At 40.2% G+C, this 72089-nt stretch overlaps 1 protein-coding gene across 1 annotated transcript; it reads left to right on the plus strand.

Annotated features, from left to right (window-relative positions):
* The first annotated feature begins 8399 nt into the window (after window positions 1–8399).
* On the plus strand, window positions 8400–46244 carry LOC136334285 (cytochrome P450 3A12-like). Its single transcript, XM_066274317.1, has 13 exons — window positions 8400–8627; window positions 12622–12715; window positions 14543–14595; window positions 18667–18766; window positions 22032–22145; window positions 22409–22497; window positions 24159–24307; window positions 31700–31827; window positions 33275–33341; window positions 35299–35459; window positions 37813–38039; window positions 42925–43087; window positions 46047–46244. The coding sequence occupies exons 1-13, from the start codon at window positions 8557–8559 to the stop codon at window positions 46140–46142; spliced, it is 1512 nt and encodes a 503-aa protein (XP_066130414.1). The 5' UTR covers window positions 8400–8556; the 3' UTR covers window positions 46143–46244.
* Window positions 46245–72089: the final 25845 nt, after the last annotated feature.

Consider the following 72089-nt stretch of genomic DNA (forward strand, 5'->3'; position numbering starts at 1 on the left):
CATTTATTCTTCTTTTTCAAATTCTTTAAGGTGATTAATATAAGCCCTGACTGGGTAGATCAGTTGATTAGAGCATTGTCCTAATATGCTAAGTTTGCAGGTTTGATTCCTGATCAGGACACACATAAGAAATAACCAATGAATGTATAAGTAAGTGGAACAACAAATTGGTGTTTCTCTGTCTTTAAAAAATCAATCAATAAATTAAAAATTTTCAAAGATGTAATGTTAAATTGTTTGAGATTTTCCTTGTTTCTTGAGGTAGCATGTAATGTTACAAACTTCCCTTTGCATACCATTTTTGCTGCATCCCCCAAATTTTGATATGTTGTATTTTCATTTTCATTTTTCTCTCTATATATTTTGATTTCTTATATTATTTGTTCTTTGACCCAGTAGTTGTTCAGTAGCATGTCATTTACTCTCCACATATTTGTCATTTTTTCCCTGGCTTCCTTATAGTAGTTAATTTTTTAGTTTCATACTGTTATGGTAGAAAATATACTTGGTACGATTTTAGTCTTCTTAAACTTATTGAGACTAATTCTATGCCCAACTTATGGTCTAACACTGAGAATGTTCTGTGTGCACTTGAAAAGATGTGTATTCTGTCATTTTGGGATGGAAAGTTCTATAAATATTAATTAAGGCTATGTGGTCCAATGTGTTATTTAAGGCCAATATTTTCCTATTGAGTTTCTGTCTGGATGATCTATCTATTGCTGTAAGTGGGAAATTCATGTCCCCTTCTATAGCTATATTTTTGTCAGTTTTCCCTTTAGGTCTGTTAATAATTGCTTTATATACTTTTGTGCTTTCAAAAATATTTATATATTTTGGATGCCTATACATTGATAAATGTTATGTCTTCTTGATAAATTGTCCCCTTTGTCATTATAAAATATCCATCTTTGTCTCTTATTACATTTTTTTGTATTAAATCTATTTTGTCTGGCATAAGTACTGCTACACCTATTTCTTTCTGGATACCATTTTCTTGGAGTATCATATTTCTCCCTTTCATTTTAGGTCTGTTTGTCTTTAGATCTGAGATGAGTCTCCTGAAAACAAAATTTAGTTGGTTCTTATTTTTTAAATCCATCCTACTACAGTACTCTGTGCCAAAAAAGAGCCATTTAAACATCAATGAGATGGAAAGAGGTAGTTTATACTCAGCAAACTCCCAACATTTTAATTATTTTTAAACTAAATCTTGAACACAAATCTCTTCTTTTTGCTAAAAGTCACAGTAATTCTTTTTTTTTCTTCTTTTTTTTCATTTTTCCTAAGCTGGAAACGGGGAGGCAGTCAGACTCCCGCATGCACCCGACCGGGATCCACCCGGCATGCCCACCAGGGGGCGATGCTCTGCCCCTCTGAGGCGTCGCTCTGTCACATCCAGAGCCATTCTAGCGCCTGAGGCAGAGGCCACAGAGCCATCCTCAGCGCCCGGGCCATCTTTGCTCCAATGGAGCCTCGGCTGCGGGAGGGGAAGAGAGAGACAGAGAGGAAGGAGAGGGAGAGGGGTGGAGAAGCAGATGGGCGCTTCTGTGTGCCCTGGCTAGGAATTGAACCCGGGACTCCTGCACGCTAGGCTGACGCTCTACCACTGAGCCAACTGGCCAGGGCCTCACAGTAATTCTTGTAAGAAGTTAAGTCACTGTAGATAGCTAGGAGCTTAGTTCATAAATCTTAATCTTTATTTTTTTGCCTAAGATATGCAGGGTTCTCTTACACATAATTCCCAGAGGCATCATGACCCCCGCTGTTAGAGGCATCATGACCCCCGCTGTTACAGAGATAACATCAAGGATGCCAGATAGACCTGAGCTGGCATCAGGAGGACATTTCAGAAAGGCAGTGCAGTGGATTCATCTCCCACCTCCTGTACATTGCTATATGACTAACTGAATGCTCTTTCATAAGTCTCTAACCTCCCCAAAATGTATATACAGGCCAGTCAGTTGAGACTGTTAAGGTAAACTTTGGATGCAGTGAGGCCCCCTGCCTTCTCAGGTTGCTAGCAATTTAATTAAAGCCACTCATATTCCACTTGATACTTATCTCTGTGATAGCCTTTGTAGCAATGGGCAACTTGGACCCTGAGGTTAATCTATTCTTGTCCTCTCTCAGCCACTAGTTGAACTGTTTATGAATTCACATGAGTGGAAATTTCTAGATACCCTGCTGAGGGTCAGATATCTGGCTAAACAATGTCATGTGCTATTTTTAGTCATAACCACCACTAGCCAGACTCCTCTAAGCCACATCAATTCATAGATCAAGGTCTGGTCTGGTCTGGACTCCTTTGGGAAGGAAAGACATAATTATTAAAACTTACTTTATAGATTAGAAAACTGAGGCTAAATTTGTTGAAATAATTCATTCAGGGCCTACATATAAGTCACATTTGATGGATCCCTACTGGCCAGCTATCTATACAGCAACAACTCCCCTTAAATAAACTGCTTCCCTAAATGGTGTTTGCATTGTTTAACGTGACTTGCATGGGTGCTTCAGGTGATCAGTCAGATCCTTCTTGGTGATTGTTCTCATTACTTGACTATTTCCCAAATTTATCTCCCCAATTACTTGCTTACTGGCTGGTTACCAGCTTAGGAGATACTCACTGTCTGACTTGCTATTGTTTCTTATTTGTGATTTCCAGGCTGTCCTTTGCTGTCTTCTCAACTCTCATTAACCTTCAACTATTTGATTAATTCAGTCAGCCTTCCATTGCTTCAGTAAACATTTACTAAGTGTCTGTGATGTATCTGGCAGTATGCTAAGTCAGGTATTTGGAATCAAGAAGACAAAGTTCTTGCTCTGAAGAAGAAAATTCATGAATTGTGTATCATATCTCCATTGGCAATTCTCATTCCTCACTCCATGTTAGCATGACTTAGGTTTTTGTTTTAGTGGTGTTGTTTTATTTTTTTAAAAGGTTTTTTTAATCAACTGATTGATTTTACAGAAAGAGGAGGTAAGGGGAAGAATGAGAAGTACCAACTCATAGTTGCTTCACTTTAGTTGTTCATTGATTGCTTATCATATGTGCCTTGACCAGGACAAACCTAGGGTTTTGAATTGTGGCCTGAGCATCCTAGGTTTACTCTGTATCCACTGTGCTACTACAGGCCAAGGGATGTTATATTTTTTAATACTGATTTTTTCTCCTACTTTCAGATATTTTGGGGAACCCACGTGTCTATATTTTTTAATGCTCTCCATGCACATAAATTATAATGAGCATCCTGGACTGAGAGTCATTATTTGTTCCTCAATAGGAGCTGTAAGCTTTGGGGAGTGGTAAATTTTACCATTTGCTTAATATATTGTGCGCACATGGAAAATGGGCCAAGGGAAGACTGAAAGAGCCAGTCATGGCCATATGAACAAGTGTCTTGTGTTGGTTTCCTGAGACATTTAGATTTTATCCTTTGGATGATGAGAGCTGCTGGATTTAAGCAAAAGAGAAATGTTACAAGGTCCATGTTTTACTAGGATCTCTTGGTGGCCTAACATAGGATACCGTGGATGAGGCCAATTATTGTCAAACAAAACACCTTGGGAGGTTAGATGAACAATTAGGTTAGATTATAAAGTCTTTGTCCCCCTTTGACAATATACTCTGAGATACTTATCATTTCCTTCATTTTACGCTTCCTGTTTTATTAATTCCGTGTGTTCTTCTGAAATTTACCTACCATTCTATAATTTCTCTTTCATTCATTTGTTTCATCACCTTTTACTTTCTGCTTTCCTGGAAACCTGAAAGCTTTTCATTGTGATATGTCAGAATTGTTTGCAATGTCCTCTATCTGCTGAGACTAAGTTAGGCTTAGTAATAATAAGTAATAATAACTGAGACAATCTGCCCAGTTATTTCAGGAGGCCTTTGGAATTGAAGCAAGCATGGTGCTGGTGCAATTTGAGATCACAAGATGCATCTCCAGGCTATGGATTTGTGGTTTAATTGCTTGGAAAAGACTCTCCTCCATCCTGAGCTTCTGTTTCCACATCTGTAAAGTGGGCATTAAAATAATGCAACACTGCTTATCTCACAGGGCTGCCGTGAGGATCAATTAAGAGAGACGTGAAAGAACTTCTTAAACTCTGCATTGAGGTGGAGATGTTTATTCTACTTGTGCTCAGGATTCTCTTCCAAACTCTCAGGTTTGTCCTTTGTTGGTATTCAAGCTTGCAGCCCCTTCTTCATTACTGCATTGTAAGGCTCCATTATCCCAGATAGTCCAGAGGTGTTCTACATTCTGAACACAGTTATTTGTCTCTCTCCCTCCACTGGGAGGCTGCTCCCAAGGATGGGGACTGTGTGGCTTATAGCTCACAACCTGGCATGATAACTGCAAATAACATTCACACACTTGGCCTTAAATCAATGCACAGATGAATAAACATACTTGTGCATTATATAATACTTTCCAGTGGCAGCTATGAAATTTAACAGGTGCCTCCTGGAGAAAACCTTAACACAAAGATGACAAACTGTGGCCCTGGCTGTTGGCTCAGCGGTAGAGCATCGGCCTAGCATGCGGAGGACCCGGGTTCGATTCCCGGCCAGGGCACACAGGAGAAGCGCCCATTTGCTTCTCCACTCCTCCGCCGTGCTTTCCTCTCTGTCTCTCTCTTCCCCTCCCGCAGCCAAGGCTCCATTGGAGCAAAGATGGCCTGGGCGCTGGGGATGGCTCTGTGGCCTCTGCCCCAGGCGCTAGAGTGGCTCTGGTCGCAACATGGCGACGCCCAGGATGGGCAGAGCATGCCCCCTGGTGGGCAGAGCATCCCCCCATGGTGGGCGTGCCGGGTGGATCCCGGTTGGGCGCATGCGGGAGTCTGTCTGACTGTCTCTCCCTGTTTCCAGCTTCGGAGAAATGAAAAAAAAAAAAAAAATGAAAAAAAAAAAAAGATGACAAACTGTGATGGTAGAAATTTCAGGCTGCATGACAAGCTTCCAAGTAAATACAAGTTGGTGCAATAGTTGGGACTTACTGCATTTTACTAATAAGACGTCCGCTTACTCAGTCCAGTGTCAGGAAGCCATAGGGACTTTCAGGCCTGAGGGGCCTTAAGAACTGACAAGTGAGTATCAGTTTAAGCAAAAGGGCTGAAAGTGAGAAAGGATAAAGAGAGGAGGAAGTACACAAACACAGCTCAAATGTCTCCTATTTCTTTCTTTTTTCCTTTTTTTTTTTTTTAAATAAGCATTTAAGGTTTTGCTTTTGACATAATCTACAGTTTCTCAGGCCAAGCAGACATATAACATAGGTCTGAGTGATGATAATGAGCAGGTAGAATTTCCAGATGCACAGTCCTTAGATTTCTTTCATTAGGTGACACTCACAGGTATTACAGGCCTTCTCCTACCAGTTCCTGACAGCCCATTAGAAAATCCCCCACTGGTCTAAAAACTAGGAAGCCATCTTCCCTAACTTACTTTGCCCTAGAAAAAAGCTCATGTCATCTTTTTGGAGTCCTGTGTGCTATGTGTGCTGCCCAGAATGACATTAGTCATATCAGTGGTAGCTAAGGTGTCCAGGGTTCGCTTGGCCATCTGGGCTGCTGTTCTCTTCACAACCATTGTTCTTGGACTCACAGTCTTTCCAGAGAAAGGGAGCTATTCTTTGGTTGTGAATCTGACTAACTCCCTGTTTACTTCAGGACCCTCTGAAGGGCAGGACAGGAAGCAGGATGAATTGATAATCTTGGCATAGCCATGATCATCTCAAAATCCTGATGGATCAATCTGAATGTGCAGCAATGATGACCGAGGCACAGCCAGATCCTTTTGTTGTATTAAAAATCCAGGAAAATAGAGTGACCACCAAAGAACCACTTTGGTGAAAGAAAGGACATGCAGGTGACCCAGCAATATCACTTCCATCAATTCAGCTCCACCAACCTTTCTCAATGCCCACTACACATGAACTGTTCTTCTCAAGACTAGGGACATAATGGTGACTAATGTCTAGTGCAAGCATGGTCAACATATGGCCTGCGGGCCATATGTGACCCGTGGAATGAGTTTATGTGGCCCGCGATTAAATTTTTAATATTCTCTGCATGATGCACTGTGGAAATGAAATAAGTGGTACTTTTAAATCGTTATACATAAACTACGATATCTAACCACTGTACAACAACGAAAGTTAAAATCTCAGCTACTCAGAAGTGGAAGTGTCTTTGATTATTGAAAATCGAGATATTTAAAAAGATAGTGATAAGTGGAAAAGAATTCCACGTGTGACTAATCTAGGGTTAACTTCCAATAATTGGTGGAATGAATTCATGATACTTCTTTATTTTTTATTTTTATTTATTTAAAGTTTTTAAATTTTTTTTATTTTTTGTATTTTTCTGAAGCTGGAAATGGGGAGAGACAGTCAGACAGACTCCCGCATGCGCCCGATCCTCAACTCATCACATTAGTTTTTTTGTTAATTTGTTGTACTAAATTACTTACATTTATTCATAAACAAATTACATAATAAAATTTTGTTTACTTAAACGAATCGTTTTTGTATTTAACATTTTTTTAATTTTAATATTTCGTCTGGCCTTTGAAAAAAGTTTTCTTTCTAATCTGGTCCCGGATCCACCCGGCACACCCACCAGGGGCAACGCTCTGCCCATCAGGGGGCGATGCTCTGCCCCTCTGGGGCGTTGCTCTGCTGCGACCAGAGCCACTCTAGTGCCTGGGGCAGAGGCCAAGGAGCCATCCCCAGTGCCCGGGCCATCCTTGCTCCAATGGAGCCTTGGCTGCGGGAGGGGAAGTGAGAGACAGAGAGGAAGGAGGGGGTGGGGGTGGAGAAGCAAATGGGCGCTTCTCCTATGTGCCCTGGCTGGGAATCGAACCCGGGTCCCCTGCACGCCAGGCCGACGCTCTACCGCTGAGCCAACTGGCCAGGGCACTTCCTTATTTTTTAAATAAATTCCATTATAAAGATTTACAACTTTTGTACTCATCTGTGCAATTTTTATAAGCAATTGAATAATGGACAATATGGAAATTTAAAAAAACTTTTTAAGGAATATTTAGTAATCTTCAGCTAAACTTATATTTGTAAACAAATTTTTTCTTTAATGAATCTCAATTAAAGTACAAGATCAAGATTGAATGATTTACATTTGGAGGCTGTGTTAAGAATAGCTACTACAAGTACAGAGCCAGATACTAAAAATAATAATAGGTGAAGCAAAGATCCTCAACTCATCACATTAGTTTTTTTGTTAATTTGTTGTACTAAATTACTTACATTTATTCATAAACAAATTACATAATAAAATTTTGTTTACTTAAACGAATCGTTTTTGTATTTAACATTTTTTTAATTTTAATATTTCGTCTGGCCTGTGAAAAAAGTTTTCTTTCTAATCTGGCCCCGGGGGCAAAAATGTTGGCCATGCCTGATCTAGAGTGTACCCTTAAGAAGCTTTCAATCTGGTAAGGGAATTTGGTGTAGAGACTAATTCATAGTGGTACCAGATGGTAGGGAGTACAATAATAAAACTGTCTGCAAAGGATAGAAGTTGCCCAGAGGAGGAAGTGGGTGTATCTGTTCAAAAAGGTTGGTTAGGCCCTGGCCAGTTGGCTCAGCGGTAGAGCGTCGGCCTAGCGTGCGGAGGACCCGGGTTCGATTCCCGGCCAGGGCACACAGGAGAAGCGCCCATTTGCTTCTCCACCCCTCCGCCGCGCTTTCCTCTCTGTCTCTCTCTTCCCCTCCTGCAGCCAAGGCTCCATTGGAGTAAAGATGGCCCGGGCGCTGGGGATGGCTCTGTGGCCTCTGCCTCAGGCGCTAGAGTGGCTCTGGTCGCAACATGGCGACGCCCAGGATGGGCAGAGCATCGCCCCCTGTTGGGCAGAGCGTTGCCCCTGGTGGGCCTGCCGGGTGGATCCCGGTTGGGTGCATGCGGGAGTCTGTCTGACTGTCTCTCCCTGTTTCCAGCTTCAGAAAAATGAAAAAAAAAAAAAAAAAAAGTTGGTTAGGAAGATTCCAACTGAAGAGAATCTCTCTGAACTAGGCCTTGAAGAATGGGTGGGAGCCTTCTAGGGGGCACAGGGGAAGACAACTACATGGGTAAAGATCTGTGCATAGCTTGTTTGAAAGATTCCAAGTACTTTTTAGTTTATAAAGGCAGCCATGGAGTCAAGGGCATTTTAAAGATTTAAGATTAGTGGGTTTTCTTGAGTTTCTGTAACCTTTGAGCTTACTGATAAACTCTAATTGTTTATTGATTTTTTCACAGAACTCAAGGGCGGTCAAAATTGGAGTTTTCACAATGTTTGCAAATGATCAAGGTGGAAAGGGGACCTACAGGGGAGCACAGACCGCCGTTCCACTGGTTGCCGCTCTAGCCCCGCCCACTTTCTCTGCGCGTAAACATTCCGGTCCCGCTGAATCACAGCTGGGTGAAAAAGAAAGCTGCGTGCTCACAGACAAAGCATAACACGCACGGCTGAAAGGAGTACTGACAGGCAAAGCGAAACACGCACGGCTGAAACGGAAGTTCAGAGGAGAGACTCTCAGAAGGAAAGTGGCCATGGACCTGATCCCAAGCTTTTCCACAGAAACCTGGCTTCTCCTAGTTACCAGTCTTGTGCTCCTCTATCTGTGAGTAACTGTCCAGTCTCATGGCCTCTGTAATCTTGAACTTGGGGAGCTCATCAGGCCCCCCTTTCCCTAGTCTGTTTTAAAGATCCACCAGTTAACATAGGGGAAGTTGCTTAGGTCTTTGGGTCTGCAAACTCCAAGGGGGTTATTATTGATCTTACCCTCATCTGTTGAAGGAGTAATAACCCCTTCTGCTCCCAACTCCCAGTTTCTGTAGTCTGGAGGGTTTGGTGACATTATTTACTTGATTTTCTGATTGCCAGTTTGGGTAAACCTAGACTACTTAACCAGAATTCAGCAGAGGCAGATTAAAAACAACTGTCTTTTATGCAGTGGAACCCTAACCCCCTTCTCAGCTTTGGGGTTCTGGAGGCAGGAGGGAGTGGCCTGGGGTTTTGCCTCATTATCTTCACCTCCTAGGATCTGTGTCTGCTGCAAGAGGTGTGTGTAAGGATCGGTCCTTGTGTGACTAGGTTTGTTCCTGCTCCCTCCGTTCCACTGCCTGGCATAACTTACACTGTGTGCCAGGATGTACCCCAGGCTTCATGGGAGGCTAGAGACTGTTCCCCCTTCTTTTCCTACTAGCTCTTCCTGCTGTTCTGTGTCTCTCCGCTGACAATCCCCTCCTAAGACTCAGTTCCCACCCTCTGTAACAGGCAGAACTGTTCCCCCTAAATGAGAAAACTTTAGAGCAGAAGAAACTGGACAGAAATTGTGAAATTGTATTCTTTTCTTTCACCTTTTTCTTCTAGTCTTTGGAGAAGGTTAGTGTCAGTATAGAGCTTTATTTCCCCCCCAACATGAAATCTGCTAACAGCCTGTAAAGGCACAAACCCACAAGCCAATTTAGATTTAAATGTTTTTTTTTCTGTTAAGTTACAATACAGGAGGATGACTCAAATTATCCAGCGAGCGGAAGAATTCCTTTTTTTTTTTTACAGAGACAGAGAGAGAGTCAGAGAGAGGGATAGACAGGGACAGACAGGAACAGAGAGATGAGAAGCATCAATCATTAGTTTTTTGTTGCGCGTTACAACACCTTAGTTGTTCATTGATTGCTTTATCATATGTGCCTTGACCGTGGGCCTTCAGCAGACTGAGCAACCCCTTGCTTGAGCCAGCGACCTTGGGCTCAAGCTGGCGAGCTCGGGGTCTCATACCTGGATCTTCTGCATCCCAGTCTGATGCGCTATCCACTGTACCACTGCCTGGTCAGGCAGAAGAATTCCTTTTAAGGGTGGGATTCCTGGCATCATGGAACAGGTTGGGAGAGGAGGTATTCTGGGGAAGTTCTCCCCCATGTCCCATTTGACCTCTGTCTCAATTTCACTTTCATTAAGGGTAGGAAATCATAATGACATAAATATAGAAAATATAAACTTTGTTTTAATTCTTTGAAAAAAAATGTTATGAATCCTGGGTAGTATGGCAACGTTTTCTGTTTGGTAACATTTTAAAACTAACTACAATAATGTTTCATTTCATTCATTTAATATTAGATTTTTAAAAACTGAGTTAAGATTATTTTCAGCGTGTTCCTTCTGAAGGATAAAAGAGGCTGTTTGTTCAAGATTTGTGACTACAAAGGTGTGTAAATAGCCTCACCCTACTAGAATAATGTCAGGGATATGAGTCCAATGTGCAAGCATATACTTCTATGGCATAGGTTGTATGTATCTTTTAAAATATTGATATACCTGCCCAGCCAGTTACTTTAATCTCACAGTGCAGGTGAGTAAGTGAAACTGTGAGGCTGTGATGATAAGAGAGGCATCCAGGTAGCAGTCTGGATGGAGTGGGAGAATATTTCTCCCAAATACTCCTGGTCCTGGCCCCACAGGAGGTCATTCAGAGGGTGTCACCACTGGATAAACAACGCTGTGGCTTTAGAAGACACTGGGACAGCCAAGAGTCAGTAGCTGTAGAGCACACACCCCCCCCCCTTTATAGCAACACGGTGTAAATGCAATAGAAATGATTCCTTTATTGTTAGCTCCTTAATTTGCATCAAAAGCAACATTACTCCACCAAAAAGGGGAAAGCTGGAAAGAAACCAAGGAATTCACCCAGCCCACCCTCTGCCTTGACATGGAACCATAAGAGTTTAGACCAGCGGTTCTCAACCTGTGGGTCGCGACCCCGGCGGGGGTCCAACGACCAAAACACAGGGGTTGCCAGTGTTTTGGTCGTTCGACCCCCGCCGGGGTCACGATCCACAGGTTGAGAACCGCTGGTTTAGACTCTAGGCCAGATCACTCAGCAGGAGCAGTGGTGCTGACACATTCACTTAATTGCTTTGGCCTCACATGAGAGTTCATGTAACACATTGAAAGTTGAGAAGCAGAAATGGGTTTCATTGATTTGCCATGGTTGGCATGGCAAAGGAAAGAACTAGGGTGGGACTAACCAAGGGTACCCCAGGTTTTGACAGTCAGTGAATACAGTTTCACCAGCTTTCTGGAAGAATGATCAAACACCCATTTGGGCCTGGCTGAGGTGCTTTAGCTGTCCTTCAGCACAAATTCTTTTATGCAGTATTTTAAAGTTTTGTTTTTTTTTTATTAAATCACATACTAAAAGGTTATTGAAATCATACAGATTGTTCGAAACCTGTACTTTCTTAAGGGCTAACTTCCAAAAAAGAGGAGACAAGGTTTTAATTCACCTTTCTGGAGCATGTCATGGTTACTAGTTTTATGTTGTGTAGCACATCTTTTGCTATCAACACGAAGGTACTGAAGTTTGGAAGACCCCTTTTTGGCTGAAAGTGCTTGCAGGGCACGCTGAACCATTAGACAGAGCCTACTTTTCAGCCATACTATTCTCATTTGCATCTGTGGGGTGTGCCTTGGAGGCCTAGCAACTTCCTCCTCAACATGCTTGCGAGCAGCCTCTTTCTTCGGCCTCTCTCTGTCCTCCACTCTTCCATCTCTCAGTAACACTGGAGTGGAAAGGCTTGCAGGGATTTAGAATGCCCCACCCCATTGTGAAACTCCACAGATGACACATAAAAGATCACACGCAGGCAGGCCTGCCCCAGGAAGCACCCGCCTTAGGGGGATATTGAGATTGCTGACACACAGAAGCAGTAAACTAACTAACTGCTTTCTGACTGGCTGTCCTGACCCGCGGTCTTGAGAAAATGAGTGAGTCTGCCATTGTGCTTAGCAGGTGAGCATCACTGGTTGGAGAACTAGATGCCATAAGGGAAAGAATGGCCTGAAAATGAGTTCTTTGCTTATTGGTTCCTTTATACAGTTTTATTCAGGAAGCATATTTGTCAGTCACCCTTCTCTAGAGCTCAAGTCAGCCAGATTGCCTCATAACAGAGATTTGGGTGCAATGGAAGGGCACTCACATTTCTATAAGGCCAGTGGGAGCTTTGAACAAACACAGTGTCAATTCTGTAGAAATAAGATCACTGCAGCTATTTCAAGGCCTTTTTATGATGATATATTTAAGAAGAACCAGATTCTAAAACAGGGTCAGGGCAGAGAGGGAAGGAAAAGCTTAAATACTGAGCAAACTGTCAGGACAATGTCTTAGTAAGCTTGCAGTAACTCTTATGCAGGGGATGAAGTTAAGCAAAATCTCATCTTTGGAGCAGAGTTTTGTTTTTTCTTTTTTCTATATAGAATTAAATTTCCAACATTATTAAAGAGTAAACTTACTAAATAGACATGGGTGAATCTCATAAAAGAATTCCAGCCTGAACCTCTCAGGAGCACTGTCATTGGAAACACTGATCAAGTATTCACTCTGGCATTGGGTCCATGCAGTCTTCAGCTGCTTTATGTAATCTCATTACTTTCTGTGGGTCTCACAGTGGAAGTAGAAAAAGAGATGATGAGTGAATGTAATTATTGCTGTTGGAGTTACTATTATAATTTACCGCGTAGTTTTTAATTCCCTAGCGTGACTGTTCCAGTTGAGTCAGTGACTGGCCAGCCCCAGCATGTACTCTGTTCCCATGTCATTCTCTTTCACTTTAAAGATATGGGACCTACACACATGGACGTTTTAAGAAGCTGGGAATTCCTGGGCCGACACCCCTGCCCTTTTTTGGAACTGTTCTGTCCTACCGGAAGGTGAGTGTTGTTTGAGTTTCCTCTTCTGCTTCTTTGTGGTTACAAATCCCAGCTGCGCTCCATAGTAAAAGGGACCTCCTGGGTTCTGAGGTTTCACACTGTCCAGAAAGGGCATCAAAGGCCCCGCCCAGCACAGGGCGGGGTTTACCCCAGGGCTCTGTCAGCTGTTAGGAGCCTCAGGTTTTGCCTCCATGGGAAGCCGAGCTCTCTGGCTGATTCAGGACAGGACTTCACGTTCCAGCTGTGAGCGTCACGAGCAGTATTTTCTTCCTGCCCAGTGCAGATTCCCAGGAAGACATCATCGTACTCAGTATTAGGAGAAAAGCATGGAGGGGGCCTGGTAGCGCCTCATGAAGTTGGATACTCTGGAGTCAGACTTTCCTGTTCTTAAATTACGAGGCTGTTAGCCTGTTTTGTTTTGTTTTTCTTTGAAACTTCACTAGAGTAGGCAGCCCACGAATTTGCCATTGGGTAATTTGCATATCCATACCTGAACTCAATCCCAGCATTTATTCCCATGGCTCCAACTCACCCCTTGCTCCCATGACATCTTTGGGGGGGAGGGAGGGACTTTGGAGATGGAACAAGAGCTTTCTGCTTTCCTCTCTGCCCTATGGCTGAGTCTGAAAGGGAGTTAGTAAAACTGAGACAAGACGGTGTTTTTTTTCCTCAACTTCAGATAATTGCTTACACGGAATCACTAGAAAAGAGATGATTTGACAAAATTATTAAAAATTTAATTTATCTGAATGGAATGAACTCAGTGACTCATGGGCTGCGAATTTTGGCAAAGCCTTGTGCTTGATCCAGTCCTGATGCAATGCCCAGGGCCTGCCCCCCGGACGGAGGCTTACCAGCTCCCGTCTGGAAAGCCAATAGGCAAACCCTTGCTCACACACCGCCTCTGCCTCAGATTATTATTCTGACCTTTATTACCTGCAGACTAGAGGCTTGTTTCTCAGATTCTCTTTCTGCCAGTTGAGGTCCTCAATGCCTCATTTAGTTCACAAAATCCCACACTATTTTTGCCTCTGAAAAGGCAATCATTTCCTTTTCACCTTTCCCAGATCAACTTTTTATAGATGCACCCCAGATCCATATTTCTGGAATGTTTTTTGCACATTCAAAAATAAGATACTACAGCTGTAACTCAGCAACAGGAAGATTTCTTTGGTAAGTTATTGAAGTGAAAACTCGGAGAGTTTTAGTTTCCTCTGTCCTTGTGGAGTGGTGGCATTTCCCCCTCATTCCTGTGTTGAGCTGGAAAACTGGGAAGTGAGTCACTGCCATTCTTTCATTCACGCACTTGCTTTCTCATTCAACAAACATGCCTTAGGCTTTTTGAATCTGCTAGACTAAAAAGGGTCACTGGTGTCTTGAACTTCCTAATTCTGCTAGAACTCTAGAGAGGGCTCAAGAGATAAATGAAAAAGATGCTTAACAAGGAAGTAAAAGAGTGTGCAGGTCTTTCTTCTTCTCCCTCAGCTTCAGTTCTGGAATGTCTGTGGAGGTAATAGTTGAGGAGGTTATGAGAATTTAGAGACAGCACATGCACAACAAAAACCCTTCAGAAAGACAAGGAGTTAGTCTCAGGTGAGAGAAGTCAAGTATCAATACTACTTGGTGAAAATGCAAGATTTAAAATTCTCCATTTCAAATATCTCCTCTATATTCTCTCTGTTCCCCAAGACACTTCTGGATAAGCATTTCCCTCTATCTGCCTTTGAAAGTAATCTTAATTTCCTGGGATTCAAGTTCTTTTGGTCCCAGTTAGAGTTATGGTTCAAAACATTTAGATTAATAATCTAATTTTGTTTTTCTTTGTAGGGCATATGGGATTTTGACCAGGAATGTTTTAAAAAGTATGGAAATATGTGGGGGTAAGTATTTGGGAAACTCCCATTGGATAGACTTGCTGTTGAAACAAGGGCCCCAAAGGTGTGGAGGACAGTCTCAGCCCAGAGCCTCTTGGTAGGAAGTCAGCTATTGTAAAGCTTTTGGAGGCTTGTCCTAGCAGGGATCCCCGATGTCACCAGGTGTCCAGGTTCGCATTCAGAATCAAGCTGGGGAGTTGCAGGCTGTTATTACTCTCTCGATGTTGATGGCCCTGGACTCATGGCGTCCCTTTCTGGCCAGTGTCTCATTATTCCCTCTTCTCCAGTTTTCCTTCCTTAGGTCTGCTTTACTTGGATAAAATGCATTATTTCAGACCCTTCTACTCTATACTCATAAATGCATATCATAACCCTCCCCACAGGACTGACTATTAATTAGAAGCCCAAATCCATAATTTTATATTTGGATTTGTTGCATCCTTTTGAAAAAGGACTGAAGGTATAGGGAAGCAGAATGGGAAACCACATCTGCTCAGCTTTTTAAAAACTTTCTCTGTAAGCTTGGAGTTTGGGTGTTTTAAAGGATGTTTAAGCCAAAACTTTTCACTAGAGGTTTAGTTTGTATTGATACAAGTATTGCTTTATCTACTCTGATGTACTAACTTTGAAAAGAGGCAGAATATTTTTTTAAATTAATTTATTGTATTTACATAGATTCTAGTGTCCCCCGAATTCATCCTCCCCTCTCCCATGTTTCCCAGTACATCCCCCCATCCCCCTCCCTGTCATGACCTTCCCCCTTCCCTCCAGGATTTACTTTTCTGCTCTCATCCCATCCTATCACCCTATCATCCCCTTTCCCCCTGTCCGCTTTCCTTCTGGATCTTTTGATCCCACTTCTGTCTCTATTCCATTCCTCAGTTCATATTGTTTGTCTGATTCCTCAAATGAGTGAGGTCATATGATATTTTTTTTTCTCTGCCTGGTTTATTTCACTTAACATAATAGTTTCCAGGTCCGTCCATGTTGTCACAAAAAAATAATATTTCCTTTTTCATGGACCCATAGTATTCCACTGTGTATATGTACCACAGCTTTTTAATCCACTGTCCACTGGTGGGCACTTGGACTGTTTCCAGATCTTGGCTATTGTAAACAATGCTGCCGTAAACATGGGGGTGCATTTCTCATTTTTGACTTGCTGATGTGGCGTTCTTGGGATATACTCCCAAAAGTGGGATGGCTGGATCAAAAGGCAGTTCGATTTTTCATTTTTTGAGGAATCTCCATATTGTTTTCCACAGTGGCTGCACCAGTCTGCATTCCCACCAGCAGTGCAGGAGGGTTCCCTTTTCTCCACATCCAACTTATTCTGTGTTGTTTTGTTGATGAGCGCCATTCTGACTGGTGTGAGGTGATACCTCATTGTGGTTTTAATTTGCATTTCTCTAATGATTAGTGATGTTGAGCATTTTTTCATATGCCTATTGTCCATCTGTATGTCCTCTTTGGAGAAGTGTCTATTCATCTCTTTTGCTCATTTTTTGATTGGATTGTTTGTCTTCCTGGTATTGAGTTTCACAAGTTCTTTATAAATTTTGGTTATTAACCCCTTATCAGATATATGGTCGAATATGTTTTCCTATTGTGTGGTTTGCCTTTTTATTTTGTTCATATTATCTTTAGCTGTGCAAAAGCTTTTTAGTTTGATAAAGTCCCATTTGTTTATCCTGTCCTTTATTTCCCTTGCATGTGGAGATAAATCAGCAAATATATTGCTGCGAGTAATATTAGAGAGCTTACTGCCTATGTTTTCCTCTAGGATGCTTATGGTTTCATGACTTACATTTAAGTCTTTTGTCCATTTTGAGTTTATTTTTGTGAATGGTGTAAGTTGGTGGTCTAGTTTTATTTTTTTGCAGATAGCTGTCCAGTTTTCCCAGCACCATTTGTTAAAGGGGCTGTCTTTACTCCATTATATGCTCTTATCTCCTTTGTCAAATATCAATTGTTCATAAAGGTGCGGATTTATTTCTGGGTTCTCTGTTCTGTTCCATTGCTCTATATGCCTGTTCTTATGAAGAGGCACGATATTTCTAAACCACACTGTTTCCTGGCAGGTCGATGGACTTGAGGATTTTGTAAAGTGGTCTTGGCCAGTTGCAGCAGCTGTTCCCAGGGGGAGCTGCTGGCGGTGTGGTGAGAGCAGCAGGAGAGCTGTAACCGGTGCAACCTCAATAATTTATATCACCTCTTCAACACTAAATATAGTTGACACCCACTTAAACCTTCTGAGTTTTAGAAGACCTTTGGAAAAAGGCAACATTAGTGCAGTGGTTCTCCTTTAGTTTTATATGTGACGCAAAACATTTGAAATTCTCTGTGAAGTGAGAGAAGGAATAAATAATAAGTATGGAAATTATCCTATTTTGTTCTAGCTAATGAAAAGGCTTTATAGTAAAAAATAAAAATGCTGGAGAACAGTGTATTTAAACTTACATGAGTAATCCTCATGTAATTAAACTTATAGTAAACCAGTCAGGAGATCAAGCCAAATAGGAATATAGCACACAAAAATAGATAGCTTTGTATGGTATCCGAGTCAAAAGTGGGATGGCCCTGCTACTAGCAGATGTCACCCACCATAATGTACTTACTTGCCTTCAGGGGCTGGAGACCCACTCAGGATCACTTATAGAATGAATATAACTAGCTCTGCCCGGTTGGCTCAGTGGTAAAGTGTTGGTCTGGCTTATGGACGTCCCAGGTTCAGTTCTCAGTCAGGGCACACAGAAGGGACCTTCTCTACCCCTCCCTCTCTCCCTTCTATCTCTCTCTTCTCCTCCTGCAGCCATGGCTCAGTTGGAGCAAGTTGGCCCTGGACACTGAGGATGGCTCCATGACCTTATTTCAGATGCTAAAAATAGCTTGGTTGCCGAGCAACAGAGCAGTGGCCCCAGATGGGCAGAGCATTGCCCCATAGGGGGCTTGCTGGGTGGATCCCAGTTGGGGTGCATATGGGAGTCTGTCTCTCTGCCTCCCTGCTTCTCACTTAAAAATTAAAAAAATAGAAGAATAAGTATAAGTAATGAGAAGAAAAAATATATTTTAATGAATTGTACATGCTCCTTTGTGTTTTTTATTCTCTTTGTCCTTTTGTTTTAAATTTTTCTAACCTTTATTCTATCAAGGACTTCTCTTTAATAGTAGTTAAAATATTTTTTTAAAGGATTTGCTAACTAGTAAACAAATTTTAGGGAAACAAAGAAATCATTCATATTTCTACTGTATCTTTTTGAGTATTCCAAGTCTTTCTTATCTGCAGGCATATTTTTATGTATTTGTGATCAGTATGTCTACACTTGTGGCGCAGTGGATAAACCATTGATCTGAAATGCTGAGGTTGCCAGTTCAAAACCCTAGGCTTGCCTGGTCAAGGCACATATAGGAGTTGATGCTTTCTGTTCCTCCACCCCTTCTCTCTCTCTTCTCTAAAATGAATAAATAGGCCTGACCTGTGGTGGCGCAGTGGATAAAGTGCCGACCTGGAAATGCTGAGGTCGCTGGTTCGAAACCCTGGGCTTGCCTGGTCAAGGCACATATGGGAGTTGATGCTTCCTGCTCCTCCCCCCCTTCTCTTTCTCCTCTCTCTCTCCTTTCTAAAATGAATAAATAAAAAAATAAAAATAAAAAAATGAATAAATAAAAAAAAAGAAAAAGATTGTAAAAAACCCTGCAACAAAGACTGCACATGGTATGTCATATGCATTTTTTATGCGTTTGATATATCTTCAAAATTGTATCTTGCAGTGATTGAGTAGGTGAACTCTATTTCTTTGTTCTCAGATAATTTACTTGCCTTCAGCTATATACTATACTATTTTCCTTTTTGATTATGAAATATTTTAAACATACAAAAAATTGTGGAGAATGGCATAAGAAATACCCATGTACATGGGTACCACCTGGATTTAACAAATGTTTCAATGTTATTTCTAACCACAATCTCTAGGAATACGGATTATGTAATATCAGAATGGAGTTTGGACTTCCAGGAATGGCTCCAGTTGCAGAAACTGGCTCGTTAAATTAATCAGCTCTGTTTTCCTGGCACAGGTTCTATGATGGTCAACAGCCTGTGTTGGCTATCACCGATCCAGACATGATCAAAGCAATTCTAGTGAAAGAATGCTATGCTGTGTTCACAAACCGGCGGGTAGGTAGAACCCATTCTTTTTTTTTTTTTTTTTTGTATTTTTCTGAAGCTGGAAACGAGGAGACAGACTCCCGCATGCGCCCGACCAGGATCCACCCGGCACGCCCACCAGGGGCAACGCTCTGCCCACCAGGGGGCGATGCTCTGCCCTTCCGGGGAGTCGCTGTGCCTCAACCAGAGCCACTCCAGCGCCTGGGGCAGAGGCCAAGGAGCCATCCCCAGCGCCCGGGCCATCTTTGCTCCAATGGAGCCTTGGCTGCGGGAGGGGAAGAGAGAGACAGAGAGGAAGGAGGGGGTGGGGGATGGAGAAGCAAATGGGCGCTTCTCCTATGTGCCCTGGCCGGGAATCGAACCTGGGTCCCCCGCACGCCAGGCCGACGCTCTACCGCTGAGCCAACCGGCCAGGGCCTCTTTTTTTTTTTAATTTAAATTTTTATTTATTTATTTTTAATTCTGAAAGAATAATAAGTTAACAGGAAGTTGCCAAGAAAAATATCCAGGTAGGTCCTATGTTGTGTACCCTTATTCAGTTTCCCCCAATAATAATGTCTTGTATAACGATAGTATCACATAATATCAAAGCAAGAAATTGACATGGGTACTACCACAGAGCTTATTCAAATTTTATCACTTTTATGTGCACTCATTTGTGTGTGTGTTGCTTATAAAAATTTATCATGTATGTAGAGGATATAGAACTATGCCATCACCATAAGGCTCCCTCTTACTATTCTTTTACTTTCCTTTTATCAGGGTCTTTAGCATAGCAAATATATTTTTTCATATTGATGTTCCCAATTTATTAATTTTTAAAATAAGTTATGCCTTTAGTGCCTGTTCTGAAAACTCTTCCCCTAGTCTTAGGCCCCAAAGATTTTCTCTTAGTTTTTTAAACATTATATATGTTTACATTTTACAATTAAGTCTGTCTTTTATTTTGGCCCTGGCCAGTTGGCTCAGTGGATAGAGCATCAGCCTAGCATGTAGACGTCCTAGGTTCGATCTCCAGTCAGGGCACACATGAGAAGCAACCATCTGCTTCTCTTCCCTTCCCTTTCCTCTTCCCTCTCTCTTCTCTCATAGCCAGTGTGGGTGTATAGTGACTCCAGGAATAGGGGGTAATATTGGCCAGGTAGCTGGGGTTCACAACATAACCACTGCATGATCCTTGACAGCAAGAGCTGTGGATGGTCCTTGGTGGCTTCGGGGGCTGTTGGGGTTTTCAACAGCATCAACAGGTCCAGTGGTTGGCTCCTGGGCACTAGGGCAGGTAGCAGTGGTGGCCCAGATTGGGTGATATACAAAATCTTGGGACTAACGGCAGGTACACATTTCCAGTGGTGAGATATGGTTCCAGTGACAGGGGTTGGGGCCAACTGTGGGCACATAAGTAGCTTAGAGGGCCTGAACTGTCAGAGTGCACTCATGTAGCTCTAGCAGCTATCTTCCATCACATGCGTAAGCCGTGAGGACTGCTGGTGACTAGAGTTAAGGCTGAAAGGATGTAGGGGTGTGGCTGCAGAGGTTAGCTGTGGGCATATGTGGCAACGTAACCCACTAACAGGAGTCAGAGCTGGCTCTAGGGGATGGGGCTTGTGTTATGCACATGCCCAGGCACCTGAGAATCTGCAGGACACTGGGCTAGTGTTAGGCACATGCCCAGCCACAGAGGCCAGAGCCGACTGCTGGCACAGATCCTAAGGCTACGGGCATTAGTTGGGGCACAAGTTGGGGCAGGACTAGTACGTGCAGTGTGGTTGGGCAGGACTCAGACTCCTGGAATTTGCGAATGTGAAAACCTGTGGGGCTCTCAGCACTAAAATCTGCTGGGGGTTCTCAGTGTCTGTGCCAGCTATCAGCTTCCTCTGCCTCAAAGGCTATTGGGGTCTTCTGCAGAACAGCACACAAAAAAGTCATGGTCCCTCATGCCACATAGCCAATACTGGTAGTTCCTGCTCTTCTTTGCTCTTAACTGTCTCTAGACTTCTCCTCTAAGCTGGTGGAGAGGGTATAGTGAAACCAACGCAGGACATTTGTGCACTGCCCTGAAAGGCGGGGGAGAATTGTCCCCCACCCTGTTGTTCTTTTCCCAGCAAGGGGAAGTGTCCCAGGCTGGGGAGTTTCCTCCTGGCACTGAGCAGTGCCAGCCTGGGGGTGAGATGATGCAGGCAATAGGAAACTATTCTCCGTGTCCAGTTGTGCAGTTATTCTCAGGGGTTTTTTGCCCTACTTGTTGCTGAAGCATCCCAGATGTCTAGCATTTTGTGAAGTTGTAGGAGACAACAAGCCACTTGAGGTGATATCCAGCCTTTATATTCCAGTCTCTTTCTAAAGGCAAATTGCCGTTAGTATAGTTGTTGTTGAGTGATCTACTGAACTCTTGTAGACCTATTTTTGAGTGTGGATAGCTGTCTAGTTTTATTTCCTTTGGGGCACAATGGTGGCAGGAGTGTCCTTCTCCACCAGGTGATGTTACTGCAGGCTTTTCTCATTAAATGTGATGTTACCTGTAGGTTTTGTAAATGCTCTTTATCAAGTTGAGGAAGTTTTCCTTCTTTCGTAATGGGTGATTTTTAAAATTTTTATATCATGTGTGTCTATTAGAGATGTCTATTTTAAAACAAAAATAGTTGTTGGGAAAAATGGAAGAAAAGTTTCAAGCAGGTTGGCTTGATAGGGCAGTACCAAACTGAGAAATAGAATGACCTCTTCATTTTGTCTCCTATCCCTAGTGGGAAAATGTAAGAGAAAAGGATTTCCATGTAATTGTATTATTTCTTTTCTTAACGTCAAATAGTTTCCTTATCTTTTAAGTGTTAACTATTTTATCTTAAAAACCCTACTGTATTAGACATTTGCTTTTCAAGTTGCTTGTGCTATAAATTTAAGTAAAAGTATAACTGGTCTGAAGCTACATACAGTTTGCCAAGACTATCTGGCTATCTGTCAAGAATCCTTTTCTATTCTGCAGAACCCTGGAGGGTCTCATTACTATGTATTCCCCTGGAAAAGCAGTTTTCCTAACATGTGGGCAGTTTGCCTTTAGAAAGAGATTGGAATATAAAGCCTGGATATCACCTCAAGTGGCTTGTTGTCTCCTACACCTTCACAAAATGCTAGACATGTGATATAGGGATTTATTATTTAGCATAGGGCCTGCTATTAAGTGGATAGTTATTAAATATTTGTAATTGATGTCCATTTAACAACTGTTCAGACTTCTAAAACTTATGTAGGGCAAAATGTCTTTTGCTTTAAACTACAGACTTTTGGTCCAATGGGATTTATGAAAAGCGCCATCTCTTTGTCTGTGGATGAAACTTGGAAGAGAATACGAACATTGCTGTCTCCAACCTTCACCAGTGGAAAGCTCAAGGAGGTAGGAATATAAGAGGACATTTAATTTGAAACATAAAGAATATAATTGGGAACAGATAGAAAACATGATAGTTTCTTTCCAAAGGTAGCTGCTGAATTTGAGCTTCCTAAAAATGACTCCTTCTTTTAGTTGTATGTCTGAGCAGTGACCTTTTAAGATTCATTATGAAATATCACTTACTGCTCCATGCTTGTGAAAGCCAGGTTTTTCCAGGACTTGATTCTTCACAATTAACTTCAGATGATGTTATATTTTGTGTCTAGATGTTCCCCATCATTCACCAGTATGCAGATGTGTTGGTGAGCAATGTGAGGAAGGAATCAGAGCAAGGCAAACCTGTCAACTTGAAAGAGTAAGTAGGAGCCCAGATGCTGGGATTCTGAGCTCTGCCTTGAGAACCTGCAGCTGCCATCACAGAGCTGAAATTCCCACTGTTGAGTCACTCTCGTGACCAAACAGAAGTAGTTGTGTAGTGTTAGAACTCCAATGGGCTACCCACCAAGATGTGGCTCACCCTGAAAAGGAGGGCATCCAGTAGAGGAAGATGTTCTCCTGGGTCAATGAACTAGAACAGGGATGGTCAACCTTTATATACCTACAGCCCACTTTTGTATCTCTGTTAGTAGTAAAATTTTCTAACCGCCCACCCGTTCCACAGTAATGGTGATTTATAAAGTAGGGAAGTAACTTTACTTTATAAAATTTATAAAGCAGAGTTACAGCAAGTTAAAGCATATAATAATAGTTACTTACCAAGTATTTTGTGTCGGATTTTTGCTAAGTTTGGCAGAATAAATCTTTATAAAACAACTTACTATAGTTAAATCTATCTTTATATTTATATTTTGGTTCCTCCGCTACTGCCCACCATGAAAGCTGGAACGCCCACTAGTGGGCAGTAGGGACCTGGTTGACTACCACTGAACCTAGGATTAATTTGTCTGCTTAATTGTCACCTTGGATATTCTGGAAGACAAAAATGCACAATTTAAAAGGAAGAAACATGATCATATCAAAGGGTTTAGGGTAGAGAGTATAAAATAATGGGAGAGGAAGGCATTGGTGCATATCGATGGGCAGTGGGTAGGGCCAAGAAGTTACAACATGGGACTTGGAACAACTTAAATCCCTTTGATTTTGGTGAGGGTACCAGCAAAATACTAAATATTAAATCTTACCAGCACTTCTTTCTTTATACTAAAAAGAGAGAAGGTCTTGTACAGACTAGGGGTAGGTTGACTATATCATTTATTGTCTACAGTAAGGTATTTTTTAATTATGCAGGAGCAGCAGATGTAAACTGGGAAAACTGGGGACATAAGATCACTTACCTATGGGATTCCCCCAGATCAATTTTAGACTGATTTATTTTTATTATTTTTAAACCAGGGGCATTCTTCTTACACTTTACAGAAATGAGTCTGCCCTCGGGCAATCTCAGATCACTGGAATTGAGGAGAGGGTGGGTGTCTTTCAGGAGCTTTAGCAGAAATACAGAGAAGGAGGGATGACATTCCAGGCAACTCAGAGCAGGGTGCTGCTGTTCTTTGATGTACTGAAGAGGAATCAGCTCTGAGTATAGATACTGTGGTGAGGCAAGACTCAGACCAATGTCAGCTTTATTGATCCCACTAAAGAGTTAGTTATCTACCCTTTGTCCTGCTCGAGCACAGTACAGCTACTATTGTCCAGACTCAAAGCACACCACTGTAATTTGTTTGGTATGGGTCTTCAATCCTCTGACTGACCTCCTTGCACCCATAGCTGGGTCTAATTTGCCTTAGTGCCACCATAACCCCAGCACAGGGCCAGCTGTACCACTGGCACCTGAAAACACATCATGATGAGTGTGACAAGAGCATAGATTTTCCAGATGTTCCAGCAGGTGCTTTGGACAATTGTGTAACTCTTTACTTGGACATGAGTTTACATGCCGTTCTTGTTGTATGTGTTGGATGAGGATAGTAAAGAGGTGCTGACTCTAATTGTCCATGTCTTTCTTTCTCTACCCAGCATCTTTGGGGCCTACAGCATGGATGTAATTACTAGCACATCATTTGGAGTGAACATCGATTCCCTCAGCAATCCAGAAGATCCCTTTGTGGAAAATATCAAGAAGCTCTTAAAATTTAATTTTTCCAATCCACTCATTCTCTTATTAAGTATGTAGACTACTATATTCCTCTTTCTTTCTTCCTCCCTTCACCTTCCTTGTCCCTTCCTTCACCCTTCATCCCTCTCTTCTCTTTCATCCCTCCCATTCTTTTTCCTTCCCTTCCTCCCTCCCTCCCTCCCTCCCTTCCTATCTTCTTTTAAAAGCTTTATTGAAAAATAATCTACATACTATATATCATAATTATCCATTTAAAATGTACAGTTTAATCACTTTTACAACCTAGTGTCCATTGACAGATGAATGGATAAAGAAAATGTGACACACATGCATACACACACACAATAGTATTCAGTCATAAAAAGGAATGATCTCCTGCCATTTGTGACAACATGGATGGATCTTGAGAGCATTATAAGTCAGACAGAAAGACCTGTGTAACCTCCCTTATATGTGGACTTGAAAAATACCCAAACTTACAGAAAAATGATTTGTGATGATCAGAGGCAGGGTTGGGTAGGGGGATTAGATAAAGGTGCTCAAAAGGTATGAAATTTCAGTTATAAGATAAATAAAAGTATAGATTCTAAAAGTTCTTATCACAAGAGAGAAAAAGAATTTGTCACTACTGTATTTCCTCATGTATAAGACGCACCCTTTCCCAAAAAATTTGGGGTCTAAAAACTGGGTGTGTCTTATACAGTGGTTGTGGCATTTCAAATGCCATAGATGGAACTGAGGATGAGGCAGTATATGAAGACAGTGATTCGTCATCAGACACAGATGAGGACAAGCTAATGAATAGGAGTTTTGACAGTGTTGAGGAGTTGTATGAATTTTATGATGAATAAAACTTGAGTTCAACAACTTTATGTAATACATTTAAAAAAATTTGGGGGCACCGCCTGACCTGTGAGGGCGCAGTGGATAAAAACCTCAACCTGGAAGGCTGAAGTTGCTGATCCGAAACCCTGGGCTTGGCCAGTCAAGGCACATATGGGAGTTGATGCTTCCTGCTCCTCCCCCTTCTCTCTCTCTCTCTCTCTCTTCTCTCTCTCTCTCTCTCTCTCTCTGTCTCTTTCTCTTCTCTCTCTAAAATGAATAAATAAAATCTAAAAAAATATATTCTAAAAAAATTAAAAGAAATTACATATTAAAAAAACAAATAAAAAATTTTAGGCCCCCAAATTAAGGTGCGTCTTATACATGGGAGCATCTTATACATGGGGAAATACAGTATATAAGGTGATTGATGTTAACTTACAATGGCAATTATATCGTACGTAATACAGGGGTCAGGAACCTATGGCTTGCGAGCCAGATGTTGTGGCTTTTTTGATGGCTGCATCTGGTTCGCAGACAAACCTTTAATAAAAAAAAATAACGTTAAAAATATAAAACATTCTCATGTATTACAATCCATTCATCTCCTACCGCTCAGGTTCATGGTTGAGGATGGCTGGAGCCAATCACAGCTGTCCTCCGGGACAACACCAAATTTTTATTGGATAATGCATAACATACACGGGTCATTATGAGGTCAGGAAGTAAACTTCCCTCCCTTTAATCAAGTAGTCAGCTAGCTAATTGCAGAAACCCTTTTGACGAAGAAGATGGCTAAAAGGAAAAAGATGAGTAGTATTGTACTTTTCAGCAGGAATGGACAGAGAAATTTGCCTTTGTGGAGAGAGCAGGTTCTGCAGTGTGTCCAATATGCAATGATAAAATTGCATTGATGAAATGGTCAAACATAAAGCGGCACTTCAACACATGTCATACTACATTTGCATCGAAATATCCAGCGGAGGACAGCAGGAAGAAAGCTTGTCAAGAGCTACTGTGCAGAGTGCAAGCTAGTCAGCAGTAACTTTGTGTTTGGACCCAACAAGGTGACTAAAATTCAGCTAGCTTTGCTGGTGCTTTAGCAATTGTGAGAAACGGAAAGCCATTCATAGATGGGGGGTATGCCAAAACATTCATGCTTGATGTTGCCAATGAACTTTTTGATGACTTTTTGGATAAAGACAAGATAATCAAACAAATAAAAGACATGCCTCTGTCAGCAAGAACTGTTCACGATCATACCATGATGATGGCAAATCAAATTGAGGCAACACAAATGAAGGACATAAATGCAGCACCATTCTTTTCTCTTGCTTTGGATGAGTCAACAGACATAAGTCATTTATCCCAATTCAGCGTGATTGCAAGGTGTGTTGTCGATGACACACAACGTGAGGAAAGTCTTGCTGTTTTGCCTATGAAAGAGACAACAAGAGGGGAAGATTTATTCAAGTCTTTCACTGAGTTCGCTAAAGAAAAAAATCTACCGATGGATAAACTTATTTCAGTGTGTACTGATGGTGCTCTGTGCATGGTGGGGAAAAACAGGATTCGTAGTGCTTCTTTGTGAACATGAAAAGAGACCCATTCTAAGTTTTCACTGCATCCTACATCAGGAGGTGCTTTGTGCTCAGATGTGTGGCAAGCAGCTTGGTAAGGTGATGTCGCTGGTCATTCAGAGATGTGTGGCGAGCAGCTTGGTGAGGTGATGTTGCTGGTCATTCGGGTGGTCAACTTTATTGTTGCCTGAGCTTTAAATGATCACCAGTTTAAAACACTGCTGGATGAAGTTGGGAATTATCCTGGTCTGATTCTGCACAGCAATGTGTGTTGGTTGTCAAGAGGGAAGGTGCTCAGCCGTTTCCCAGCTTGTCTGAGCAAAATCGGACTTTTCTTGAAATGAAAAACATTGAGCATCCTGAGTTAGCTAATACTGAGTGGCTCCTGAAGTTCTACTATCTCATGGACATGACTGAACATCTAAACCAGCTCAATGTGAAAATACAAGGCATTGGAAATACAGTCTTATCCCTTCAACAAGCAGTGTTTGCATTTGAAAACAAGCTGGAACTCTTCATTGTGGACATTGAAACAGGTTGTTTATTACACTTTGAAAAACTGGGAGAGTTTAAAGATGCATGCACAGCAAGTGACCCTGCTCAACATCTTGATCTCCAGCAGCTAGCGGGCTTCACATCGAATCTCCTGCAGTCATTCAAAGTGCAGTTTGGAGAATTTCGTGAGCACACTCGTCTTTTTAAATTCATCACCCATTCACATGAGTGTTCAGTGGACAGCACCAACCTGAGTTACATCCCCGGTGTCTCCGTCAGAGATTTTGAGCTACAAGATGCTGACCTGAAAGCCTCAGACATGTGGATGAATAAGTTCAAGTCACTGAATGAAGATTTGGAAAGACTTGCACGACAGCAAGCAGAGTTGGCGAGCAAACACAAGTGGAGAGAAATGAAAAAACTTCAACCCGTGGACCAGCTGATTGTCAAAACTTGGAATGCGCTTCCCATCACATACCACACACTGCAGCATGTGAGTATTGCTGTACTGACAATGTTTGGCTCTATGTATGCATGTGAGCAATCTTTCTCACATCTAAAGAACATTAAGACCAACCTAGGATCACGTTTAATGGATGGAAGTCTCAACGCCTGCATGAAGCTTAACCTCACCATGTATCAACCAGACTACAAAGCCATCAGCAAAACCATGCAGCACCAGAAGTCACATTAATGGTAAGAAGTACTTTATTCATCATTGGTTAGCAGCAGCCTAACAACATTATTAAAAAGAATTCAGAGACTTATTGTTCTTTAAAAGTGTTCGTCTTACATAAAATGCACACATTTACTTGTATTTAGTGTTAAACATATTGTATGGCTCTCATGGAATTACATTTTAAAATATGTGGCGTTCATGGCTCTCTCAGCCAAAAAGGTTCCTGACCCCTGTCGTAATATATGTGTGAATCATTATGCTGTATACCTTAATCTTATACAGTACTGTATATCAATTAAAAGTCATTGAAAAAATGGTTTTTAGTACATTTAAAGACATGTACAACCATCGTGATATCAATTGCTAGAATATCTTTGCCAACTTAGAAACCTTTTAACTCTCATCTACTACCCTGAGCCCTAAGCAACCATTAATGTTATTTTCTCTGGCTGTAGATTTGCCTCTCCTGGACAGTTCATATGTATGGAATCACATAATATGTGGTCTTTCTGTCTGGCTTCTTTAATTTAGCATAATGTTTTGAAGGTTCATTTATATTTTAGCATCTTTAAATGTTTAGATAAGTGTCTATTAAAATTCTTTGCCCATTTATAGGTTTTTTTTCTTTTTGTGATTAAGTTATGAGTTCTTTATTCTAGATAACAATTCTTTATTAGATATATGATTTAAAAAATTTTTGTTGCTATCCTATGTTTTTATCACTTTTTTTTTTCTGAGAGAGATTGAGATGAGAAGCATCAACGTGTAGTTGTGGCACTTTTAGTTGTTCATTGATTGCTTCTTATCAGTGCTTTGACCCGGGGGCTCCTGCTGAGCCAGTGGCGGCCTTGGACTCAAGCGAGCAACCTCACTCAAGCTGGTGACCTTGGGGTTTCAAACCTGAGTCCTCGGCATCCCAGGTCAATGCTCTTTCCACAGTGCCACCATTGGTCAGGCAAAGTGGGTGGAATCTCTTCACTTTCTTGATAGTGTTCTTTGAAAGACAAAATTTTTAATTAAAATTAAAAAAAAATTTTTGATGATGTATAATATGTGTATTTTCCCTTTTGTTGCCTGTGCTTTTGATATCATATCTAATAATCCATTGCCAAAATTGTCATGAATAATTACTGCTTGGTTTTCTTCTAAGAGGATATAGTGTTAGCACTTATTTTTAGTTTTTAATCCATTTTGATATTGTTTTCGTGTATGATGTGAGGTAAGAGTTCAACTTCATTCTTTTGCATAAGGCTATCCTGTTATCCCAGTACTATTTAGTAAGACAATCATTCCCTATTGAATCATCTTGGAACCCTTCTTAAAATTCAGTTGACCATAAACACATGGGTTTATTTGTAAACTCTAAATTGTATTCCATTGATATATATGTCTATTATACCAGTACTACATTGCATTGATTATTATAGCTTTGTGGTAAGATTTGAAATCTGGAATTGTGAGTTCTCCCACTTTAATCTTTTTTTTTTCAAATTTATTTTGGTGATTCTGCTTCCCTTTTAATTTCCCAATAATTTAAAATTTATCTTGTTAGTTTCTATAAAGAAGTCAGCTAGGATTCTAATAGGGAATATGTTAAATCTGTACATCAGTTCAAGGAGTATATTGCTATCTTCCTATGAAATTTTCTGATGCAGGAACATGGATGTTTTTCCATTTACTTAGATCTTTAGTTTATTTCAACAATGTTTTGTAGTTTTCAGAGTATAAGTTTTGCATTCTTTAATGAAAGTTATTTCTAAGTGTTCTAGTTTTCTGGATGTTATTGTAAATGTAACTATCCTCTTCGATTGTTTATTGCAATTTGTAGAAATCCAATTGATCTTACATATTGATCTTGTATCTTGAAATCCTGCTGAAATTTTTTATTGATTCTAATAGGTTTTCAGTGGATTTTAAAAAGGATTTTCTATATATAAGATTATGTTATTTGATAGGAGAGATAGTTTTACTTCTTCCTTTCATATATCAAAACCTTTTATTTCTTTTTCTTGTCTACTTCCCCTGGCCAGAATCTCTAGTACAATGTTAAATAACAGTGGTGAGAGAGGCATCCTTGTCTTGTTCCTAAACTTAAGGGAAAGCATTCAAACTTTCACTATTAAGTATGATGTTAGCTATGGGTTTTTTATAGATGTCTTTTATCAGGTTGAGAAATTTCTATTCCTATTTTGTTGAGTTTTTTTTTTTTTTTAAATCACAGAAGGTGTTGATTGTGTCAAATGCTTTTTCTGCATCTATTGAGATGAATATGTAGTTTTAGTTTTTTATTTTATTGATATGGTGTATTTTATAACCTTGCTTTCCTGGGATAAACTCCAGTTAATTATGGTTTATACTTCTATTTATGTTTCTGATTGAGTTTGCTAGTATTTTGTTGAGAATTTGTGCATTCATGTTCATGAGATATGTTGGTCTGTAGCTTTCTTTTCCTGTGATAGCTTTGCCTGGTTTTAGTACCAGGGTAATATTGGCCTTGTACAATGAGTTTACAAGTGTTCACTCCTCTTTTATCTTTAGAAGAATTTGTGAAAAAAATAGTATTCATTCTTCTTTAAACATTTGATAGAATTCACCATTGAAGCCATCTGTACGTTAGCTTTTTTGTGTGAGTAGTTTCTTCATTACTAATTCAATTTTCTTACTTGTTTAGGTCTATTCAGATTGTCTATTTCATTTTTGAGGCAGTTTCTGTAGTTTGTGTCTTTGTAGGAATTTGTCCATGTCATATAAGTTATCCAAATTATTGGCACACCAATGGTCATAATATTCCTATATAGTTCTTTTATGTAAATTCAGTAGTAATCCCCTCCTTTTCATTTCTGATTCTAGTAATTGGAATGTTCTCTTCCTTTTTCTTGGTCAATTTATCTAAATGTCTTTAAAAAATCATCTTTTGATTTTATTGCTCTTACCTATTGTTTTTATTTTTTATTTTATTAGTTTCTTCTCTCACTGTATTACGTACGTTTTTTCTCCTGCTTGCTTTGGTTTTGTCTGCTCCTTTTTATTCATTATGTTAAAGGGGAAAGTTTGGTTATTGATTTGAGATCTTTGTTCTTTTTAAATATAGCCATAAATTTCTCTCTGAGTACTTCATGATTTTTGATATGTCATGTCTTCATTTTTACTTATCTCAAAGTAATTTCTAATTTTCCTTTTAATTTCTTGGAGGCTCATTGGGTTAGTTATGAGGGTATTTTTTAGTTTCCACATATTAGTGAGTTTCCCAATTTTCTTTCTGCTCTTGATTTCTAATTTCATTCCATTGTGGATGAAAGACATATACTGTATTATTTCTATCCTGACTATGAATTCCTTTCTAAAAAATATATTTTGGTTAATATTTCTGTTATTACACAATGTATATTTCTTATAAAATTTTCAGAATTAGAAGACAAGAAAGAAATAAGACTCACCTATAATTAAACTCTCAGATATAATAATTGTTGACATTTTGGTGTCTAGTGTTCTACTGTGTCAATGCATGCGCATCTGACAACTATTTCTTGAACAGTTGATTAATGAAAGTGTCAGACTCTGGTCTGGTTTATTCAAAGACAGTCTAGTTTAATAGAGAAAAGGCAAAGCTGTTCAGAAATATAATCATGTTCCTTTAGTCACCCAAAGATGAGAAGGGGCCACTGACCTCACTGGTATAGTGATGCCTGATAAGTGTGGAGGTGCCCTTGCTCAGCCATGGTCTTGGAAGTCTGAGCAAAGGTCATAGAGGGAATGGCTCCTGGTTAAGGAGCCTGGTGTCTTTTACTCTTCTGGTTGGTAGAGAAAATTATAATAGCTCTGGGTACCTTTCATATTTTCATTGTTCTTTCTTTTTTTTTTACAGTAATCTTTCCATTCCTTACCCCCATTTGTGAAGTGTTAAATATTTCTCTGTTTCCAAAAAGTGTTACTGATTTTTTCAAAACCTCTGTAAAAAGGATGAAAGAAAGTCGCCTTCATGATAAAGAAAAGGTAAAATCTGGTAGTGGTTACATGAGTGTATTTACTTTCTGATAACTCATTTGGCTGTGTACATAGGCTTTGTACACTTCTCTTTTTTTGTAAGGATAGGTAGAAACTCTGGGGTTTAGAGTAAGAAAGTTAAAAATGAGTCAGAGAGACAATATTTAAAATGTAATAATTGGCACAAAGGTTAGTATGTCACTGCATGAAAAATTTTAAGATTATTTTCACATAAAAATATACCACTTCCTTTCAATAAATTGTGAAAAGAAAAAAATTACTGTTTAAAAATTATTTTTTTGTTATTATAATTTCCCTAGATTTTAAATTGTCAAAGAATCACATCAATTCCAAGCCTCTTATTTTATACGTTTGGCAATGGAAGGTCCCATGAAGCACCTGATGGAGTGCACTCTATGTCAAATTTGAGCCTGCTTTGAGACAGAAAGTGCAGGAGTCTGCTCTGGACCTTGAGGTTGCAATCTGGCTAACCCAGCTTTGCCTTCATGGGCCTGGATGCGGACACAAGAATGTTTGCAGGTCATGAGGATAGGACTAAGTACGCCAGGATTGCACTAAACGTTGTGGAGAGTTCTGGGATGGTAGGGCATTTGAAGCTCCTCACAGAAAAGCATCTGATTAACTCTGCAAATGTAGGAGACTGATAATCTATGTGGCCCAGCAAACAAGAGTGTAGTGATTGCCTGGTTAGGGGGAGGGTACAGGGAAGATAAATGGTGATGACCAAGGGGGAGGGTACAGGGAGGATAAATGGTGATGACCAAAGACTTGACTTGAGAGGCAGGCGAACACACAATATGGTGTATAAAGATGTGTTGTAGAATTGAGTACCTGAAACCTGTATAATTTTGTTAACCAATGTTACCCCAATAAATTTTTTTAAAAAAGTATTAAGGCTGGAGAAAGAAAAGTGTTGAAGTCAGGGTCCTTTTTCTATACCTAACAAGTAGGTATAACAAGAGAGGGAACTGGCCAGGAAATTGTGTTCAAAAGTGAGAGAAGCCAAAGATCAGAGAGAATGAGGACCACAAAGCAGTTGGGCATGATGGCTGGATTTCTCTCAGGGAAACATTGTGCTTTCTAAGATTTGTAGCTGGATGTTTTTGTTCACTGATGACTCAGGCAGCACTAGTGAGACTTCTGGACTTATAGGGGCCATATTAGACAGTATAGTGAATACAGTCAATAATATTGTAATGAATGTATGGTGCCAGGTGAGTGTAAGAAATCTTGGGGGGACACCTTGTAAAATAATTGGTTGTCTAACCACTATGCTGTACACTGGAAATTAATACAAAATAATATTGAATGTAAACAGTAATTGAAAATTAAAATTAAAAAATAAATAAAGGGGCCATATTATCAGAAGAAATTTAGTACTCTACTCTTGATTTATTTCTGACTTTGCCATTGAAAATTTTCCTTCTGCTTCCAGCACCGGGTGGATTTTCTTCAGCTGATGATGAACTCCCAGAATTCCAAAGAAACAGACTCCAGTAAAGGTAAACAGGTGTGCTGCAGAGGGCCATTGTTGGGGAGGCTCAGAGGTAGCAGTAGTTCTGACAATGTGCAGGAAGATTTCCATGCATATATGAATTTCTACCGAATTGAAGAAGGACGCATGCTCAGATAGAAATGGAAGCCAGAAGTACTTTCTATAAGCATGTGGTCACAACTTCTTTTAAAGCTTGAAGGGCACAATAAGCAAGAATTTTATACCCAGAGGTCAATCAGTGGCCTGTGAATCACCTACATCAGAACTTGCTGGGAGCATGTTTCCGATGTCTATTCTCTGGCCTCATCCAGCTGCACAGAGATTTGCATTAAGCCTTTATCACATTAGGAGGCACATTGCCCCTCTACTGGTGACCTTCACTTGGAACACTTGGTGAAAATTGTGTTCACTAGCTAAATCTAATGTAGAGTTTTATTTTTCATTTGGAATTAATAAGTAACTTGTGGGAAAGCCTTTGAGACTAGTCTGTGCCTCTTCAAACTTTTACCTACTAGTTTTATCATCCATGGATGGTTTTTGACTGAAATGATTAGTACTATGATGGCTGAAAAATGATTACTTTCTAATTCCATCATTTCTTCTACATTTATGAGTTGGTGTTCCACTGTAAGGGAGAGCTTTTCATTTTCCTTCATTTATTTGTTTTTTTCTTTATGTCAGTATCTCATATATTAGAAATTTACTCTTTTTACATCATTCTTTCTTTTTTCTTTTTGTGTTCAAATTCTCTCAGGTTTGTCCACTGGAGCCCTTTCCAGTAGGCTCTAGGGTCTTTTTTTCCTCTTTCTTTCTTTTTAATTTTGTTCAATAGACTTTTTTTTTAATAATTTTATTTTTTTAATGGGGCGACATCAATAAATCAGGATACATATATTCAAAGATAACATGTCCAGGTTATCTTGTCATTCAATTATGTTGCATACCCATCACCCAGAGTCAGATTGTCCTCTGTCACCTTCTATCTAGTTTTCTTTGTGCCCCTCCCCCTCCCCCTTTCCCTCTCCCTCTCCCCCCTCCCCCCGTAACCACCACACTGTTATCAATGTCTCTTAATCTCACTTTTATGTCCCACCTATGTATGAAATAATGCAGTTCCTGGTTTTTTCTGATTTACTTATTTTACTTCGTATAATCTTATCAAGATCCCACCATTTTGCTGTAAATGATCCGATGTCATCATTTCTTATGGCTGAGTAGTATTCCATAGTGTATATGTGCCACATCTTTTTATCCAGTCAATAGACTTTTTTTAGAGAAGTTTTAAATTCACAGCAAAATTGTGTGAAAGGGACAGAGATTTTCCATATCCTTCTCCCCTCACTTACACTCAGCCTCCTCGACGATCAGAATCCTGCACAGGAGTGTGTCACTTGTTACAGTCAGAACCTACACTGATACATGATTATCGCCCAATGGGCATAGTTTACATTAGCATTTACACTGGTGTAGTTCATTGTTCTTTTAAGTTTCTGAAAACATATTTAGAAGAAAGATCCTTTAAATTTTCCGTACATAAGCCTTAGTATTGCAAGCGCTCTCAAAAACTTTCCAGATATGTTTTACATAGAATAATTTAAATTTTTCCTGCGGGAAGATGCTACCCCATATTATTTGTAGCTAAACTACTCTTAGGATTCTCCAATAACATACTGTGTCTGTTATACAAAAATGCTATCTCTGGAATTACACAGTTGTGTTAGTGATGTAACCAGGAGCAGATGCCTAAGAATAGTGTATACCTTTGGAAAAACTGGATTAAGACTTTTTTTTTCCTTTTTATGGAACAGTAATTACATATCAGAGTGCAAATCCTTCAAGTTTGATCTAAATTACTTTCTATTATTTTCCCTTCTAGCAGTTTAGAGTTTTATTTGGATTTCTCGTTATCTAAACTGATGTTGTACAATGACCTGCTTTATAAAATGTCTTTTTTCTTGTTTTAGCTCTATCTGATCTGGAGATCGTGGCCCAATCTGTTATCTTTATTTTTGCTGGTTATGAGACCACTAGCACTTCTCTTTCCTTGCTTATGTATTTGTTGGCCACTCACCCTGATGTGCAGCAGAAACTGCAGGAGGAGATTGATGAGACGTTTCCCAATAGGGTGAGTGGGTGATGCCTGGAGTGGAAGGGAGAAAGTGAAACCTTAGCAAGAATGCCTCCTCACCACTTCCTAGGAAATTTTTGCAAGAGCATAAGCATCAATTCTTTCATCTGTGCTATTAGGAAGAATGGAGAAACATAGGTAATGTGTACTATTCATGTATTATAAGATCTTTGAGTGAAGTCCTTTTCCTAGCATATCAGGTATTTGTTACCACAATAATGTCAAGTGAAAATCAAAAAATCTCAGGGGCAATTAACAATATTTATTGCTCAAGTGTTTGGATCGTCATCTCTGTTGGTATTGACTGGACTCGCTTCGGTCTGGCTCTAGGCTGATCTAGGCTGATCTTGGCTAATCTGGCTGGGTGACTGAGCTCCACACATGCTCCACATGTCTCCAGTACTCCAGACAACTAGTCTGCATATGTTCTTCTCAGGCAATGGTCAGGGGCAAGAGCAAGCAGCCCAATCATATGGGTGCCTTTCAGAACTCGGCTTGCATCATATTTAGCCAATATTCCACTGGTTCAAAGCATGCCACATGGCCAACCCCAACATCATAATAGGAGGGCACCACAAAGTTAGATGGCTCGAGGCAAGGGTGGAGAAGTGGCACAAATAGTACAATCTAGGAGAATCCTGATATACAGGAAACAGCACAGGGTAGGAAATAGAAGACAGGGATTTGAATCCAAACTATGGTTTGGACAGGTCATGTGACCTTTCTGAGCTACTGGTCTTTCAGATAGAAGGTAAAGATATTTGGCCTACCTAAATAGAGATTATTTTTCTTCTCTGGGAAAGACCATGTTATTGGCATTCTTTTGATAACAATAAGATTCAGTAAAAGACAGACTGACTAAAGTATTGTGTTCTGCTTTTTTATAGTAACAATTGCAATACTGATAGCTCACATTTGCTTCCTACTATATATGTCTGTTCTCAATGCCTTGTATTTATAAATGAATTTAATCTTTAAAAAATATTGGATTAGGATTGGCTAGGTTATGCCTTGGTAACAGATTGGTCCTCAAATTTCAGTGGCTTTACATAGCAAAAGTTTGCTTCTCATATTTTCATTATGTGTCCAACATGGATTATTAGAGGAGGATGGGAGTGGGAGTCTCTGCTTCACATAATTTCTTGGAAATATAAACTACAAGGGCCTCACCTTCTAGTAGCTGCACTCGCTGAAACACACAGCCTTCGTGTTGGTTGGGAAATAAAAACTAGAGTGTTGCTCACTGGCTTTTCAAATGTTTTGGTCCTGAACTGACATATGTCACCTCAGCTCACAGCCCATTCTCAAAGCTGATCTCCCCTAACTTCCAGTGGGCTGGGAGATGTGGTGACTACATGGATATTGGGTGAGTAGTGATTGTCTCTGCCACACAGCTCTATGAAGTGTCATCTCTAATTATCTCCATGTAAATGTCAGAAAACTGAGCTACAGAAATGTGAAATAACTTTTATACACAAGTCATATAGTAGAGGTAAGATGCCACTATCCAAAGCCTTAACTTCTAGAATATTGCCTCTTCAATATAATACCAAGTGACACCACGTACTGCCCACACCGTTTTCAGATAGCTGACAAAACTGGAATTCTTGGCATGAAAAGATTGGGCTTTGGGGCTGAAGATGCTTGTTTGAGATCTTCACAGTTTGTAGTCAAGGCCTGAAGCCACAGCCTGGGGACTGTTCCAGCAAGGCAGCAGGGACTGAGTGAGGTCCCACCTCTTTATAACTTCCACTGGAATGAAACTGTGTTCCCTGCTAGCTGGACCTGGCTTTTGCCAAATTTGGTTTAGAAAGGAACTTGTTTCTCATTAAATTATTCATAGAGTTTCTATATAACGTAGTGTTTTTCTCCAAATTTTACATATATATCATCTAAAAAGTTAGCAAGCAGGATTTTTAAACTAAAAATCTATGTCAAATAGGGATTTTGCTATTTTATAGATTCTCTTTCTTTGGTACAGGAAGAACTATGGCTTCCCTTTTGAAAGGAAACAATGACTTTAGCATACTTTAGTTAAAAGTAGGGGTCATAGTCTATTAGTCACGTTTGTTTACATGAGAAAAAAAATCACTACATGGTAATATGAAGGATTTCAGGTCCTGCTTAAGGAATTGTCCCAAAGGTCTCCCTCGTAACTACTCCACCCATCTCACTGGGCCAATAAGCAGGTCAAAGGATATGACAGGTATTAAAATGTCTGTGAATTGTAAGGTCCTTTGCCAAAATACATTATTCTTTGGAGCTCCTAACATTTCTATGGAACTACATAGACTGAGTTGAAAGTTGATCTCAAGTCTCAGTTTATCAAAATCTGTTTCTCTCTTCCCAGGCACCTCCCACCTATGATGCTGTGGTACAGATGGAATATCTTGACATGGTGTTGAATGAAACTCTCAGGATGTACCCAATTGCTGGTCGACTCGAGAGGGTCTGTAAGAAGGATGTGGAAATCAATGGTGTGTTCATTCCCAAAGGGACAGTGGTGATGGTGCCAGTCTTTTCTCTTCACCATGACCCAGCGCACTGGTCAGAGCCTGAGGAATTCCGTCCTGAAAGGTACTGGGCCTCTGGGAAAGGGAACCCCCATGATCCAGGCTGGCTGGGGCGTATTCTGATACCTGTTAGTATTGATGATGAACATGTGGTTGTACAATTATTTATATGTACTTTATATTTTTAGAAGTTTTTTTAAATTACAAGAGTAATTATTATTTTATAGACTCTAGGCTAGAAAAAAGAAAGTTGTATTTTTCCATAATCCCATTACTTTAAGATAGGCCTCATTAATAATGTGTTTATGTCAATATTGACAGTTTTGTATGCATATATAAATTTTTTTTGTGTGTGTGATAGAGACAGAGAGAGGGACAGATAAGGATGAACAGGAAGGAAGGGAGAGAGATGAGAAGCATCAATTCTTCTTTTTTTATAAATAAATTTTTATTTTAATGGGGTGACATCAATAAATCAGGGTACATATATTCAAAGAAAACATGTCCAGGTTATCTTGTCATTCAATTCTGTTGCATACCCATCACCCAAAGTCAGATTGTCCTCCGTCACCTTCTATCTAGTTTTCCTTGTGCCCCTCCCCAACCCCCTCCCCCTCTCCCTCCTTCCCTCCCCCTACCCCCCGTAACCACCACACTCTTGTCCATGTCTCTTAGTCTCATCTTTTATGTCCCACCAATGTATGGAATCCTGCAGTTCTTGTTTTTGCTGATTTACTTATTTCACTCCGTATAATGTTATCAAGATCCCACCATTTTGTTGTAAGTGATCTGATGTCATCATTTCTTATGGCTGAGTAGTATACCATGGTGTATATGTGCCTCATCTTCTTTATCCAGTCTTCTATTTTTTTTTTACAGTGATTAAAGCCTTTAAGCAAACTCTTGGCCAATACAGCAAGAATCCATAAAAGAGTAGTGTCTTTAACATGTTCACCAAGTCCAAGTTGGCCCCAACACCATGCCAAATCCCTGAAAAATGTAACCCAACCCCAGTTCAGTCTGTTAGGAGCTGTCACAAGGAGCAGGAGTCCAGGAAAAGTCCACATCCAGGAAAAGTTCGCATGGCACTGGAGTTGTTGTGACAATTTTATACTTTGCAGCTCACGTCCAAGTCCCAATGACCACTGCTTCTAGCTGGTAATGATTCAGGTAGACTGGAAAAGCCATCTGCAGCATGTGTGGAGATGGAGCTTCTGTTCTTCTCTGCCTGGAGAGATGAGACCAGGTTGTTTTTTCCTGGAGCTCTGCAACTGTGGCTTGGTAAAGAGAACCTTGGGATACACTAAGTTCCCGCCACGCGAGTCTCTCCTGGCTGCCATTCACTCCGGGGAGCTGGGCATCCCTCTCTGCGTTTCTGCTTTTCCTACCAGTCTCAGTGTGGCTTCTTCAATGTTCCTTGTTGAAGAGTCCTCTTAGTTTAGTCCAAAGTTGGTTTTTCCAGATGATAGTTCTTAAAATTAGTTTGTAATCCACTTTGGTTCTGGGAGGTGGATGTTGGGACGTCCGCCTACTCCAGCGCCATCTTGTCTTCTCGAGAAGCATCAATTCTTCATTGCGGCACCTTTGTTCTTCATTGATTGCTTTCTCATATGTGCCTTGATTGGGGGAGGGGGAGCTACAGCAGAGTGAGTGACCCATTGCTCAAGTTAGTGACCTTGGGTTTCAAGCCAGCGATCTTGGGCTCAAACCAGTGACCATGGGGTTGTGTTTATGATTCCACACTCAAACCAGCAACCCTGAGCTCAAGCTGGTGAGCTCAGGGTTTGAACCTGGGTCCTCTGCATACCAGTCTGATACTCTATTCACTGTACCACCACCTGGTCAGGCTACATATATAGATTTAAGAAAAAATTTTTATTTATAAAATTAACTTTAACAGGGTGACATTGATCAATAAGAGTACATAGGTTTCAGGTAAACATTTCTATAGCCTTTTTTTTTTTTAAATTAGAGTGGTATTATATTTTATACTACCTACTTTATTTAACAATAAACTATAAACTGCAAACTACACCCCGTGTATAAAACATCATCAAATATATATAGGTATACATATATAAATATTTATGTGTATGACTATATACTTATGGCATAATTTACTTATTGACTATCTTATTTTAGGGATATAGACTTTTTTCTTTAAGTTTTTCTGTGCTGTTCTCTTTAGCTGTCTGAATTTACCACCATTTTAAAAATACATTGATTGCTATTCCTTTAGCATGATGGGAGAGTGCAGTCTGAGAACCTGAGAGCTCCTCATCCCAGATGGTGTAGACAGCCCCTTGAGGATAGAAATGAACACAGGTCCCTGCTGCTGTCTATGACTGCAATCCTGTGTCAGCTCCCTCCTACTCTCAGTATTTGATGATTTCCAAAGGGAAGTCACCTGCTCTGTAGACTACGTCTGAAACACTCGTCCTTAGGGGTCTTTATTATTCTTCTGGGTATTCCGAGCCAAGTTCTGGTTTTGGGCACAGCTTGAACTCTGGAAAGAGCTAATTCCATTACCTGGGATCTAGACTTTGATTAACACAACTATAAGATTCCTAATGGCAGGGACCTTGTCCCATTTGCCATGGTGTCCCTAGTTCTAGCATCATGTCTACACATAGTATTTGTTGAAAGAAGTAGTTAGCTGACCAAATCCTCTGTTTTCTGAACCAGGGGACCTCTGTAGTTCCTCCACGCTTAGCAATTTCTTCCCCTGTACCTTCATAAACATCAAATCAGAGACCTTTTATTGTACTTTTTAAATTAAATTTAATGGGGTAACATTGTTTAACAATAGGATATAAATTTCAGTTGCATGTCTTTGTAAATACAACATCTGTACTCAATTGTGTGCTCATCATCAAAGTCTAGTCTCCTTCAATCACCTTGTATTTGTCCCCCTTGACCCTCTTCATCCTCCCCACACCCTTCTTCCCCTCTGGAAACCACAATTCTGTTGTCTATATCTCTGAGTTTGTTTGTTTATTTGTTGTTTTTTGTTTTATATCACACATATGACTAAATCATGTGGTTCTTGTCCCTTTCTGTTTGACTTATTTCACTCAACATATTCCACTCAGGATCCATCTATGTTATCACAATTAACAATACTTTATTGTTTTATGGCTGAGTAATATTCCATTGTATATATGTACCATATCTTCTTTATCCAATTATCCACTGCAGGACAGCTTGTTCTGTTTTCATGTCTTGACTATTGTAAATAATATTGCAATGAACATAAGGGTACATACATCTTTATGAATAAGTGCTATAAAAATTTTCAGGTATATATCCAGAAGAGGGATTGCTGGGTCATATGGTGGCTCTCTTCCTAGTTGTTTGAGGAACCTTTATACTATTTTCCATAGTGGCTACACCAATTTATATTCACACTAGCAGTGTATGAAGATTTTCTTTTCTCCACATCCTCTCCAGCATTTATTTCTTGTCCTATTGATGGTAGCCTTCTAATGGGAGTAGTTGCAATTTGCTTTTCCCTTATGGTTGAGCATTTTTTCCACATTACTGTTGACTATCTTGTACTTCTCTTTGCTTCATTCAGCCACTAAAGAGTAAGTGCTTACCATGTGTCAGGAAGTGGACCAGACAGTGAAAAGTCCATATGTTTAAAAGTCTATTATGGAGAATTTTTGACATATACCTAAGCATTTTCTATATACACAAGTCTATGAAATACTTTTAATGCACCTGCCTTATAGGTATCAACCCACGTCCACTGCCCCATCCACATGCCGCTGATACCCTCCTCCTGATTACCATGTTATGTTTAGGCACTCTATCTATAAATATTCCAAATGTTCTCCAAAATATACGAACTCTTTAAAAAATGCACAACTATAATGCCATGACCACTTTTCTTAAATACATATTTTTTCTTTAATATACTGTATTTCCTCATGTATAAGACACACATTAAAACAATTGGGGTCAAAAACCGAGTGCTTACTTATAGTCTTATACAGTGGTTGTAGAAGTGTAGCGTTTCAAATGCTGGAACTAAGGACAAGGCAATATATGAAGACTGATTCGTCATCAGACACAGATGAGGACAAACTAATAGATGGGAGTTTTGACAGTGATGAGGAGTTGTATGAATTTTATGATGAATAAAACTTGAGTTCAATAACTTTATGTAATAAATTTTTATTCAAATTTCAAGCCTCAAAATTAAGGTGCATCTTATACACGGGAGTATCTTATACATAGGGAAATATGGTAATCAAATATTGAGGAATCAAATTTGAATAAAGCATAGATCTAACCTTCAGGAAATTTATAGCCTATTGGAACAGATAGACAAGGAAATCAGTGATGATACTAGAGTAGAGGAGCTACAGATGCCTATGGAAGTCATACAATTTAAGCTATTCAGTGGGAGAGAGACAAACAGAAGGGGAGAGGTCAGAGGAGTGGAAGGGAAGGAAGGGAAGAAAAAGAAAGGAAAGGGAAGGGCAGAGAAGGGAAGGAAAAGGAAGAGAAGAAAAGGAAAAGAAAATAACAACTAATGGGAGATTGATTCCTACTTCCTACCTCCATGAGCATGTGGCTAACATGAGTCTGATGGAGGCAGAAACCGAACTTTTCCTTCTATCAGTGTCATTTCCTACTTGCCTTTCAGAGTGTGAACATCTCAACACCTTGAATGTAATTTTTGTGTTTAAAAATAAATTGTCTTTAAACAGCATTCATCTTGTTTCTTCAATGAGACTGAAAGCTCCTCTAGATTAAGGGGAATGGAAAGGGTCTGTAGCTTCCAATTCTCACAGGAAAGTAACCATAGCAGGATCTCACTGACTAGCCCACAGAAGTATCCTGTTACTCCTGGTTGAGGAGTCTAAGAGAAAACCCTAAATATGTAGCTCTTGTGGTATTTATGTTTCATTAATTGTTTTCATCTACTGTTGTGGAACCAGGTTCAGTAAGGAGAACAAAGACAACATAAATCCTTACAATTACATGCCCTTTGGAAGTGGACCCCGAAACTGCATTGGCATGAGGTTTGCTATGATGAACATGAAACTTGCTGTCATCAGAATTCTGCAGAACTTCTCCTTCAAAACTTGTAAAGAAACACAGGTTAGACACTTAATATGTTACCACTCTGTATATACAATGCTTTATTGGGAATTAAAAAAAATAACAGGTTCACACACACATAGAAATACATATGTATTGCATGAATGTGCTTATTTATTTTTTTAAAAAATTTTTTAGGGAGAGGAGGGGAGGCAGAGAAACAGACTCCCACATACACTCTGACCAGGATCCACCTGGCATGCCCATTAGGTGGCGATGCTCTGCCCATCTGGGGCTGTTGCTTCATTGCTCAGCAACAGAGCCATTTTTTTACTGCCTGAGGCAGAGCCCACAGAGCCATCCTCATTGCCCAAGGCATATTCACTCAAACTGATTGAGACATGCATGCAGGAGGAGAGAGAGAAAGAGAGAGAGAAGGAGGAGGGGTGGAGAAGCAGATGGTCACTTCTCCTGTGTGTCCTGACCAGAAATCGAACCCAGGACATATACATGCTGGGCTGATGCTCTACCACTGAGGCAACTGGCCTGGGCCCTCATTTGTTATTTAATAATTTATTCTGTAAGCCAGAGAATCTACTTGGATCATATGTGACCTTTAAGATCCCATTAGTCTGGAGTGCTACGTATGTGATTTATAAATACCCAACTATAAAGGACATCTAGAGTCAATGCAGTTAGTATGACATGATGATGCAGCATCCTTTGAAAAAAGTTTTAAATATAGTTTCCAGTCCACTGGAAGGAAGGGAAAGTGCTCCGTCCTGAAGTGCAATGATAATAACTGGGTCATGACTTTTGAGTGCTGCTCTTCTCCACCAGAACTGACAGAAGCTCTTGTGATAGTGGTTCTCAACCACTGGCTGTATAATAAAATGAGTGGGGAGTTTTAAAAAATCCTGATGCTGGTGCTGGCCGGTTTGCTCAGTGGTAGGGCATCGGCCTGGCGTGCAGCAGTCCTGGGTTCGATTCCCAGCCAGGGCACACAGGAGAAACGCCGATCTGCTTCTCCACCCCTCCCCTCTCCTTCCTCTCTGTCTCTCTCTTCCCCTCCTGCAGCCAAGGCTCCATTGAAGCAAAGCTGGCCCGAGTGCTGAGGATGGCTCTGTGGCCTCTGCCTCAGGCACTAGAATGGCTCTGGTTACAACAGAGCAACGCCCCAGATGGGCAGAGCATCGCCCCCTGGTGGGCATGCTGGGTGGATCCTGGTCGGGCACATGCGGGAGTCTGTCTGACTGCCTCCCCGTTTCCAACTTTAGAAAAATACAAAAAAAAAAAGAAAAAAAAAAGAAAAAAAGAAAATCCTGATGCCTAAGTCATCTCAGATACTAAAAGAATTCATCTTTTGTGGCTTTAAAAGCTCCTCTGATTTTCATGTGCAGCCAAGGTTGAGAATCACTAATTAAAGCATTTCTGCCTGATGTGAAGAACTCCCTTAGTCCACTGTTTCCTAGCTTATTGACCCTCCTTCTGGGAGCCTTGCTATGATCAAGCTGGGCTGCTTTTACATCCTAATAAGTATTCTATGATGTTCTTCTCGCTCTCCTACCCATTCTGTTTTCGTTCTTTAAGTTCTAGTTTACTCTCAAAGCCTCTATAGGAGCCCTCCCTATCTAGTCCAGAGCCCATTTTTTTCTCTGCAGCAATAGCTGCTGTAGGCTGGTATCATCGCTTGTACCACCTGACCTAATATTTTCTCATTAAACCATCTCGTTTGGTTCTCAGATTTCTTTGTACCTAAGAATGTCTTTTACTCTAGCACCTTATTTTATTCCTTTCATAAATTTCCAATGGAGCCTTACAGTCATGCAGGAAATGCTTAAAGAATGATTGGCAGTTGATTTGGAACTCTTAGATACAAATTCTAATTAATTTATTTAAAAAAATTTAACAATATTTGTGATGTGAATTTGTATATATTCCCCTGAAATATATATTTACATACATATACATGCTGTGAGGTGAAATTATAAAATAGGAAGGTTTTACATTAATAGAAAGATTTAAAATCTCTCCTCTGAGGAACATACAGAATAGTTGCCATTGATTCATGTCAAGCAAGACTCTATAACAAGGCTAATTTTTTGAATTCATGCATTTAATATTTAGCTCCTCCCCTTAAGTAGGCTTTTGGGAAGAGGAGAAGGATAGAGATGGTATCCATCTTATTTGTGCCTTTGGGGGCTATGTAGCAGCCCTGTAAGTGTGTATGAATGGGGGACTCAGCCCTGAGAGGCAGTGGGCCTCCAGCATACATGGGGTGGGACTGACACTCCCTGCCATCTTCCAGTTATCTATGGCTGCCACTTCTCACCCTCCATCACAATTTCTTGCCCTCCAATCAGCTGAGATCAGAAGGTTACTGTGTTGGTAACTCCCCTAAATTAAAGAAGTGATTGGGTGAGAATGGAACTAAAAAATTAGTCAAAACACTGTAAGTTTTCAGCAGATCACCATTTACACTACACACTTGGAGCCAGGAGATGTTAGAAAATGCTTCAACAGACCTTTCCCATCATGAAACTGGAAGGTTTCCACTTGGAGAGGAGAATGAGCTCTAGAAGTCGAGAGTGGTCCGCACGATTAAAACATGTAAAAAGTACTCAGGATTACTTTGCAAGTTCCTACATGCACAAAATTAATTCTGTATGGCTTTTCCAAATAGTTTGTCATAATGCCTAAGAATCTGGTTTGAGTTTTTAAAAAATCATCCTTTTTACTTGAAATTTAAACCAAAAACAAACACAAATCAACATCATTTGGTCTCTGGCCTGGTACAGAACAGGCAATATATTGATATTTTCTTGAATGGATGAACTGGTGAATGGTTTTACTGTCCAGTTTTGAAATGGCTTACTCAATAAATTTAAATAAGCAAAGATATATTATGCTCAAAGTAATTGTTATATGTATGTAAAGCATTATTATCCACAATGTATCTCATCTACTTTGCTTCTGTTGTTGACAGTGCTTCATTAACTGGTTTGCTTAACATTTGCAGATCCCTCTGGAATTAATTTCTCAAGGACTTACTCAACCAAAAAACCCCATTATTCTAATGGCTGAGTTGAGAGATGGGACTGTAAGTAAAGCCTGACTTTCCCTGAGGACTTAACATTTTGTTCTTCAAGGGAGTTGTATCCTCCAACACCAGAAAGCTCAATGTACTTTGTGAATAAAACACAGAAATGAAGATGAACTTACCCTTCTGAGCTTGATGAATGACTAAGGATTCTGTACATTCATTTAGCTTTTGTGGTGTCTATACAGAATGTTATACATATATTTTGTAATATAAGGGGGGTGACTAAGTGCCAGATATGTGGACTCAGCTTATTGACTTTTTATAGTACTATCTCCATCTCTACCTTATCACTCTTACAAAGGACTAATCAAGAATACAAATTCTCTACAATTTTGTCAACAACCTTTAATGAAAACAAGAATTATTGTGGTAACAACATTTGTATCACATATTTTATTTTAAATATTCTATATCATATATTGAGCAACTCAATAAAAATCTCTTCATAATAGTATTAACTAATGCTTTAGTGCACAGTACAGGGAACCTATAGAAACAAATGACTCAGTGGTTTTGGCCATCACTGGCTGGGTGGGGCCTTTTTCAGAATTCTAATCTGATATAATAAGATAGATGAGTAGAAAGGGATGGCACAGGTTTGGCTACATAAAGAAGGGTTCATCAAATAAGTAAATGTATTATGGATAATGCAAGTCAATCTTCTCACTACTGGAGAAGAATGTCACTGATTCAGAAAGAGAGAAAACCAGAAGAATAAACCTTGTAGGCTCAGAGATTAGAACTGAATGTGTTGTGTAAATTCATGCTTTTCTATATTGATAGATGATAGCTAGGTGTGTGTGTGTGTGTGTGTATGTGTGCACATGTAAAGGAGTAGGGTCCCAGCAGTTGTCCTGATGAGAAGGTAAAGATGACCACTGCCAGTAGGGTGTGGTGGTTGACATGGAAGTCTCTCCCTGCATTCATTAACCAGATCTGCCACTTACAAGCTGATGACCTAGTTATTTAACTTGTGAAACCTCAGATTCCTCATCTGTGAAGCAAGAATGATAATAGCACTTACCTTATGGGGTAATTATGAGGATTATGGAAGTTAATACTGATGAGATTCTGAGAATGATTCCAGGTACATAGTGAACCAATAACAGTGCTGGTCATTGTTAAGATTCATACATTTAGACCAGGGCTGTCTGAGATGCAGAAGTCATGGAAGCAGCCCAGTTTGCTACAGATCAATTTGCAGAAGATCCAATTTGCTGAATGACTCAGTCACTGAATTCTGGAAGATACTCTTTGAGGTCTTGTTTATTCTCCACCCTTGGCCTCTGTGATGCTGCACTGTGGTGTGAAGAAGTGGGTTTTCTGTAAACACACTTTATTATTATTATTATTATTATTATTATTATTATTATTATTATATGACTCATGTTCTTCCTGACATCAGCTCTATTACCTGCATTGTCCCTTTCTTTGGCCCACTTTGCTGCCCCTGTCCTATGTCCACATTGGTGTATTGGTGTTCTATCCCTCAACAAACTTGACTGTTTTCTCTATTTTTGTGAACTTATGGCAACAACAGAGTAGTCTACGTCTTACAGTCTTATGGTTTTGATGAATTGACTTATCTTGAATTGACTTATGTGCAGTGCCATAAGTAGGCACTGGGTTTCAGGCTAGCTGCACCAGGTTTCAATGGTCCCTTGGTCCTGGCCTCATTCAGTGAAAGCTTGATTTTCCTTATTTCAGTGATTTGTAAGCAGCTTACATCACTGTACCCGTGACCCTTCATGTTATGCCCTAAGAACTGGTACTAATAATTAATTAATTGTACTATTTACAGAGTGACGTGTCCACAGCACTCTCCATCTTATTAACTTTGAGAGTGGTTTTGCAAAATGAATTCCTTCATTCATGTATTCATTCAAAACCGCCATGCCAGGTATAGAATTCTTAGGCCCCAGGAATATAGAAGTAAATAAATTGTGCTTCCTAACCAGGAAGATTCCATAATTTATTTGGAGAGACAGAAACATAAGTATTGTACAATCACTGAGTCCACAGACACCCTTTTTCTGGCCCACAAGGGGAGGAGATTAGGTCTATATTAGTCTGCAAGGGCTACCATAGCAAACTACAATAGACTGGGGGCTTAAACAGCAGAAATTAATTTTCTCACAGTTATGCAAGCTTCAAGTCCAAGATCAAAGTGTCGGCAGGTTTGGTTCTTTCTGGGGTCCCTCTCCTTGGCTACTAGATAGCCATGTTCTCCCTATGTCTTCACATGGTAATCCCTCTGTATCTGCCCATCTAAATTCTCTTTTCTTGAAAGGATACCAGTCATATTAATTGGTACTTACTGATATGATCTCATTTAAAGTTAATTAGCACTTAGAAGCCCTACCTCCAACTCCAGTCATATTCTGAGGGGTTGGAGGTTAAGATTTCAAAATATAAAATTTTGAAATTTCAACATATAAATTTTGTGGGGGACACAATGCAGCCTTTAACAGGATCTTAGGAGAGCCTGTGGTCCTGCACATGGATGTCACAGGATGGCTAAGGGGTACCCCCCCCAGCAGTGACAATGCCCTCTTACCAAGGCTGGGTGGAGGGTGGGGCTGGGCCCTGAATGCCAAAGAGAAGCCCCTAAGTTAGCAGGAGAGACTCTCAGGCTTCATAGAACCATGAATGTAACATGGACATTTGAAGACCCTCTGCAGAACCAGGACAGGGAGGAGACATCCCCTGCAAGGTGCAGGGCAAGGTGATGGTCTGAGACCCACCCTTCATTAGTCATATCTATAAACATCCCAATCTTATCCTGGGAGGAGCAGGAAAAGAGGTGGTCAGCAACACAAAACTCAGAAGTTTTTACCCAAATAAAACCCAGAAGTTGGTTTATGGAAACAATTTTTTGATCCTAGTTTTATCCCAGGTAAGGTCTCATGGGGATGATGATCTTATTCATGAAAAGTTAAAAAGCCACATTTTCTTTGAGCATCTGTGTGCATTTTCAAAAATGCTATATGTCTTATTTCTACAATTAGTACCATAACATGATTTATGAACAAAGATAAAGTGAGGGTGGAAGATCCAAGATGGCAGAGCAGGTAAAAGTTGCATTCACCTCCTATGACCACATCAAAATTACAACTAAATTATAGAACCATCAGTCTGGATAATAATCTGGAGACTAGCTGAACAGAAGTCTTCTAACTAAAGATATAAGAAGTCATGTTGAGACCAGTAGGAGGGGCAGAGATGCAGAGGGCCACATGTAGTGGTTAAGAATCTGGAGGGATATCTCAGCTACAGAGGTCCCCATGAGGAGCAAGAAGCCCCAGGTTGATGCCATTCTCCTCAACCTGCAGTACCAGGGCCAGAAAAAGGAGCCCACAAAACATCTAGCTGTGAAAATCATCAGGGATTCAGTCCAACCAAGTGAGACAGTAGGCAGCTAGAAATCTAGGCATCCACTTAAAGGGCCTGCACACAAAATCTCATTCAAGGCACTCATCTTGGGCTCCAGCAGAAGGATGGCAGTTTGGAGAGTGCCAGAGTCATCCAGGAGAGACTGAGTTGTGTGGCTTTGTAGAGGGCTGGATAAACAGCTGCCAATGTCCCGGCTTTGTGTCTCATTTCCCTACCACCTATAGAAGCCATCTTTCCAAGATTGAGCACACCCTCCACACTGCATTAGCCTGGGAGCTACACTATCCTCACCCTGATGATTCCCTGAGGTTTGGCCCTGCCAAACTCAGACACCACTATGGGTTCTGTCAATGGTGGAAGCCTGGACTGTACTGCAGTATTTCTTGAAAATATCAAGGAATTCCGGGCAAGCTCAGGGATGCCAGAGAAACACAGGGAATGACAAAGTTATGTGGCTTTAAGGTGAGGGTCATCTTGCAGTGCACTCAACAGGAGCCACTATTCTTGTGAAGAGCCCTCCTTACACATGGTCAAATATTTATCTGCTTTAGCCTGATGAATACTACTGATTCCACCCTGAGGACTCAGCAAGGTCCTGCCCCACATCAAGGGTTCACTGTCCCCAGGAAGGTGGTGACTGTCTTTGGTGCACCCTGAGACTTTTGCTAAGTGGCCTTAGACCCAGCACTGGTGCTTAATTTCAATCTGTATTAACCTGATGACCACCACTCAACCCCACCTGGTGACTCACTGAGAACCTGCCTCATCAATTCATGTGCCAACTGAGGCTCTTTACATGGCTGAAATGAATGGGCAGCCAGCAGGTGGTGGTGGGTCTTAGGATGCCTTCAGCCTTTTATTGAGCTGTCCCAGAGCTGGCACTTTTGACAGCCAGCCTTGGAACACAACTGGGCCCCTCCTGCATCCACCCAGACATATTATAGACAGATACCGAACATGGATTGCTTTGTAGCTCCTAACTGGTTGCAAGGGCCAAACACAGGCAGAGTTTGACATTAATCTTCACTGAAGTACATCCTCCAAGACTTCAGAAACAACATACCTGGTGGCTGGCTTCAGACCACAACAGTACATAACCGGATTGGCTCCAAAAGTGGTAAACCCAAAGGCAGATCTCTTCAGGCATCAGACTCTGTTGGGAAAAATTCTACTTCATGGGATCAGCCTCTACACAGTAGCCTGTATAATGTAGCCAGGGCCAATCCTCACAACCAATGAGCCAGAGGGTCAGTTTCACCCATGGATGTGCCAGCAGCAATCAATATTTAAGTATAATAAAAGGGTTCACATAATTCACACTAAGAACAATGCTTGAGCACCCAGATAAGGTGGTCATGGAGACTGTGCCACTGAATACCATTAAACATCTACAGTGTAAGGCCATCCTACCAAGATTAGGAACATAGTAGATCTACCTAATGCACAGAAAAACACAGAGAAGCTGCTAAAATGAAGAAAAAAAATCCATATGCTCCAATTAAAATGATAAGAGAAAACTCCAGAAAAAGAACTAAATGAAATGAAGGCAAGCAATCTACCAACACAGAGTTCAAAACAATGGTTATGAGAATGTTGAAGAAACTTAGGGGAAGAATAGATGAAATTACTGGAAACTTAAAAAAATGGTAAGTATAAAAAGCACAAAGACTTCATAGAAAAGAACCAGTTCAAAATAAAGAATACAATATCTGAAATGAGCAATCCAATAGAAGGAATCAGAAACAGGTTAGCTGAAGCTGAGGATCAGCAATTTGGAAGAAAAGGTAGCAAAAAAAGAAAACACTCTCAGAACAGCAAGAAAACATAAAAAATAAAAAATAGAAATAGGTTAAGAGGACCTCTAGGACAGCATCAAGCATAATTATATCCACATTATAGGGATACCAGAAGGAGAACAGAGAGAGCAAAGGACTGAGAACCTATTTGAAGAAATAATGACTGAAAATGTCCCTAATTTGGGGAAGGAAATATACATACAAGTCCAATAAGCACAGTCTCAAACAAACTGAGACCCATACCAAGATACATCATAATTAAAATGGCAAAGGCTAAGACAAAGAGAGACTGTTAAAAGCATTAAGAAAAAGACAGCTGATTATCTATAAGGAGCTCCCATAAGATTGTCAGCTGATTTCTAAACAGAAACTTTTCAGGCCAGAAAGGATTGGCACAAATGAAAAGAATTACAACCATATCTACTCCACCCATCAAGGCTATCATTTATTATTGAAGGTGAAATAAACAGCTTCCCAGACAAGAAAAAGCAGAAAGAATTCATCAACACCAAAATGTAATACAAGAAATCCTAGAGGGACTCTTTTAAGAAGAAGAAAGACCCCAACTTCTCTCTCTTTCTCTCTCTCCTCTCTAAAATGAATAAAGTTTTTTTTTTATTTTAAAAAAAAGTATTTAGCCTGACCTGTGGTGGCACAGTAGATAAAGTGTTGACCCGGAACCCTGAGGTTACCAGTTCGAAACCCTAGTTTCCCTGGTCAAGGCTCATATGGCAGTTCATGCTTCCTGCTCCTCCCCCACTTCTCTCTCTCTTTTTCTCTCTGCCCTCTAAAATGAATAAAATCTTAAAAAAATGACAAACAAGAGGAACATAAATATGAATAATAAAATGGCAAGAAATAAGTACCTGTTAATCACTTTAGTGTAAATAAATTATGCTGCAATCAACAGACATAGAGTAGTTGAATAGATAAGAAAATAAGACATATATTCTGTCAACAAGAGTCTCACTTCAGATCAAAAGATATAGACTGAATGTAAAGGAATGGAAAAGATTTTTCATGCAGACACCAACAAACAAACAAAAAATCTGGGGTAACAATACTTAAACAAAATAAACTTTATTTTTATTTTTTGTATTTTTTCTGAAGCTGGAAACGGGGAGAGACAGTCAGACAGACTCCCGCATGCGCCCGACCGGGATCCACCCGGCATGCCCACCAGGGGCGACGCTCTGCCCACCAGGGGGCGATAATCTGCCCATCCTGGGCATTGCCATGTTGCGACCAGAGCCACTCTAGCGCCTGGGGCAGAGGCCAAGGAGCCATCCCCAGCGCCCGGGCCATCTTTGCTCCAATGGAGCCTTGGCTGCGGGAGGGGAAGAGAGAGACAGAGAGGAAGGAGGGGGGGGGTGGAGAAGCAAATGGGCGCTTCTTCTATGTGCCCTGGCCGGGAATTGAACCTGGGTCCCCCGCATGCCAGGCCGATGCTCTACCGCTGAGCCAACCAGCCAGGGCCAAAATAAACTTTAAAACAAAGGCTACATTAAAAGACAAAAAAAGAACACTACATGATGATAAAGAGATCAACAAGCAGATAAAATCCTTGTAAACATTTATGCACCCAAAATAAGAGTGCCTAAATACATAAAGCTAATGTTGATAGACATAAATGAAGTGATCGGTAATAATATAATCTTAGTAGGAAACTTTAACACCTTATTGACAACAATGGATAGATCTTCCTGGCAGAAACTCAATAAGGAAACAGCAGCCTTAAATGACACATTGGACCAGATGGAATTAATTAATACTTATAGAGCATTTGACCCCAAAGCATTAGAATATATATTCTTCTCAAGTGTACCTGAATATTTTGAAGGATAGACCACATGTTAGGCCACAAAACAAGTCTCAATAAATTTAAGATTAAACTTTATCGAGCACTTCTCACCACAGTGGTATGAAACTATTGATATATATCAAGTATAAGAAAAAAACCTGAAAAACACACAAACACATGTTAAAGGAGGTTAAACCACATGCTACTAAACAAAAAATGATTAACAATGATCAAGTGGGATTTATTCCTGGGATGCAAGATTGTTTCAATATACACAAATCAATTAAGTAATAAACCCCATAAACAAAATGAAGAGTAAAATCATATGACAATATCTATAGATGTAGAAAAAATATTTTTTTTTAATAAATTTTTATTAATGGTAATGGGATGACATTAATAAATCAGGGTACATATATTCAAAGAAAACATGTCTAGGTTATTTTGTCATCAAATTATGTTGCAAACCCCTCACCCAAAGTCAGATTATCCTCCGTCACCCTCTATCTAGTTCTCTGTGCCCCTCCCCCTCCCCCTAACTCTCTCCCTCCCTCCCTCCCATGTCCTCCCTCCCCCCCCACCCTTGGTAACCACCACACTCTTGTCCATGTCTCTTAGTCTCATTTTTATGTTCCACCAATGTATGGAATCATGTAGTTCTTGTTTTTTTCTGATTTACTTATTTCACTCCTTATAATGTTATCAAGATCCCACCATTTTGCTGTAAATGATTTGATGTCATCATTTCTTATGGCTGAGTAGTATTCCATAGTGTATATGTGCCACATCTTCTTTATCCAGTCTTCTATTGAAGGGCTTTTTGGTTGTTTCCATGTCTTGGCCACTGTGAACAGTGCTGCAATGAACATGGGGCTACATGTGTCTTCACGTATCAATGTTTCTGAGGTTTTGGGGTATATACCCAGTAGAGGGATTGCTGGGTCATAAGGTAGTTCTATTTGCAGTTTTTTGAGGAACCACCATACTTTCCTCCATAATGGTTGTACTACTTTACAGTCCCACCAACAGTGAATGAGGGTTCCTTTTTCTCCACAGCCTCTCCAACATTTGCTATTACCCGTCTTGTTGATAATAGCTAATCTAACAGGAGTGAGGTGGTATCTCATTGTAGTTTTGATTTGCATTAGAAAAAATATTTGACAAATCAAGCACACATTTATTATTAAAAACTTTCTGCAAAGTAGGAATAGAGGGAACATACCTCAACAAAATGGCCGTGTTTGACAAACCCACAGCTAACATCATACTTAACAGTGAAAACCTAAAAGTGTTTCTTTTAGATCAGGAACAAGACAGGGATGTCCACTTTCACCACTCTTATTCAACATAGTACTGGAAGTCCTAGTCACAGCAATAAGACTAGAAGAAGAAATAAAAGGCATCCAAATCAGAAAGGAAATAGTAAAATTGTCATTATTTGCAGATGACATGATACTATATATGAGAAAACTAAAGATTCCGCCAAAAAGCTACTACAACTGATAAATAAATTCAGTAAAGTAGCAGAATACTAAATAAATATTCAAAAATAAGTTGCATTTTATATATAAAAAAAGAACTATAAGAAGGAGAAACAGATAATAATCCCATTTAGAATTTTATTAAAAAAATAACATAACTAAAAAACTTAACCAAGGAGTTAGAAGACCAGTACTCAGAACATTATAAGACATTGAAGAAAGAAATTGAAGAAGATACAAATAAATGGAAGCATATACTGAGTTCATGGCTAGGAAGCATGAACATGGTTAAAATGTCCATTCTAGCCAAAACAATCTATAGATTCAACACAATTCCTCTGAAAGTATCAATGACATTTCTCAGACACTAGAATAAATAATCAAGAAATTTATATGGAACCATAAAGATCCCTAATAGCCACAGCAATCTTGAGAAAGAGCAAAGCTGAAGTTATCATACTACCTAATATCAAACCATACCAGAAGACTATAGTGGTCGAAGCAGCATGATACTGGCATAGAAAAACAGACAGATAGATCAATGGACAGAATAGAGAGCCTTGATATAAATTCATGCTTCTATGTTCAATTAATATATGACAAAGAAAGTAAGAACATAAAGTGGGTAAAGACCGTCTATTCGCTAAATGGTGTTGGAAAAACTGGACAGATGCAAACACCATATAGAAGAATAAATTCAAAATGGGTCAAAGAGTTAAATGTAAGACTTGATATAATAAAACTCCTGAAAGAAAACATAGGCAGTAATATCTCTGCATACCTCTTAGCCATACTTTTACTGACACAACTTCTTGGACAAGAGAAACAAAAGAAAAAATAAACAAATGGGACTATATCAAACTAAAAACCAAGTTGCACAGCAAAAGAAACCATTGACAAAATGAAAAGACAACCTATTGAATGGGAGAACATGTTTACCAATGACAAGGTGTCATTATCCAGAATATATAAAGAACACATACAACTTAACACACACACACACAGCACCCATTAAAAAAGGGCAGAGTAACACCTCACACTTATCTGAATGGCTATCATCAGTAAATCAACAAACAAGTGATGTCAAGGGTGTGGAGAAAAGAAAACCTCTCTGCACTGTTGGTGACAATGCAGATTAGTAGAGCCTCTATGGAAAGCACTATGAAGCTATCTCAGATAATTAAAAATGAAACTGTTTTGGCTGATCATGTGGTGGTGGCACAGTGGATAGAGCGTCAAACTGAGGACACAGGTTCAAAACCTGAGGTTGCTGGCTTCAGCGTGGGCTCATCTGGCTTGAGCACAGGCTCACTAGCTTGAACATTGGGTCACCAACTTGAATGAGGGATCATAGACATGACCCCATGGTTGCTGACTTGAGCCCAAAGGTCACTGGCTTAAAGCCCAAGGTCACTGGATTGAGCCCAAAATCACAGGCTTGAGCATGGGATCACTGGCTCAACTGGAACCCCTTGGTCAAGGCACTTATGAGGAAGCAATCAATGAACAACAAAATGAAGAGTTGATGCTTCTCATCTCTCTCCCTTTCTGTCTATTTTTCTCTGTCTGTCTGTCCCTCTCACCAAAAACAAAACAAAACAAAACAAAAAACCCCAAAGAAACTGTCTTATGACCCAAAGATTCCACTTCTGGGAATTTATACAAAGAAACCCAAAACACTAATTTAAAATAATATATGCACCTCTATGTTCAGTGCAGTGTTATTTAAAGTAGTCAAGATTTGGAAGCAGCTCAAGTGTCCATCAGTAGATGAGTGGATAAAAGATCTGTGGTACATTTACACAACAGAATACTACTCAGCCATAAAAAATAATTTTACCTTTTGTGACAGCATGAAAGGACCTGGAGAGGGTTATGCTAAGTGAAAAAAGCCAGTCAGAGACAGCAAATACCATATGATTTCACTCATATATGGAATCTAAAGAACAAAATGAACTAATAGGCAAAATACAGACCCATAGATAAAGAGCAGTCATGGGTATTGGGTGAGAGTGGTGAAGGGACTGAGCAAAAAAGAACCAAAAAGAAAACCCAAAACTTATGTACACGAACAACAGTGTGATGATTGCTGGGCCAAGGGGGAGGTGGAGGAGGGTATAAAGGGGATAAATGATGACGGAAGGAGACTTGCCTCAGGGGTGCTGGTGAACACACAATACAGTGTACGTAAGATATGCTGTAGAATTGTACACCTGAAACCTGTGTCATTCTGTTAACCAGGATCAGCCCAATAACTTCATTGAAAAATAAAATTAAATAAAAATGAGTAGAGGACGTGAATAGACACTTCTCTAGAGAGGACAGACAGATGGCCAATAAACATGAAAATGCTCACCATCACTAATCATCAGAGGATGCAAAATACAATCACAATATCACTTCATGCCTGTCAGAATGGCTACCGTCAATTAAGAAGCGACAAGTGGCGAGGATGCGGAGTAAAGGGAAGCCGTGTGCACTGTTGCTGGGAATGCAGACTGGTGCAGCAACTATGAAAAATATTATGAAAGTTTCTCACAAAATTTAAAAGAAAGATAAGTACCATATGATTTCATTCATATATGAAATCGAATGAACAAAATGAACTAACAAGCAACATAGTGACAGACACTTCTGTCTAGGCCACTCAATGGTAGTGACTTCTGCAGGCCTTGCCCAGACATTCCCCTGCCTCTCAGCTGGGCTGAATGACCTGTTCCCAGATCCTGTGCCTGACTCTCTTTCTTGGCTTTCTCCATCCTTTTGATAGAGGAATCAATCTTGTAACTTTTAGAGCAATAATGCATAGGAGTAAATTTCTTAAAGAACTTGTATGTCTCAATACATTTAATACATATATGTAATCCTCATGCAAGATTGATAGTTTGGTCATAGAATTCTAGGCTGGCCCAATTTTTCTCTCAGAACTTAAAGATATAGAATCTTGTTTCTAGTTTCTCTGTTGAGAAGTTCAATATCCTTCCGTATTCTGAGCCTTTCTGTGGGACCTATTTTCTACTCCCCTAACCTTTCTTCCAGCTTTGCTATTGTCTTTTTGTTCCTGTTCTGAAATTTTATTATGGTGTACATTGGGGCCCTGCCTTCATCCATTATTCTAGGCCAGAGCTGTTTGATAGAACTTTCTGCAATGATGCAGCTGTTCCCTGTATTGTCTAACAAGGGGGCCTCCCACCACATGAGGTTATTGAGCACTGAGGAATTGCATTTCTGATTTAATTTCATTTTAATTAATTTATGGTTACATTTGACCAGCCATATGGCTAGAGGCTACTATTTAGAAAAGTGCCTTTTAACCTGGAGACTCTCGCCCTTCAGTTCTCAAAATTTTCTTGAACTATTTCTTTTACTTTATTTTTTCTATTTTCTGTTCTAATACCCACTATGGGGTAGGATATGGAACTCCTAGAATGATTCTCTACTCTTCTTATTTTTTGTTTTTCAATTTCCATCTATTCATTTCTCTTTTGTAATAAATTACTTACCTTCACCTTCCCATCTTTCACTGGAATGATACATCTTCTGTTATATTTTTATATTTATATGAGTTCTTTCTTCTCTATTCTAATTTTACACGAGCACAGCTCTCAGGTTGCTATGGCTATTTCCCGAAGCGCCCTTCCTAACCAAACACTGCTTGTTTTCCTTTGGTCTCCTATCCCTGTTTGTTCCAGTCTTTCCCTTATATGCTGGTCTGTCCTTGCCTAGCTGCGTGTGTTTAAGAGTGTGTGGGATTTGATGTATAGCCATCTGACTGGAGGACCCGTAAATCTCAGAATCAGTAGTTCATATGGACGAGGAATTCCTAAGAAGAATTCTCTGGTCTTTAACCCAAAAGGAAGAGGGTGAGGCAAATCTCATAATTCCTTCTTCCTTCTGTCCAGCACGCCTTTTCTCTGCCATGGTTCTCAAGCCCACAGTGTGGCTGGTTAAATATGGGTGGAGTATAGCCCACAGTCCTCTGTAGGGTAGGAGAGGTGGCTGTAAAAAAGTATACAAACTGAGTGGCTTAAAACAACAGAAATGTATTTTCTCAATGTTCTGGAGGCTAGGAGGCAGAGCTCACAGTGTTGGCAGGATTGCTTCCCACTGGAGGCTCTGAGGGAGAATCTGCTCACTGCCTCTTCCTAGCTTCTGGTGGTTGCCGGCAATCTTTGCTGTTGCTTGGCTTGTGGTAGCATCACTTCAATCTCTGCCTCCATCTTGATATCACTGCCTTTCTTCTGTGTATGTCTCTTGAAAGACACTGCTCATTAAATTAGGGATGATACATCCCACTATGACCACATCTTAACTAATTATTTTTGCAATGACTCTGATTCCGAATAGGGCCACATACTGAGGTAGCTAGTGCACATGAATTTTGAGGGAACACTATTCAAGACTTTCAGGGATCATTTCTATAGTTTGTTGAGGGAACACTATTCAATTTAGTATAGGAAAGAATCTGGAAATATAACTATTATGCAGACTATAAACCAGGGGTCCCCAAACTACAGCTGCGGGTCACATATGGCCCCGGAGGTGATTTATCCGGCTCCTGCTGCACTTCTGGAAGGGGCACCTCTTTCATTGGTGGTCATTGAGAGGAGCACAGGATGCGGATGCTGGAGTACTGTATGTGGCGGCGCCGCAAAGCATGGCATCGCTCACATACAGTACTACTTCCGGTGACGCGGGACGCACCTGTCACAGCTCCGGAAGCGTGTCATATCACTTGTTATGGCTAGCAGTGACAAATATGGAACCGGACATTGACCATCTCATTAGCCAAAAGCAGGCCCATAGTTCCCATTGAAATACTGATCAGTTTGTTGATTTAAATTTACTTGTTCTTTATTTTAAATATTGTATTTGTTCCTGGTTTTGTTTTTTTTTTTACTTTAAAATAAGATATGTGCAGTGTGCATAGGGATTTGTTCATAGTTTTTTTTATAGTCCGGCCCTCCAACAGTCTGAGGGACAGTGAACTGGCCCCCTGTGTAAAAAGATTGGGGACCCCTGCTATAAACAATCCTTTGTTTTCAGTCTCCACCTGTTGATTTTAGACATACCTGTGCATTCAGTTCCTGAGTCCTTCTGGACCTGCTGATCTGGTTCTACTTGCTCTGGTCTCCCCAGTCCTGCCAGCTCAGTTTCTGTTTTTTCTGTTCTGTCCAGCAAGTGACCATTTACAGTAGATGTATAGTTGTCATGGGCATAGACTCTGGGGCTAGGTCATCTGGGTTAAATCCTGGATCTGTGGCTGTATGTTACCTTGCACTAGTGACTTAACCTCTCTGCACTTATTTGTAAAAGGGGTTTGATAATAAGATTACCCACTGTACAAGTAAGGGGAGCAATTAGAATGGTGCCTGGCATGAAAAGCTCATGATAACCCTTGGCTCTACTTCTAGGTTCATGTATTTGTTGGCAGTTGTTTCCGCTGGTTGTCTTTGTCCTTGTGTATTTATGACTTTTAAGAAAGACCTTTAGCCTGACCAGGCGATGGTGCAATGGATAGAGTGTCGGACTGGGATGCAGAGGACCCATGTTCAAGACCCTGAGGTCGCCAGCTTGAGTGCGGGCTCATCTGGTTTGAGCAAAGCCACCAGCTTGGACCCAAGGTTGTTGGCTTGAGCAAGGGGTTACTTGATCTCCTTTAGCCCCCCGGTCAAAGCACATATGAGAAAGCAATCAATGAACAACTAAGGTGTCGCAACGAAAAGCTGATGATTGATGCTTCTCATCTCTCTCTGTTCTTGTCTGTCTGTCCCTATCTATTCCTCTCTCTGACTCTCTCTGTGTCTCTGTAAAAAGAAAAAAAAAGACCTTTAGTGCATTTTATGGGGCTTCTGGATGCTTCAGAGGTAAATGTATGTGTTCAATCACCATGTTCAATTTTCTGAGAGAAATTTTAAATATGAAGCAATTGGGAGGGAATAAAGCAGGCAGAGCAGCATGAGTAAAAGTGAGAAAGTATGAGGCAGCCGGGAGTGTGCAGGTACTGCAAAGACTCCAGTGTGCTGCAGCGGGAGATCTGAGGAGGGGAACTGGGACCACACCTGGGGCAGTCACCTGTCAACTGGATGAAGTACTGGCAGTGCCTGATGTGGGAGAGTCAATCCTGGGCACACCCTGATTAAATGTGCAAAGGTTGCCCTCTGAAAGACATCAGCCAGGAAGCTCTGGTTTGTCTCCATCAGAGATGATGAGAGTTTGACTTGAGTAGGGGTATGGGAAGTGAGATGGGAGAACTTTAAATGATGTTTAAACTTAATAAATACTGCTAATAATATCTTCAATTATATAACAACAGTTTTCAAATACAGAAAAATAGTACAAAATAATGAAAAAATGTTATATAAGCACTTGTGTGTACGCCACCCAGATTTTATGATTAGCATTTCTTTATCATCTATGCATCCACCCATTGACTTGTTTAACTTTTTGTTGCATTTCAGTGTAAGCTGAAAAATAAGAACGCTTCCTCCTTGCAAGAGGTGTGTAATTACCTAGGTGAATCTTGATGCTTTAATAAAATTAACCTGCAGACCCTGCCTTTATTTCAAATTTTGACACTTTGTTTCTCACTTTTTTGCATTACTGTTGATTTCTTAAATATTGCATTAGAATATATTAATAATGATTACTGGGACATTTGGCAAATTTGTGCTCAAGTAGAATGTCTCCCTCTCCTCACTCTCATTCTGTTTTTGCTTGGAAGTCCCATTGAATTTTATAAATTTCCTGTGTCTGCGAGAAGGGAATGAGCTCTCTCCCTACTCCTTTTTATGGTTCTTCTGGGTTTTGCCCTTTTTCTGCCTACAAAGTGTAAAACTTTGGGAACTGTTTAGAAACAAATTCTGCCCCACCTAAGGAGGACGGGAAAAGGGATTTCATCCGATGGGAACTTTAAGATTCCACAAAGGCAGGTCCTGTGTTGACACAGCTGGACAGACACTACCAGCCTTAATTAGATATTCAGGAAAGTAAGGCTCTAATTTCTTTTCTTTTCTATTTGTATTTTTCTGAAGCTGGAAACGGGGAGGCAGTCAGACAGACTCCCACATGTGCCCGACCAAGATCCACCCGGCACGCCCACCAGGGGGCGATGCTCTGCCCATCCGGGGCATCGCTCTGTTGCAACCAGAGCCATTCTAGTACCTGAAGCAGAGGCCATGGAGCCATCCCCAGTGCCCGGGCTATCTTTGCTCCAATGGAGCCTTGGCTGCAGGAGGGGAAGAGAGAGACAGAGAGGAAGGAGAGGGGGAGGGGTGGAGAAGCAGATGGGCGCTTCTCCTGTGTGCCCTGGTTGGGAATTGAACCTGGGACTTCCGCACGCCTGGCCAACGCTCTACCACTGAGCCAACCAGTAGGGCCGTAAGGCTCTAATTTCTTATGTGTTCAGAGACTATTCACACAGGAACTAGTAAAAAGAACTATTTACTTAATTTATTTTTAAAATTAAATTTGTTGTAGCAAAATGGATCAATAACATTATATAATTTTCAGATGTATGAGATTATAACCGGATATCTGTGTACTCTGTTACATATTCCACATCTGAAGTCTAGTTTTGTTCCATTACCTATATTGGAACCTCTTTACCCTAACCCTTTCCCTTCTGGTAACCACCATGCTATGAGTCTGGTTTTGATTGTTTTGATATTTTGTTACTTTTTGTCTTATATTTCACATATGAATAAAATTTTGTTATTGTCCTTTTCTAACTTATTTTGCAGCATAAGACCCTCTAGATCCATTCATATTGTCACAAATAATAATATTTTATCTTCTTTATGGCTGGAATACCATTGTATAGGTGCACTGCTATTTATTTTTTCAATCATGGGCACTTAGGTTGTTTCTATGTCTTCACTTGGGAAATAATGCTGCAGTTAATAGGGGTATATACATTGTTACAAATAAGTGTTTTCCTATTTTGGGGATAAATCCTTAGAAAATGAATTGCTAGATCATATGGCATTTAAATACTTAATTTTTTGTTTTGTTTTTATTTATTAAACATTTAAAAAAATGATTGATTTCAGCAAGAGAGGAGGGGGGAGATAGAAAAAAAATCCAGCTGTTCTTGTATGTGCCCTGATCAGGGATTGAACCAACAACCTCTGTGTTTCAGGATGATATTCTAACCAACTAAACTGTCCATCCAGGGGTCGTTTTGTTTTAAAGGGTAAGTTTTTAAAAATAATTTTATTTAGAAAATTAAATTTAATGGGGTGACATTGATCAATAAGAGTAGATAGGCATATATATTCTTGGCTGGAAATTCCTCTTTTTCAGTACTTTGAATGTTTGGAGAGTTTGGCTTGTAGAGTTTTTGCTGAGAATTCTGATGATAACCTGATGGGCCTTTCCTTATATGTTAAGTTCTTCTTTTCCCTAGCTGCCTTGAGGATTTTTTTTTTTTTTTGTCATTGCTTTTTGACAATTTTATTATGATGTGCCTTGAAAAAGGTGCATTTGGATCGAGGTAACTCTGCATTCTCTTTGAATTTTGGATTCAAGGACCTAACTCTTTTCATAGGCTTGGGAAGTTTTCATGAATTATTTGTTTGAATAGGCTTTCCATTCCCTTCTCCCTCTCTTTTTCTTCTGACACACTCATTCTTATATTGTTCTTTCTGATGGAGTCAGAAAATTCCTGTAGAGCTCTATAATTTTTTTAAAACTCATGAGCTTGGCCCTGGCCGGTTGGCTCAGCGGTAGAGCGTCGGCCTAGCGTGCGGAGGACCCGGGTTCGATTCCTGGCCAGGGCACACAGGAGAAGCGCCCATTTGCTTCTCCACCCCTCCGCCGCGCTTTCCTCTCTGTCTCTCTCTTCCCCTCCCGCAGCCAAGGCTCCATTGGAGCAAAGATGGCCCGGGCGCTGGGGATGGCTCTGTGGCCTCTGCCTCAGGCGCTAGAGTGGCTCTGGTCGCAACATGGCGACGCCCAGGATGGGCAGAGCATTGCCCCCTGGTGGGCAGAGCGTCGCCCCTGGTGGGCGTGCCGGGTGGATCCCGGTGGGGTGCATGCAGGAGTCTGTCTGACTGTCTCTCCCTGTTTCCAGCTTCAGAAAAATAAAAAAAAAAAAAAAAAAAACAACTCATGAGCTTCTCTCTTGCTCTCTCTATAGCATCTCTAATTGCCTGTCTTTGATGTTACTGATTCTCTCCCCTACAGAACCTGTTCTATTAGCTATACTTGCTATCTCATTTTTCAATTCATATATTGACTTCTTTATCTTTGTATGGTTCTTTTTGAAAGTTTCAATTTCCTTTCTGAAGTACTCATTTTGTTTATTAATTTGTTTTTTGAGCTCATTTAATTGCGCATCAGTGTTTTCTCACATCTTACTGAGTATTTTCAAAACTTCCATTTTAAGTTGTCTAGTGTTTAACTCCAAGGTTTCCATGTGATTAAGATGGCTTTGTGGAGATTTTTTAATATTCTCCCTAAATTATGTCTCTTTCTGTATAGCCATATTTGTTTTCTTCTTCCTTGATGGCATTTGAGATTGAATTATTAAGAACTCTAACAAAAAATAAATAAAATCTTTTTCAAATGAAAATATGATACAATAAAATAAATTTTTTTTTTCGAAGCTGGAAACGGGGAGAGACAGTCAGACAGACTCCCGCATGCGCCTGACTGGGATCCACCCGGCACGCCCACCAGGGGTGATGCTCTGCCCACCAGGGGGCGATGCTCTGCCCCTCCGGGGCATCGCTGTGTTGCGACCAGAGCCACTCCAGCGCCTGGGGCAGAGGCCAAGGAGCCATCCCTAGTGCCCAGGCCATCTTTGCTCCAATGGAGCCTCGGCTGCGGGAGGGGAAGAGAGAGACAGAGAGGAAGGAGAGGGGGAGGGGTGGAGAAGCAGATGGCCGTTCTCCTGTGTGCCCTGGCCGGGAATCGAACCTGGGACCCCTTGCACGCCAGGCCGATGCTCTACCACTGAGCCAACCGGCCAGGGCTAACTAAAAATTTTTAAATAATGAAAAGTAAAAGAGAAATCACCAATAACAAAGAAAAAAAAAACAAAAACAAAATAAAAACAAAAAACCAAACAAAACGCTGCAAAAATGAAATAATAATATAAAAAATTAACAAAAGTGAAGTCCAAAAGAAAAGAGGAGAAATTTCAGTTTGAGAGATTTTCTATTTTCTTCCCATAGGTGCTGCTGTATTACAAGTTTTAGGTCTGAAATTCTTGGGCTGACCTCTGCTGAGATGTTGCTGTCTTAATGATGGAGGCAGGGCTGCAGTCTCAATGATGGGTGGGGTGTGTTGTGAGGGATTTACGGCTTTAGCAATGGTGATCGCAGGCCTCTAGGTGCTCCTCTCCACATCTCAACAGATCAGGGGACAAGACACAGAGCACCTCTGGTCTTCATGGGAGTGAGTGGCTCTGGAGAACAGGCTGTGAGGTAAATCTCTGCAGCTCTCCATACCCGTGAGGTGAGGGAGGCGGGATCTGGGAGTCTGGGGAGGTGTTGTACTTTGTTTTTTTCTGTCTCTGTGCCAAGTGTGGGCTGCTGGCAGGACCCACGGCCTGTTGCTCTGCCACTGCTTTGTTTTGTTATCTCCCTCTCTGACCCTCAGTCTCACTGCTCCTCCTATCAGAAGAAGACTCAGTCACCCTGAGTTTCTCCCCTCTCTGGTTCCCTGGCAGATTAAACCCCAGGTAGTCTGGGTTTCTCTTCTCTCCAGAGCTGATCGTGAGTGTGTCTATCTTCCACTCTATTCCCCACCCTTCTCAACCTTTACCTCCTTTAGTTAGTCCATGTGCAGATCGTTTTAGGCAGAACTGTAAGCCCAGTTGAGATTTTTTCTCTGCATTATAGCTGTTCAATTTGTTGAAATTTCAAGGGTAGTGATCAAGGATACCTCTCATGCTGCCATTACTCTGACATCATCTCAATTCTTAATTTTTGAATAAACCTTTATAAATCTTTTCATATGTCTGTTGGCCATCTGTAGGTCTTCCTTGGTAAAATGTGTGTTCAACTCCTCTGCTCATTGTTTAAATCAGATTGTTTTCCTGTTGTCAAGTTGTGTAGTTCTTTAGTTATTTTAGATATTAGCCATTTATTGGAGGTATAGTTTGCCAATATCTTCTCCCATTCAATTGGTTGCGTTTTTGTTTTGTTGACAATTTCCTTTGCTGTGGAGTAGTCTTTTTTGTTTGATGTAGTCCCATTCATTTATTTTTGCTTTTAATGCCCTTGTCTTTGGAGCCAAGTTTACAAAACCCCTTTGAGACCAAGGTTTGTAAGTTTAGTACAGTGTATTTATATTTTTACCTTGTTCTTATTTTAAAAAGTCCCTTTAATATTTTTTGTAATACTAGTTTTGTGATGCTGAACTTTTAAAAAATTTTTCTTGTCTTAGAAGCTCTTTATTTGTCCTTCAATTTTTTTTTGTATTTTTCCAAAGTTAGAAGCGGGAAGGCAGTCAGTCAGACTCCCGCATGTGCGTGACGGGGATACACCCAGCATGCCCACCAGGGGATGATGCTCCCCCTTCTGGAGCATTGGTCCATTTTGGCCCGAGCCATTCTAGCTCCTGAGGTGGAGGCCATGGAGCCATTCTCAGTTCCCAGGCCAACTTTGCTCCAATGGAGCCTTGGCTGCAAGAGGGAAAGAGAGAGATAGAAAGGAAGGGTGGAGAAGCAGATGGGCGCTTCTCCTGTATGCCCTTGCTGGGAATCAAACCTGGGACTTCCACATGCCAGGCTGATGCTCTACCATTGAGCTAACCGGCCAGTGCTGTCCTTCAATTTTAAATGATATCCTTGCTGGGAAAATTAATCTTTGTTATAGGTTCTTACTTTTCATCACTTTGAATATTTCATGCCAATCCCTTCTGGCCTAAACATTTTTTGTTGAGAAGTCAGCTGACAATCTTTTGGCTCTCCATTGTAGGCAAATAACTGCTTTTCCCTTACCGCTTTTAAGATTCTCTCTTTGTCTTTAACCTTTGCCATTTTATTTATAATGTGTTGATGTGGGCCTCTTTCAGTTCATCTTGTTTGGAGTTGTCTGTGAATCTTGGGCTTAAATGTCTATTTCTTTCATCCAGTCAAATCATTTTTCAATTACTTTATCTCTCTTCTTCTTCTGGAACTACTATGATACAAATGTTGTTACGCTTTATGTTGTCCCACAGGTCCTTTAAACCAGTGTTTTTGAACCACTGGACCAAGTACAGGTCAGCCAGAAATTTTGTGCCAGTCCACAAAAGAGTTAACCACCCTGATATTGTATGAAGATTATAGACTCAACAATCTTAGTTGAATTTGCTTATGCTCAGGATGATTTCCACCTTAGTGGACCCTGATATAATTCTCCTATTTTCACTGGTCCCCAAGTGTAAAAAGGTTAAAAACCACTGCCTTAAACTATCCTCATTTTTTTAACTCCTTTTGCTACTTTCTCTTCTAAATTGCTGATGAGATCCTCTGTCCATGTAATCTGCTTTTAATTTCACCTAATGCATTTTTAAATTTCAGTTATTACATTCTTATTTTTTATTTCTAACTGGTTTTTTTTATGGTTTTTATTTGTATAAGTTCTCCTTGAATTGATCTATTTTTCCCCTACGTTTATTGAACATCTTTATAAACAAAATTTTGAACTCTGTATTTGTACATTTCTTGCCTCCATTTTGGTTAGTTCATTTTCTGGAGTTTTTTCCTGTTCTTTTATCTGAGACCTGTTTCTTTGTGTCTTCAATTTTCCTCTCTTCTTACTTTTGTTTCTATATATCTGGGAGATCTGCTACATCTCCCAGTATTGGCAGAGTGGGCTTATGCAGTATGTCCTGTGGGGCCCTAGTGGCACAATTTCCCTGGTCACCTGAGCTGGGTGCTTGAAGAGTGTTCCTCGTGTGTGCCATCCTGTTGTAGTTGAGACTTAATTGTTGCTGGCACATCAGTTGTTAGGATTGCCTTCAGGCTGACTGGCTATAAGAACCGGCCATAACTAGAACAAATGAGCTGTTGTACAGGGTCTGACCCCATGAAGAAAAATTCTCTTTAGTGGGCCTCTAGTCAGCTGAGGTTAGTTCTGGGGTGTGTCATTTGTGATGGCAACTCAGTGGTGTTCTGGTTTGGTCTGAAGCTGGCTACCAGGTATGTTAGATTTGGGGCCTCTTGGCAGTGGCTCTGGCTCAGGCTAACATTAACCATGGTTTGTACCTGGACCAGGGCCACTTGAAAGGATCTACAACCTGATCTGCATTTTGTAGCTACCTATTCTGGGCTTGGAAGTCCCTGAGAGAGGTTATGCTGCAAACTAAAGCTTATTTTGCACCAAGTGTCACTATTGTTAGGCTTAGGGCTACTTAGCAAATGGCACAGGGCACACCAACACCACCTCCTGCTTGTTTAGCACTGTGGCCCTTGAGAAATTTTAGCACAGTCTGCAGCATGGACCAAGGTTGGCTCTTGGTGAGAAACAGCTTCAAGAACGGGCTGGTGCAGGAGCTGGGTGGGATGGAGTCTCAGGGAATTACCAAGATGGGGCAAGCTGTCTTAGCCAGGTTGATGGAAACTCAGAACTGGGTTCCACCAGTACCTACAGGCTGGGTGAAGAGAGGGCTCAGAAAGAAACAGTGGAACAAACCTGTCCGCTCTGTGTGGGTTGGACTCAACAGTGAAACAACGACACTTGCCAGTACTTTTGTCCCAGAGAGCGCTGCCCCTGCAGCCCTTACCCTAAGACCAAATGATTCTGTTTATTTCATTTGTCCCTGGTACTTTTTGAGCTGTTCTTTCTTCACTGGCGCTTAGAATGAATATTTGTGAGTGAGTTGAAGGTTTGTCAATTTTATCTTTTCAAATAACCAGTTCTTTATTTCATTATTTTTTTCTATTGTTTTTTTTTTGGTCTCTATCCCCTTAATTTCCACTCTGACTTTTATTATTCTCTTTCTTCTACTGACTTTGGGTTTCATTTGTTTTTCCTTTATTAATTCTTAAAGGTACAATATTAAGTTGTTTATTTGAGATTTTTCTTGTTTCTCTTGGTAGGCCTGTGATGCTATAAACTTCCCTTGTAGTAATTTTTGCTGCATCCCCAAAATTTGATACATCATAAATACATTTTCATTTATCTTTGTATCTCTTGATCTTTTCTCTTATTTCTTCTTTGACAAAATAGTTGTTCGGTAGCATATTGTTTAGTCTCTACATATTTGTTATTTTTCCAGCTTTCTTATTGTAGTTAATTGCCAATTTGATACCACTGTGTTCAGAAAATATGCTTGGTCTTTGTCTTCTTAAATTTATTGAGACTAGTTCTGGAACCTAACACATGTTCTATCCTTGAGAATGTTCCATATACACATAAAAATAATTTGTATTCTGTCCCTTTGAAGTGGGAAGTTCTATAAATATCAATTAAATGCATTTGGTATAATGTGTCATTTAAGACCAAAATTTATTGACTATCTGTGTGGATGATGTACCATTACTACTAAAAGGTATTTAAGTTTCCTACTATAATTGTATTTTGTTTTTCAATTTTTCTCTTTAAGTTAGTTAATAAATGCCTTATATATTTTAGTGCTCTCTTGTTGGGTGTATATATATTGATAAATGTTATATATTTTTGGCCATTATAAAATGTCTGTCCTTGTCTTTTATTACCTTTTTATAACAGTATTTATATAAGACAAAATTGATTTCATTAGCTTGGAATATTATCTTCCACCCCTTCTTTTAAAGCTTACTTTTGTCTTTGCATCTGAAATAAGTCTCCTGAAAGTAGTATATAGTTGTGTCTTGGTTTTTAATCGAACCCATTACTTTGGGCCAAAAAGAGCCATTGAACTACAATGAATGATGTGGGGAAAGGCAAACAGTTTATGTTTAGCAAACTCCCAACATTCTAATAATTCTTTTCTACTAATATTTGAACTTATGTCTCCTCTTTTTGCTAAAAGAAAATACATTACACAATTTGGTATTACTCTTTAACTTTTGTCCTCTCGCTGACACTAGTTGAACTGTTTATGAGTTCACCTGGTAAACATTTCTAGATCCTGCAGCAGTCAGATATCTGGCTGAACATTGTGATATATTATTCTCTTCAGTCACAACCTTCATGAGCCAAACTTAATATCTAGGCCTGAAGCTGCTGCAGCTCACAAATCAGGATCATTCCTGGTAAGAGCTCCTTTGCAAAGGAAAGACATAATTATTAATGCTTATTTTATGAGGCTAAGCTGTTTAACTCCTATCGTACCTGCGTATCAGTTGCATTTGGTGGATCCCTCTTAGCCATCTGTTTAAACAACAGAGAATATACATGTCCCTGCAGTCCATACAAAGCTCAGGGGACAACCAGGCCAGGTTCTCACCACACTTTTTCCTTGTCTCCCTCTATCTGGTATGTTCTCAGAGTTTCTTACCCAACGTGTTGTGCAAAGTTAAAATCCAAGAAGAACTATGATTTCACAACAACTAGGGTGGCTATAAAGAAAAAAACCGCACAAGTGTTGGTCAGAGTTTGGAAATACTGAAACCCTTGTACATTGTTTGTGGAAATGTAAATTGGTGTAACCAGTGTGAAAAATAGTTTGGTAGCTTCTCAAAAAGTTAGAATTACCAGACAAGCCAACAATTCCACTTACAGGTAGAGACCTAAAGAGAACTAAAAATGATTTCTCAGGCTAATATATGTACCCACATGTTTAAAGAAGCCAAAAGGTGAAAACAGCATAAAACTGTGAATTACTAGATAAGCAAATTGTGGTATATATGTACAACTTAGTAGTATTTAGTCATAAAGGAAATGAAGTACTGATATGTGCTACAATAAGACTGAACCTTGAAAATTTCATTTTAAAAATGAAAGAAACAACATATAAAAGCCACATATACATATTAATAATTACATTTATCTAAAAGGGGTAAATCCATAAAGCCAGTATGTACATTGCTAGTAGTGAGGGGCTTGGGAGAGCAGAAAGCAAAAGGCATTGCTCAGTTGGCACAGGATTTTATCTTCAGTACAATGGAAACGTTCTGTAACTACAGGGATGTGGTGGCAGTGCAGCATTGTGAATGCACTAAAAGACAATGAACTGTTTATTCTAAAATGACTAATTTTATGTTATGTGGATTTTGCCTTGGTTATTTTTTTCAATCCCAGAAATGCACCCTAATAAGTACAATACACATCAACATGGGGCCTGCCAAGCCCACTGGCTATTTCCAGAGGATCGGCTCAACCTTCAGCACCCTACTGTCTGATCCAGGGTTGACCCTTGACCCTAAAACAGAAGATCCTCAGCTTTGCCTGTGAACTGACTAGTTCCTTATTAGCAGTAATAAAAGTTGGCATGACTCAGACACTGTACTTTTCAGTTAACAAAAGGTAAACACGATCAACAATGATAAAGATGGTAAGCTAAGTCTTTCTCACAGCCTGAGGTGCTCTCTCTCTTTTTCTTTTTCTGTCTGAAAACTCCTCTATCTATGGTAGTACAACCAGAGTGTCACCTCTTCTAGGAAGTCCCTCACCCAGGTTGCTCCAGATCCCCCTTAACTCTGCTTTTCTCAAGCTCCCAATGCCTTTGGAGGTATCTGCTTGCAGTGGAGCACTCCACCTAGGTCCTCTGCATAAACACCTTTGTGACGTTCTTGTTTGCTCTTTGTCCCCATGTACATCATAACACCAGGCACAGCGAAAACCCCATTCAAACTGATAAGCAAGGCCTGTGGCTCTGGGGATAACCTGTGACTGATTGAAACAGGGCATCTTGTGCCGGACCTCAGGAGAGGACTGAACTTGGCTGACCCCTGGTAAAAGTCAGTGGGTTTGGCAGGCAGCGGGGTGACATGTCTCCTTGGGAACCATTATGATCTGCACAGAAAATGAGTGTTTGTTTATCTTCTGGGGAGATTGTTCATTACTTTTAACTGATTATCAAAGGAACCCACGTTCTGACTAAAGGTCAAGAACTCCAGCTTGTGAACCCAGCTTTCTCCCTTCCCCACTCCCCTTGCTGCCACTAAATCTGGTCAGTTCATGCAGTCTCATGGGGATAAAAATAATTAATTTTTTCAGTAATTTAATACTTTTCATTTAGGATTTCATAAGCAGGATTTCTGATGAAACCAAATAATTATTTTCTTTTTATTAACAGCAAAAGTAAATTCACTGATGGGATTTTATTTATTTAAGAAGTTGCTATTTTTGAGTGAGAAGATGGCAGCAGAGTAGGCAGAATCATTCACCTCCTCCCAGGCCCAAAATGGAATGACAACTAAATTATAGACCAATTAACCTCATAACTAACTGAAGAGTATCTGAACAGAAGCCTTATAACGAAGGATCTTCAGAGAAAAACACATCCAGACTGGAAGGAAGTGCAGAGATGTGAAAAGGGCTGTCACTGCTCCCATGTACAGTGACTGTGAACCCAGAGGGATACCTCAGCTGCAAAGGTCCCCTCTGAGGAACAAAGGGTTCCAACT

Source organism: Saccopteryx bilineata, chromosome 4, assembly GCF_036850765.1.
Source record: "Saccopteryx bilineata isolate mSacBil1 chromosome 4, mSacBil1_pri_phased_curated, whole genome shotgun sequence".
Classification (NCBI taxonomy): Eukaryota; Metazoa; Chordata; class Mammalia; order Chiroptera; family Emballonuridae; genus Saccopteryx; species Saccopteryx bilineata.

Bases quoted from the DNA above. Each gene is read 5' to 3' on its own strand.
- LOC136334285 (XM_066274317.1), top strand. From the start codon at position 8,557: ATGGACCTGATCCCAAGCTTTTCCACAGAAACCTGGCTTCTCCTAGTT. The intron at 31,828-33,274 runs GTAAAATCTGGT...TTCTGCTTCCAG, and splicing joins GCCTTCATGATAAAGAAAAG to CACCGGGTGGATTTTCTTCA. The intron at 35,460-37,812 runs GTGAGTGGGTGA...CTCTCTTCCCAG, and splicing joins ATGAGACGTTTCCCAATAGG to GCACCTCCCACCTATGATGC.